The following is a 51,903-nucleotide window of genomic DNA, read 5'->3' on the forward strand; positions in this document are numbered from 1 at the left end:
ATGCCAATGTGTTTACAAAAAAAAGGGCTCTGTTTCTATATGAGGTCGTGTGGAGCACATCAGTGAGTGATATTTAACGTGTGAACGCCATGTGTGGCTCACTAATCGAATGAGAAGATTTGACGAACCTCCTCAGAGAAGCTTAGCCTCAATCTTCACCTCCTCAGAGCTCCTTCATTAATCCGCCTTTTTTACGTGGCGGGCACTGATTGGACAGAGCTTCGCCTTGGCAACGCTTTTCGCGGGGTTGCTAAGCAACGACCCTTTAATTCGAGGCGGTTGTGTCCGAATCCGCACCGTTTAGTACTTGATAGCAAGCGAAAAGAAGCGAGACTGAGCGATATTCTAGCTCACTAGGTAGTGAGGTAGTGTGCGGATTGAGACGCGACCTAAGGCTTTTTTTAAAGAAGGACGGTAGAAGTTTGATTCCCTTCGTTGCCTGTTTAAGGGGAGACTTTTAAGTATTTAGGAATTTAAACTTTGACATGGAACTGTTTATAGTGGACGGAGAATTAACTTTAACAACTTTTCCGTGTCGTGGTATAGTGCTATGACAGTATTTTAATATAAAAACGAGTTATTTCGATTGTAAACACTGCAAATGTTGAAATTCATAAACAAAATGGAGAATGACAACGTCCTATTTGAAGCTGCTGAACTGATCAAAGGTATTTCATGCAGGGTTTGTTTGTTTATTAGGATTTTAACATCATGTTTTACACTTTGAACGTTTTAAACACAGTCATGGACAATTTTGCACCTCTAATTCACCTCACTTGCATGTCTTTGGACTGTGGGAGGAAACCGGAGCGCCCGGAGGAAACCCACACAGACACGGGGAGAACATGCAAACTCCACACAGAAAGGACCCGGACCGCCCCACCTGGGGATCGAACCCGGGACCTTCTTGCCGTGAAGCGACAGTGCTACCCACCGAGCCACAGTGCCGCCCACCCCTATTTCGTCCAGGTAATAAAAGAGTTAATAATGTCTTCATCTTTTCTGCAGATCGATTGTACTTCGCCACTCTCCGAGGCAAACCGAAGAGCACCGCGAACGCACATTACTTCTGCACGGACGACGAGCTCGTCTATGAAAAGTGAGTCCACATACTTCTGCTCCGTAAGTCTCCTGGATGATCAGTTGTAATGAGAGAACCACAAAAATCCAGATCTGTCTTGATTTAGAAACTAGTAGAAGACAGGTAACACCGCCCACTGTTGCGCAAGCTTTACTTCAGCATGGCTTAGAGACTGTTGCTTTGTCCATGCGATCAGTGAGGTATGGATTGTTTGTCAAATAAAAAAAGACCCAGTGAATGCAGGATCACAGATTTAAAAACGTACTTTTAAAAGACTGCTTTCGGCTGCTCAGGTGGCGCAGCAGTAAAAACACACACTGGAACCAGAGCTGGGATCTCGAATACATCGTATCGAGTCTCGGCTCTGCCTGCCGGCTGGGCTGAGCGGCCACATGAACAACGATTGGCCTGTTGTTCAGATATGGGTGGGATTAAGCCGGATGGGGTCTCTCTCTCATAACTAATGCAATTACGACCTCTGCTGGCTGATCGATGGTGCCTGCACAGAGACGGGAAAAGAGTGCTGTCGGGGTGTGTCTCTCCGTACACAGTGATGATCTGCATTGCACTCGTCAGTGTAGGTCACAAGATGCATACGGCTGCTGCCCACGTGTCGGAGGGGGCGTGGGTTAGCTTCATTCTCCTCAATCAGAGCGGGGATCGGCATTGGTGGAGAGGAAGCATGACGCAATCGGGTAATTGGATGCGCTACAAAGGGAGAAAAAGGGGAGAAAAGGCATAAACAAACAAACAAAAACATATATATTTATAATATATATCAGGGAAATTTTGCACATTGGAGGATGACAGTAACATATACAGTATATAAAGAATGCTTTCTGATGTGCTATGGTGGATTTCTGTCTCAGTTTCTATGCAGATTTCGGGCCCCTTCATCTGGCCATGCTCTACAGATACTGCTGTAAACTCAACAAGAAGCTGAAGGTAAGTTTACAAGATACAACTGGCTGTCAGAGCTGTGCAGTAAAAATACTGTGATACTAAATAAAACATTTTAAGTTTAAATCAGAAGACAGACTTGAAGCCACTCTTAGGAGCTGAGACATGATGATCCGCTTTGGCGACCCCTGAATACTAAAGCAGCCGAAAGAAAAGAATGTTTATAACAAGGCAGCAAAATTACAGGCTCTTCACAGACATCATTATCAGCATTGTATGAGCAATCAGTGCTCAGGAAGGCCACACTGATCACTGCAGACCCATCTCATCCACTACACCCACATTTTCAGTTACTTCCATCAGGAAGGAGATATGAGGTTCCACTAGCTCGGAAAATGTTTACAAAAAATCATTTGTCCCTTCGGCAATCACAATTTTAAATCATAAAACATAATATTCTAATCGTTTTAACCTATGTTGTATGTATGTGAATTAATTGTGTGATTGTGATTGTGAGTGTACTGAAGCCCTGTCAAAGACGAATTTCTGTCTCAGTTTGAGACGGACAATAAAGATTATCTATCTATCTATCCATCCATCCATCCATCCATCTAATCTTAACACTTTGTTTTGGGGTCTTTGCAGTCCTTCACTCTTTCCAGAAAGCGCATTATCCACTACACCAGCTACGACCAGCACAAGAGAGCCAACGCCGCCTTCCTGATCAGCGCCTACGCCGTGGGTCTCGCTCTGCCTCTTTTTTTGTCTTAAAATTCTAGATGAGGGGAATTTTGCACGTCGAAGGATGACAGTAACACTTTCCATCTGACTCTAGGTAATCTACTTGAAGAGAACGCCAGAGGAGGTCCACGATGCACTGACATCTGGCACCAACGTTTCATACATGCCCTTTAGGTAAGAAGGAACTTAAGTCTGTTTTTAAAATGGACACATAGGACAAAAAGGTGCTGATGCTTTTAGGCAGGTGTACTGCTGGTACACGCACCACCCCACCATGCTCTGTGGTACTGTTAAAATCATGATTTTGGATCAATATGGCTGGACATTGGGACACATACGGCAGGAGCTTCAGTCACAAAGACTGCTCAGCTACTTATTTTTCCTTGTGTTGTATAGCATGTGTAGAGTACACCAAGAGAAAGGTATAGACCTGCTGAATGCATGCCCCCATGTTGTGAGGGGTTCTTGTGGATCATGACTGATTAGCCACCCATGTAAACATCGTCTTGACCTGGCATTACCCTCTTCTGTCTTTCTAATAGTCCAACAAACACATACACTCTATGGCCAAAAGTATGTGGACACCTGATGAACTCTTTCTGGATGACATGTTCTTTATGTATAGGCCACAAGGAATCAGTAATTGGTTTGATTGAGATATGAATGATGTAAATAGATTGACATTCAATTTTATTCCTTAAGTGTTTAATGGAGTAAAGGTCAGGGCTTTGTCCAGGCCACTGGAGTTCCTCCACACCAAACTGGACATTGCTTTGCGCAGAGGAGCAGTCATGCTGGAACAGAGGCCACAAAGTTGCAATGTGGTGTAATAATTTTGGCCACATGGTGTGCAAGTACACTGGGTTCATATTGTGAACCTTTTTCTTTATGTTGATTGTCATTATTTCAGAGACGCTGCCTTCGGGAGCTGCACGTACAACCTCACCATTCTCGACTGTTTGAAAGGCGTCCATAAGGTGAGTCTGAACCAGGAGGGATGTTTTTTTTGCATATTATTTTTGGAGTGGTTGAGTGTTACATGTCTCACCTGATTTAATACCCTAAACAAACACTCACTGTGAAATTTATTAGGTACAGCTATATGCTACAGTACGTGTACATTTTTGGTATTTAGCAGACGCTTTAATCCAAAGCAACTCACAATTGTGACTATACAATCCAAGCAATCGAGGGTTAAGGGTCTTGCTCAGGGGCCCAACAGTGGCAACCTGGCAGTGGTGATGTGGCTTAAACTGGCAGCCTTCTGATTACTAGTCCAGTACCTTAACCACTAAGCTGCAACTGCCCCTACATTTATTCGTTATTCTATAGTCTACACCTCCTATACAGATGAATTTTGTGTGTATACAATGATAGACTGTAGATCATCTGTTGCTCTTTACAGGTTTTCACCCACATTTCATCCACACCCACAATCAAAAATCAAATGGACCTCATAGGATAGGAGTTGTAACACAGTAATTACATGGTAGTGTGTTGTTCTGGGATGTGTAAGTGTAGCAGGTGCAGCAGTGTTGGGATTTTATTGGGAATACTCACCCTGTTAGCACTGGTTGTGTGTTAATCTCCCCTTAAGTCCTTAATCAGTGGACACTTTTTGATCACAGGACGCTGCTGGCTTTATACAGGTTCTTCTAAAAAAATTAGCATATTGTGATAAAGTTCATTATTTTCCATAATGTAATGATAAAAATTAAACTTTCATATATTTTAGATTCATTGCACACCAACTGAAATATTTCAGGTCTTTTATTGTTTTAATACTGATGATTTTGGCATACAGCTCATGAAAACCCAAAATTCCTATCTCAAAAAATTAGCATATTTCATCCGACCAATAAAAGAAAAGTGTTTTTAATACAAAAAAAGTCAACCTTCAAATAATTATGTTCAGTTATGCACTCGATACTTGGTCGGGAATCCTTTTGCAGAAATGACTGCTTCAATGCGGCGTGGCATGGAGGCAATCAGCCTGTGGCACTGCTGAGGTGTTATGGAGGCCCAGGATGCTTCGATAGCGGCCTTAAGCTCATCCAGAGTGTTGGGTCTTGTGTCTCTCAACTTTCTCTTCACAATATCCCACAGATTCTCTATGGGGTTCAGGTCAGGAGAGTTGGCAGGCCAATTGAGCACAGTAATACCATGGTCAGTAAACCATTCACCAGTGGTTTTGGCACTGTGAGCAGGTGCCAGGTCGTGCTGAAAAATGAAATCTTCATCTCCATAAAGCTTTTCAGCAGATGGAAGCATGAAGTGCTCCAAAATCTCCTGATAGCTAGCTGCATTGACCCTGCCCTTGATAAAACACAGTGGACCAACACCAGCAGCTGACATGGCACCCCAGACCATCACTGACTGTGGGTACTTGACACTGGACTTCAGGCATTTTGGCATTTCCTTCTCCCCAGTCTTCCTCCAGACTCTGGCACCTTGATTTCCGAAAACAGTACTTTGGACCACTGAGCAACAGTCCAGTGCTGCTTCTCTGTAGCCCAGGTCAGGCGCTTCTGCCACTGTTTCTGGTTCAAAAGTGGCTTGACCTGGGGAATGCGGCACCTGTAGCCCATTTCCTGCACACGCCTGTGCACGGTGGCTCTGGATGTTTCTACTCCAGACTCAGTCCACTGCTTCCGCAGGTCCCCCAAGGTCTGGAATCGGCCCTTCTCCACAATCTTCCTCAGGGTCCGGTCACCTCTTCTCGTTGTGCAGCGTTTTCTGCCACACTTTTTCCTTCCCACAGACTTCCCACTGAGGTGCCTTGATACAGCACTCTGGGAACAGCCTATTCGTTCAGAAATTTCTTTCTGTGTCTTACCCTCTTGCTTGAGGGTGTCAATGATGGCCTTCTGGACAGCAGTCAGGTCGGCAGTCTTACCCATGATTGCAGTTTTGAGTAATGAACCAGGCTGGGAGTTTTTAAAAGCCTCAGGAATCTTTTGCAGGTGTTTAGAGTTAATTCGTTGATTCAGATGATTAGGTTAATAGCTCGTTTAGAGAACCTTTTCATGATATGCTAATTTTTTGAGATAGGAATTTTGGGTTTTCATGAGCTGTATGCCAAAATCATCAGTATTAAAACAATAAAAGACCTGAAATATTTCAGTTGGTGTGCAATGAATCTAAAATATATGAAAGTTTAATTTTTATCATTACATTATGGAAAATAATGAACTTTATCACAATATGCTAATTTTTTGAGAAGGACCTGTATTTTAGGTTGGGTTGCTATTCTCCCTCTAGCATTGACATTGAAGTGTTTTAAAATCCCAACAACACTGCTGCCCCTGCTACTTTTATACCTGAATAACACACGTTACCATGTTATTACCAAATAAGTGTCACTGCAGTGCTGAGAATAGTCCATCACCCATCATCTGGTCAGTGGGGCTCTTTCAACTGGTAAATGGGGTTGGTGGGGTGAGAACTGTCTCAGTCTACACACTATTCTAGTTAAGGGCGCTCACTGGGGTTCTTTGTTTAGTTCTGGAGCTGAAGCTCCACCCATAATCATCTAGTCCAATTATCTGCACGTTCCGCACCGAAGCATGAAGCCGAGTTGACACGATCCTCCCTGCGAGCATGAAGTTCATTGATTATTGATGTTCTCCCCCTCAGGCCCTGCAGCACGGCTTCTTCGACTTCGAGACCTTCGACGTCGAGGAGTACGAGCATTATGAGGTAAGAGTCTGTTCTCCAGAAGAATCAGGAGAACAAACAGGAATCCGAGTCCCTACTAGCTTCTTAAATGTAGATTTAGTGGCGAAAAGTTTGTGGACAGCCTTCCTAACTATTATTTTCAAGTGTTTTAGACACAACCTTTGCTAACAGGTGTGTAAAATCAATTCTATAAAAGAAGCAACATGCTTTTAATCTTGTGACACCTAATTCTGGTCGGACCTTCTTTGTTTTTTTGACACAGACTTGACTTTTTAGTACAGCCCACATTTTCTCCATAGATTTAAGGTCAGAAAGTTCATTTCAGCCTGATTTTGCCATTTTAAAACTGTTATGTGATGTTTTGCATCATTGTCCCTCCCAAGTTCTTCCAAAATTCAACCTCCTGGCTGATGCTTTTGTACATTTTGTACATTTGTACATTTTCAGCTTTTATCCAAATCAACTTACAGTTCTGTGACAGTATATTGTCTAAGCAACTGAGGGTTAAGGGTCTTGCTCAAGGGCCCAACAGTGACAACCTGGCATTGGTGGGGCTTGAACCAGCGGCCTTTCAATTATCAGTCCAGTCCCTTAACCTCTAGGCTAAAACTGCCCTACAACTGTCTTCTTTTAAAGTATTTTGAGGTCGTCCTTCCATTAGCCAAGTGGTCCCTGAGTATGATACTACCACCATCATGCTTTACAGTTCAGTTTGGGATACATAGAATGTGAGCCAGACCTTCTCACCCAACATCAGTGCCCATCAGTACCTCACAAATGACAAATGCTTTCTTGACTGCCAGGGCAAAAATTCCCACAGAGACACTCCAAAATCTAGTGCAAATCTTTCCTTAAAAAGTGGAGGTTGGCAAAGCCGTAAAACCCATGTTTTTTTATTGTAATCAAGTGTCCACGTTAATTTCGCCATATACTGTTTATTCAAAAACAATGGACAAAGGACTTTGAATGAACTTGACTGCTTTTATTTAAGCGTGTAGAGAACGGAGACTTCAACTGGATTGTACCAGGAAAACTACTGGCCTTCAGCGGTCCTCATCCCAAGAGCAAAATCGAGAACGGTAAGTGACAAAGACGTCTGGCTTTGTGAAAGTCTAAAGTGGACATTCCAATTCATCCCCAAGGTGTTTCCTTGTTAAGCCAGACTACTTTCTTTCTGATCATAATTTGTGATTACGGTGACACAGGATACCCGCTCCACGCTCCTGAAGCCTACTTCCCCTACTTCCGTCAGCACGACGTCACCGACGTGGTCCGGCTCAACAGGAAGATCTACGAAGGACGCAGATTCACAGACGCCGGCTTCGCGCATCACGATCTGTTCTTTATGGACGGCAGCACGCCCAGCGACCTCATCGTCCGCCGCTTCTTACACATCTGTGAGACGGCAGACGGCGCTGTTGCCGTCCATTGCAAAGGTGAGACGAATTCGTGACACGAGAAGAGTTCATAGCGGCCGGATAGAGGCCTACAGGTTTGATTGATCGGTCACTCCTGGCGTATCATGGTGACTTGCAAGGGAGCCTAATAATAAGGTACGGGTGTCCACAAACCTTAGGCCAGGTTTTAATCAAATACAGGTCAATCATTGCTGTCTGGTTTGGTTTTATTGACATTTCTCCTACTGTCCCAACTTTTTTGGAATTGGGTTTGTAATTATAAACCTAATATCTCTTCTGTTTCTTTTGATGTGTGTGCAGCTGGTCTGGGCAGAACGGGCACTCTGATTGGCTGCTACCTCATGAAGCATTATGGCTTCACAGCTGCAGAAGCTATCGCCTGGATCCGCATCTGCAGGCCTGGTTCTGTCATTGGACCCCAGCAGAACTTTCTAGAACAGTGTGTACCTCAAGAGATTTATAAACGTCTTTCATTATGCTGTGGTCACGGACCATCTACAAGTAGTTTTAGCGCATACACTATTATGGTCTAAAGTATGTGGACACCTGAATAAGAGCATGTTGGTTATTCTGTTCCAAAATCCTGTATGCTAACGTGGTTCTCTGTCCATGTAGAAAACAGCACAGCATGTGGGTGGATGGAGATCTGCACCGATCCAAACAGCAGAGGCAACAGCAGCAGCATCAAAGCAGAGACTTGCTCCATCTCATCTCCGGCATGGACCACGTCTCCATCAGCAGCACCAGCCTGAACGCCCAAAACGTCGACGAGGTGAGAAGTGCCAAATATATGTGGACACCCCTCTAACGACTAGGTCTTTCACAGGGATAAGCAGTAAAGCTTGGTGGAGCTTCTCCACTCCAAACTTCTCGCAGCGCAGCGGGATGTTCTGGTTCGAATCTCAGCTCTGCTACCGGTCGGCTGGGCGCCATTTATCGGGCACAATTGCCGGTGCCTGCAGCAGACTATACAGGTCATCAAGTCTGGGTGGGAAATGACCGGACTAATAAAATGGGTGGGGTCTTCAAACGCTGTGCAAGGACCCTGGTTAGCAGCCCGAGGCGCTTGTACAGAAGTGGAGGTGCCACTGAGGCACGGGCGTAAAAGAAGGTGTTGAGGGACTGCACACGCGTCGGAGGGGGCATGGGGCTGGCGAATATACCCTCCTCAGACGCAATCTAGATCTAAATTGGGGAAAAAAGGAGGAAAATGCATAAATAAATACAAAAAACAAAGTTACAAGCGCATTCTTTATTTTATTGAATCAACCTAATACACTTCTAAGCAGTGGGCGTGGCTCAGACACCTGAACTCAGTCTTTGGGAGGGGTGTCCACATATTTTTGGCTTACTCGTAAACACATGCCACCTTGGGACACCTTGAAGGTAAACCCCATGACTAAAAGTGTGTGGACACCACTTTTAACTGTTAAATGCAGATGTTTCAGCAACAACCATTACTAACGTGTATGAAAACAGTTAAGGGAAGGTCCTTAAAGACATCCAGACTGTCCATGCTTTTGAAATAGATGTCCAATAAGGTCCATGTAAACTTCTACCTCAACTGTAGGTGTGAATGAGTGAGTGAATGTGTGGCGCCTTGCAACAGTTAGGCTGTGTTTTCAGGATTGGCTCTGGACCCACGTCATCCCGACCAGGATAGGGTAAAAGCACTATTGTTGAAATTAACAAGCAGTGTTGGTGATGCACAGATCTAAGGTCAATCCTTGGCTCTGGTTGCTTTCTGCCTTCAAAAACTTGCCAGTCAGTGGATTAGTGACTCCAAATTTCCCTTAGCTGAGTTGGTGTTTCCAGGATGGGTGTAAGGCCCACACTGACCTGGTCAGAATGAAGCGGTCACTGAAGAGGAAATTCTGAACGTCCTTGCATGTTTTTGGCCTCTCTACACAGAAGGACCAGTTGTTAGGAGACAACGTGGCTCTAACTCAGGGGGACAAACTGCGAGCACTGAAGTGTCAGCGTCCTCCGAGGTCTCCGTCCACTTACAGGTAGGGGACATGCTCATATAAATACACTATATGGCCGAAAGTATGTGGACACCCTTTCTAAATGTGGTGGTGGAGTTCCTGTGTGATGCTGGAATGATGTGTTAAAACATAAAAATGTTTGTTTCAGTGGATTATCTCCTGCACCTGGTACCATTTCTCCTTTAAAGTCTTCCAAAATTAATCTCCCATTTTCCGGTGCCCCTCTGCCAAGGCGGCTGGCACGAAGCCCCTCGTCGTCTGCAGGAAACCTAAAAAGGTGAGGTGACTGTGATTTAAATTCGATGTGTATGTGTTCATCTTGGGAATGTTCTTAAACTGTCTTTCTTTCCTTAAAAGGCAACAGAGACAAGTTGTCTAAATGTAGCTAGCTTTCTTTGTCATATCTAATTTCCCAATGCACTCATGACCTCTAACTAAGGGCCAGTACACGCCTCCCGCCAGCATGTACCTAGTATGTGCAGAGGAGCAAACTTTGCTCTCTATATTCCTTTGCCACCTGTGCAAAGCCCCCTCTTGTGGATTCAACATTTTTTTATTTATATATTTATGCATTTTCTCCCCCTTTAGTTCGTCCAATTACCCGATTGCGTCATGCTTCCTCTCCACCAATGCCGATCCCTGCTCTGATTGAGGAGAACGAAGCTAACCCACGCTCCCTACGACACGTGGGCAGCGGCCGTATCCATCTTATCACCTACACTTTGACGAGTGCAGTGCATCTCAGCCCTGTGTACGGAGAGACACACCCTGAGAGCACTCTTTTCTCATCTCTGTGCAGGCATCATCTACATCAGTTATGTAAGAGAGAGAGAGACCCCATCCGGCTTAGTCCCGCCCATATCTGAACGACAGGCCAATCGTCGTTCATGTGGCCGCTCAGCCTAGCCGGCAGGAAGAGCTGAGATTCGATACGATGTATTCGAGATCCCAGCTCTGGTTCCAGCGTGTGTTTTTACCGCTGCGCCACCTGAGCGGCGTGGATTCAACTTTTTAAACCTCTGACGTAAGTCTGTGTAGGGTCGTTTGTAGGGTCAGTTGTTGGGTCAGTGCTGGACAAAACAATAAATCCCAAAGGTGTTTAGTGGGTTGAGGTCCTGGCACTGAAGTTCATCCACACCAGACTCATCAAGCCATGTCTTCATGGGGCTTTGGGCACAGTCAAGCCATAACAGTGGTACAGTCAAGTTGGTAACATGCTTTTTATATATATATAATTATTTTAATGGTTGTGGCTCAAACACCAGAACTTAATAAATAGGCAGGGTGTCCACATACTTTCGGTCATACAGTATGTTGTTTGTGCTCCTGTTTTTAACCTCATCTCCATTACTTCTGTGTTTCCATAAATCTCCCCGCAGCTTTAAACCCCGCTTGGCCCGCTCCCTCGGAAACCTCTACAGTCCAGACAGCTTCAGAGACGAGGACAGTGGCGTCTCTTCAGCCTCGTATTCCACCCGTTCTCCCCTTTTCGTTCCCCCGTCCGTCCTGTCCACCCCCCATCCTCCGCCTGCCGCTAGCTTTGGATACCCTGCGCTGAGCTTTCAACAGGAGCCAGAAAACATCAACGATCCTCCCGCTCCTCCACTCAGGCCTGCAAAGAGAGGGACTTTCCGGCCGAATCCCAGAGTCCCGGTCCGACCCGGACTTGGTAGGCTCACGGGTCGACATCTTAGCCGCTCTATACCTGTGAGTCCAGTTTTTGCTGCCCCTAAAAATTTGGTCTTTGTCAAACTTACTGTCCTTGGCAAATATTTAGTTTCCTCCTTTCTGGGTTCCTCGTTTCCTCGTGGTTTTCTTTATTTAAAAGGCAGTTCTTCTCTTGCTCCAGTGGTTCTTCAGCTACACGTCCAAGGCCAGCTACCTTCTTGGTCCTTGACCACAGCTTGTTCTTTTCTGCTAATCCAAGTCCAGAATTCTTCTTTCCTTTATTCTGCTAACACAACTGATCCATCTGCTCCTTGTGCACGTCCACTGGTTTTCTTTATTGTGGACCACAAGTTATTCCTATACTGATTGACCAAGTCAAGCTTTATCTATTACTTCCTTCTATATTTTCTTCCACAGCTGTTTTGCTGGTCATCCTAGTCTGGTCAACCACTGCTGCTGCTTGTTTCACTTTTTTCTTTTTCACTGACCATCACTAGTTCTTATCTGATTAGCCACGTCCAGCTTTCACATCTTACAGTACATGTTCTTCACATTGCTGCCATTTCTTCTTCCAATATTTAGACCACATCTGATTCTTCTGCATGTCAGAAAAGTTCTTCTAGCATCCACATCCAGGCTCCTGCTTTTTCTTCAAGTAGAACTGCTCATTAAAATCCAGTTCCCTCCACTTCATCTTCCAGGGCTGTTTGGGTGGCCCAGCGGTCTAATATTCTGGTCCATCTTGGGTGTGTTTGAAAACCTAGTGAGCTGCCTTGCTGTCTTACTGCCTACATAGGCAGCTGCCTCAGTAGAGAGGATTCTAATAAGTCATTTACTTATAAGCCAGGTTATTCGAACGCGCTACTTAGACAGTGATAACATCGGGGTTCGCTTACTAAGCTAACACAGTTAGCATCATGCCATTCAAACCAATGGGATGAGCTGGCACAGCAAGCTAGCATGTAAACTAACATCTCCCTCTGTGTATCGAAAACGGTTACACTAGCTGAATTTGCAAATAAAAACACTTGTACACATTTATACAAATGAAAAATTAATGATAATTTATTTACGTTTGAAAATAACTCCTATTTTTTATTTTTCTGTGAGAAAAGTTGTGCCGTATTGAATGCTGGTATAACTCTAAAAAAGCTTTGCATGTTTCCTCGTTCTTGAGTCAAAATTGCGTTGAAATTTTAAGATACCTTACTAGTGAGCATATTAAGCCATCTAGGATTTCGAACAGCCTCCTTTACATTTTCAGCATTTAGCAGACGCTTTTATCCAAAGCGACTTACACAATGAGCTAAACACAGTGAGCAATTGAGGGTTAAGGGCCTTGCTCAGGGACCCAACAGTGGCAACTTGGTGGTGGCGGGGCTTGAACCGGTAACCTTCTGTTTACTAGTCCATTACCTTAACCACCGAGCTATCACTGCCTCCTTCTCGGGAGCGCACGTAGAATGACGTAATGTAGAGAGCGCACTAGGTTTTCGAGCACACCCCTTGTCTCAGAGGTGCTTCCGGCTAAATCAGGGTCTCCTGTTGTGTGGTCAAGGTGGTAGCAGGAGCGGGGAAGGAATACAAAGAACATAGCATGGTCCAGCTTTTTTCCTCTGTGTGCATGCTCGTCTGAGGCTTTCCTTAGTCAGAGCCAGAGCTGTGGTGCAAAAGGCAGAAGAGCTAAAAAAGAAAAGCATGTTTGGGATGAACTAGAACGATGATGGCAGGCCAGGCATTCCCCTGCAACATCAGTGCCTGATCCCACAAATGCTCTTTTGACTAAATGGGGACTAATTCTCATAGATATATATGAGATACGATCTATGATACATCCAAAATCTTGTGGAAAGCCTCTGTAGAAAAGTGGAAGCTACAAAGCTAAAAGACCAACAAGCTTCTGGTCGGATGTCCACATACTTTTGGCCATATATGAATTTTTTCTGTTTGTCCTGTTCTCTCTGTTGCAGTCCCTCCAGTCTGAATATGTGAAGTACTGAGACGGTGTTGCTGCGAAGACCCAGGCTACAGGAAATCTCTTCCTTCCCTATTGCAATCTGCCATGCTGGTCGAGGAGAGTGACAGGCTAGCACCTGCCTCCTCTGATATGCATAAATTGTCGGATTCTTACAGAGAGCCCAAACATTTGTATTCCTCGACCAGTAGAAGTTGCAGTTGCAGTTGCAGCGGACTCCCTATACAACCTTTCATACCTTAGACATGGCCAATTGTGTATTAGACCCATGCACATGTACCAGTTTTTAAAAATAAAAAAGAATTTCTAGTAAATAACGTTTCAGCTTCATTTTTGTTTGGTTTTGTTGCTAAGATGATGGAAAGCAGATGGGATTTTTGCAAGCAACGTTATGACATTGAATTAAGATGCTCTTAATTGGAGGCGTGAGGTATGATGCAGTTCGGCACCAAATTTCAGGGTTCAGATCCAGTTTTGTTTGTTTGTTTGATCAGATTCATCAGTTCACAAGGTTATATCAAACACAGTCATGGACATTTACATTTTCGGCATTTAGCAGACGCTTTTATCCAAAGCGACTTACATTACTGTGACAGTATACTGTCTAAGCAATTGAGGGTTAAGGGCCTTGCTCAAGGGCCCAACAGTGGTAACCTGGCAGTGACGAGGCTTGAACCAGTGACCTTTGGATTACTAGTCCAGTACCTTAACCACTAGGCTACAACTGCCCTATGGACAATTTTGTATCTCCAAGTTACCTAACTTGCATGTCTTTGGACTGTGGGAGGAAACCGGAGCACCCAGAGTAAACCCACGCAGACACGGGGAGAACATGCAAACTCCACACAGAAAGGACCCGGACCGCCCCACTTGGGATTCGAACCCAGGATGAGGCGACTGTGCTACTCGGATCCAGTAGATAAGATAAACCCGTGGTTTGGTTTCTTTGTTTATGTGAGGGCGGCACCATGGCTCGGTGGGTAGCACCGTCGCCTCACAGCAAGAAGGTCCTGGGTTCGATCCCCAAGTGGGGCGGTCCGGGTCCTTTCTATGTGGAGTTTGTATGTTCTCCCTGTGTCTTGTGTCGGTTTCCTCTAGCAGTACAAAGACTTGCAAGTGAGGTGAAATAGGAGATACTAAATTGTCCATGACTGTGTTTGACATTAAACTTCTTGTGAACTGATGAATCTTGTGTAACGAGTAACTACCGTTTCTGTCATGAATATAAAACTGTGTGTAAAACATGACGTTAGAATCCTAATAGATAAATAAATTGTTTATGTGATCAGCAACAAATGTGTGTTTCAACAGCTTCTAACACCTGACAGATCTCCTTAAGTAAGGTGGATCCTGGAATATGTCTGTATATTTGGACAAAGTTCGATTTTCCTACTTTTGATTCCACTACAGAATGAGCCGATACAGGTTCACTGCGTCGAAACGCTCTCGAAGATTTGGATTCGACACATGACACTCGGTTCCTGGAATAGGAGAGTCGACTCTTGATGGAATCGACTCTTTGCTCAAGGAGCTTGTTTGAACGAAGCTCTGTGGTAAATCGCGGTCACTGTATTGTACTAAAATACTCTTAAAACCACAGTTAGCATTTCGTCCATGCAGTCTTGTACCGAAGTAGAGCTCTCTAATGGACTGAAAATCCCAATTCTTGGTTTAGGTGAGTACAGTTGTACACCTGAATTGTTTCTAGGTTTGTGGAGCATTTGTCTTTGTTATTATTGTAGCCTAGCTGCGTTTATTGCAAATTAAATATAAGTATATTAAAGTTTAGTCCACACATATTTAAATGTTGCCCAAAATCCTCATTAATATGCCGTTTCAACCCCCAAAATTCATGTTTTGATGGAATCTGTCCACCAAACAGCAAAACAGATTCGAAACTGTATCGATTATTTTCGAAGGAGGAAAATCACGTGATCAGCCCGGTCTACATTTTAAGTACAATAATACGCTTCCAAACTTGTGGCAACAATTTGGGGAAGGCCAGCCCTCTTTTAGCACAAGCCAGGTCCATAAAGACATGGTTTGAAGAGTCTGCTCTGAAGGAACTCTAGTGGCTTGCACAGAGCCCTAGCAATCAGCTCCATCGAACACCTTTAGGATGAATTGGAACGTGGAATGCGAGCCAGGCCTTCTGGTCCAACACAAATGCACTTCTAAATAAATAGGCACAAATCTCCACAGACACAGTCCAAAACATTCTGGAAAGCATATTCAGAAAAGTGGAGGGCTGAATGCTGTTATACACTTAACAGCCATAACATTAAAACCAGCTCCACTTACCATATAGAAGCACTTTGTAGTTCTACAATCACTGACTGTAGTCCATCTGTTTCTCTGCATGCTTTGTTAGCCTGCTTTCACCCTGTTCTTCAATGGTCAGGACCCCCACAGGACCACCAGAGAGCAGGTATTATTTGGGTAGTGGATCATTCTCAGCACTGCAGTGACACTGACATGGTGGTGGTGTATTAGTGTGTGTTGTGCTGGTATGAGTGGATCAGACACAGCAGCGCTGCTGGAGTTTTTAAACACCTCACTGTCACTGCTGGACTGAGAATAGTCCACCAACCAAAAATATCCAGCCAACAGCGCCCCGTGGGCAGCGTCCTGTGACCACTGATCTAGAAGGTCTAGAAGATGACCGACTCAAACAGCAGCAATAGATGAGCGATCGTCTCTGACTTTACATCTACAAGGTGGACCAACTAGGTAGGAGTGTCTAATAGAGTGGACAGTGAGTGGACACGGTATTTAAAAACTCAAGCAGTGCTGCTGTGTCTGATCCACTAATACCAGCACAACACACACTAACACACCACCACCATGTCAGTGTCACTGCAGTGCTGAGAATCATTCACCACCCAAATAATACCTGCTCTGTGGGGGTCCTGTGGGGGTCCTGACCATTGAAGAACAGCATGAAAGGGGGCTAACAAAGCATGTAGAGAAACAGATGGACTACAGTCAGTAATTGTAGAACTACAAAGTGCTTCTATATGGTAAGTGGAGCTGATAAAATGGACAGTGAGTGTAGAAACAAGGAGGTGGTTTTAATGTTATGGTTGATCGGTGTATATATAGCTGGGGGGTAGGAGGTGGGGGGTTTGAATCATACTCTGACCCCCAAATGTTAATTTTAAACCTTAACCCATGTACCCTGGTGAAATGACAGCAGTTTGCCCTGAGGAATTGGTTAAAATTGAACCAAAAAGTGTTTTTATTTCTCACCGTAGCTGCCAACAACATGTTTAGTGCAAAGTACTATTTTGACCAGGGTGTGGGTGGTGGGTGCGAGGTAAACGTTCTTTGCTCTACAATGTAAAAAAATGCCCATGTGTCTGAGATCACAGTAAAAATGTTAAAATGGACCCACCTGCTACCAGCTTGGCATCACATATAACTTTCTTTCCAGGAACGTCGCACGTTGGTGGCTACTCCCATGACGCGGTCGTCTACGCTCTCCGCGACTGCGGAGTCAGGCACATAGACACGGCTAAACGGTATGGCTGCGAGGAAGCCTTGGCTAAGGCGATCACAGAAAGCCTGGTGCCGCGAGAGGACTTGTGGATCACCACCAAACTCTGGCCGGGGGATTATGGCTACCAGAGTGCCAAGCAAGCCTGTCGGGCCTCCTGTGCCCGGCTGGGCGTCGACTATTTAGGTATCAGCGGATCGTTCTGACGGCCGAGCTGCCTGTTAGCTGAGGTTTGCGGTCTGATAGATGCCTGATGTGTGTTTTTTCTAGATCTGTATCTAATGCACTGGCCCGACTGCCAAGTTCCAGGCCGCTCTAACAGGGAGGTCCGGATGGAGACGTGGAGGGCTCTGGAGGAGCTGTACGACGAAGGTGGAGGCCACATATATTGTTCTGTAATGTGTCTGTACTTCCTAACAAACTATTTAAAATGAAGCTGTGATTTCTGCAGATGTTCTTTTCCTCTGTCTGAATGATGGTAACGTGAAATTCGGGTTCTTTTTTGGTTTATTTTGGGTTTTCTGAAAATATTCTCTCAACCAGTGGGTCAAAATATACCTACAGGAACTTGCTGGTAACAAGGCAAGTGTGACTGAGCCAGAGTCATGATTGGAAAGTCTTGGGAGCTCTGTATTGTGTTACTTGATACCATTTTTAGCACCTTCATGTGCCAAGATTGTACAAAGTACATGGAACAGTGCTCCAAGGAGTCCAAATAGTGTTCCCCATCTAGTCAGAAACTTACCGTTTTCAAATACTGCAGGATTGTGCCGGGCCATTGGAGTGAGCAACTTCCTCATCCCACACCTAGAGGAGCTGAAAGAAGATGGCAGCCTGACGCCTCACGTCAACCAGGTAGGAAAGAACGTAATGAAGTCAGAATGCTGATGGATCAGTCACTCCAATTCATTCTAGTAATTCATCAGCCAGAAACGCACTTGGGGGAGCCACATAATTTGACCAGGTATACAATAAAAAGCACAACCGTAAAGGACAATTCAACAGAAGCGATTTTTCGACAGTTACTTTAGCTGGGTTAGAATCTCAGCTGTGCTATCGGCCGGTCAGGCGTCTACACAGACATGATAAGCTATGCTTGGGAGTGCAGAAAGGGGCCTAACTATTGGGAGGTGGACATAATAGAGACAGGAGAGTTGCATCAGGAACAGCATCAGGCGTAAAAACTGTACCGAATCGATTATGCAGATCAGATCAGCTGCAGTGACCCCTAAATACAGGAGGCAGAAAGAAAGAGTGTTTATTACTTTGTGTTTATGTAGGACATGTAATAATTCCCCAAGTAAATGAAGGTAAAGCTAAAATACTAGGATACTAACTAGACCACAACAGTGCACAGGTTTTCAGGTGTGACCGGCCTTTATTTATCCTTTCTGACTGGTTGTAAACCGTGTGGTGCCGGTCTGTGCAGGTGGAGTTCCACCCGTTCCAGCAGCCGTGGGAGCTGGTGGAGTTTTGCCGCAGACAGGGAACAGTGTTCGAAGGTTACTGCCCGCTCGCTAAAGGCCAGGCGCTCACCCATCCGCTCATCCTGCAGCTGGCACAGAAGTACGACCGCACCGCCTCACAGATCTGCATCCGCTGGAGCGTTCAGGTACGACGTTCAGAACTGACATTGTAAAATATAAGTAATTGATTAAGACTCACTTGTTTACATCTGCTTTTAGCCTGTGATTTGTTATTGTTTGATTTATTTATTCAGATCTAATTTAATGCTAGTTTAGTGTTGTGTTTCTGATACTGTAACTTTTGTAAAGCGTCTTGAGTATTCTGGAAAGCGCTAGATAAAATAAATGTATTATTATTATTGTTGTTGTTAAGGATTCTCTGTTAACCAAACAAATTCCCTGACAAGTGGAGGCTATCATTGACCCAAAGGGTAAGGCAGGCGACTGCATATCGATGCCCATGGTTTTAGAATCAGATGACCAGGAAGCTCATACATTTGGCCATGTGGTGTTTTTTTTCTAATTCCTTTTCAGAATGGAGTCGTTACAATTCCGAAGTCGACGAAGCCCGAGCGGATTTCTGAGAACTGCCAGGTGAGTTCTGTCCGCAAAATGTGTGTTGTAAGATCTACTAGTTACCATTAGTGCTGCATGTTGCCATTTAATCATCTAACCTTTACTTAAAATCAAAAGTTTACATACACATGAAGAGACATGAATGACTGGAACACGGTTGTTTGACTGTTTTCATGTTTATTGTGGACGTTCTGAGCATCTGCTGGGCCAAAAGTATACATACAGCAACCTAAAGGACTCATTTGCTGGTGTGGAAGCCAAAAAATCCAAAGTGTAACGTTGTTCTGAGAGGAAATTTGTCCGAATGGTCAAACGTAATCCGAGAAGCACCAAAAAGCAGGTCTAACCATGATTGGGATTGGATGCTGCTGTCTGATGCAAAATTGGCAGCTTGAAACTTGACCTAAAAACCTCTGGTTGAGGGTTTTGTGGTAAGATTTACCAAAAAAAGGTTATTTGGCAAGAATGATCACCAGTATTTTTGTTGGAGAAAAAGGTGAGGTGTTTAAACCCCAACAACACTGTATCTACTGTCAACCACTGATGGTCAGTAACGCGTTACTCTAATCTGACCACATTTTTCAGTAACGAGTAATCTAACGCGTTACTATTTCCAATCCAGTAATCAGATTAAAGTTACTTATCCAAGTTACTGTGCGTTACTATTTTTGTCATTTTCCTTAGTGAAAAGATATTTTTTTGCTTTCTTCTTGCGTCTCGGGGAGTGACGTCTGTCCTATGCGACAACTAAGTCACGGGCTGCGTCCGGAATCGCATACTTAGTAGTATACACTTGGAAGTATGCACTACTCGGCTGGTAAAGAAGTACATCTTACCAACGTCAAGTGATGACGTGAGGACGTGATGACGTAATATCACCATGGTTACAGACTCATTACAAACCCCACTCGCCAAAATTTAGGATATTTATCGTCTTTTTGTTATTTATTTGTCTTAAATTTTTTATTTTATTTATCTTACTTACACTTGTGAACAGAGGACTCTGCTTTCCGCGTCTTTCTTGTTTCTTATTCCGCTTCAATCGCCTACGCAGATCCAGTTGCATTATGGGATACATTAGCGGACCGCATTATATAACTAATAAAGTAACTTGTAATCTAACTTAGTTACTTTTAAAATCAAGTAATCAATAAAGTAACTAAGTTACTTTTTAAAGGAGTAATCAGTAATCAGATTACTTTTTCAAGGTAACTATGCCATCACTGCTGTCAACCATGGTGCTATTAGTGTTATGCCGGATTGCTACCAGTAGAACTCAACTCAAAATCCTTTGATCTTGTACGCAATTGGGTGTTCCAGCATAAAACTGGATTAAATAAATAATAGAACTGGACTTGGAATTAAAATATCATCCTAAAACATTAACATTTCATTTAATGCACATGATCAGGTGTCCACATACTTTTGGCCATTCAGTAAACAGTCACATGTTCTTAACAAGTGTATGTAAACTGCTCGTGCACACGTTCTTCTTTGTGTTGCATTAGCTGTTGCTCCGCTGTTGTTCTAAGTCGTCTGCGTCTGCGCGTGCAGGTATTTGGGTTCCGACTGGAGGACAAGGACATGGCAGCCTTGCGCACGTTGCATGATGGGAGGCACATGAGCTGGGACCCCACCCATGTGGAGTGAGCACTCTGGTGTGTGATGATGAATTTACCAAATCAGTTTCAAAAAAATAATGGGACAGCAGGTAATTTGGTATTAAATGAAAAACAGCACAAAGAAGAGAAATATAATGTTTAACCTTGTACCTGTTAAAACTTGTAACTAGTTTCTAATTACTAATCAGATTAATGCAACACGTTCCAAAAAACACCCATTATTGGCAATAGGGGTTAAATACTTACGATTGCATCTGTATAGAGCTCACTTGACTGTGGACAACAACGTTTAATCGGTCGGCACGATGGCTAAGTGGGTAGCACTGTTGCCTCACAGCAAGAAGGTCCTGGGTTCGATCCCCAGGTGGGGCGGTCCGGGTCCTTTCTGTGTGGAGTTTGCATGTTTTCCCCGTGTCCACGTGGGTTTCCTCCGGGTGCTCCGGTTTCCTCCCACAGTCCAACGACATGCAAGTGAGGTGAATTGGAGATGCTAAATTGTCCAAGACTGTGTTCGATATAACCTTGAGAACTGATGAATCTTGTTTATAGAGTAACTACCGTTCCTGTCATGAATGTAACCAAAGTGTAAAACATGATGTTAAAATCCTAATAAACAAACAAACAACAGTGTTTAATTCAAAGCAGTTTTGTTTCTGGTGGTCTGTTTGACTTTTCTTCCTAGCCTAGAAGAAAGACCACTGTTCCATCTACTTGGTTGGTGCAGTCAAACTAGCTCTGTTGATATGGGTGCAGAGAAGTCACCAGTCGGGAATCATTATAACCAATTATACTGTAGATCCCCACTGTGGTAAAACAAGCAGATTCTTCATGTTAGAGCAACTTGGCATTGTAAAGAGTGCAGGTTACACTAGGTCAAACCTGCCATATTATTAAGCAAAAACTGTTCTCAGGTATTCATGAGGTAGAATCAGTTATTTGAACTGTTTTCAACACAGGTTCTCTCTGGTTTTATTTGTATTTTACTGTCCCATCTTTTTTTGGAATTGACATTTTTTGATTACATTAGTTTGTAATTAGTGCTAAAGGATTCTTAGTTAGATTCTGTTTTGTTTTGCAGGTTTTCGGGTTCAGCCTGGCAGAGGAGGACATGAAGAGTATCAGACGATTACATGCAGATAAAAAGCTCGTTCATCTGAGTTACCCACTTTGGAAAGGATGACCAGGACTGGCGGTGCCAGCTTAGTGGTTCAGTGATTCTGCAACTCTGAGTGACTGGAGGGGTTATGAGATCAAATCTTAGACTGAAATCTGCCACGAGTGACTTCACAATTACAAATAAATAAATGTTTTAAGCTATGGGTTGTAATCATGACTTTTTTTTGCTGATTAAATGTGGAAATATGTGTCATATGGTCTAAGTTTGTGATATTTCAGCTTTTTATTTTATTTAAAATGATTTAAAAGAAACAAAGTTATCGCCCGAATATAAAATCCAGGAAATTTGCCCGAATGGTCGAATGTAATGCAAGAACCACTAAAAAGCAGGTCTCCCCATGATTAGAAGCAAGCTGTTTGTCACCACACCATGAGCCATTTAAGGCTTTAGGACTCCACTGAACAGCACTGAGATAATCTTAGTAGTAACTACCAAGAGTCTTAGTAGTAACAATTGTGCAACTATTTATTCATAAAGAAAAAAATACTCTTCATGGTGCTACAACCAGACAGTGGCTCCAGACAAAGTGCCGTACACACACACACACTACATGTAATGTTTAACATAAATGTTAAATCTTGTCTCCTGCACTTTGACTTGCAGTACATCACTACACCAAAGTCCTTTTTCGTTGTGTAGATGTGTACATTTTTGCACATAGCCTAAATGTGTAGATGAATTTTATTCAATGTCTGTACACCGGTTGGTACACCTTAGCTCCTTTTCCATTGCACGATACCCTACAGTGTAGTACGATTCAAATCTGGAACTATTCTTACTGTCCCTAATGCGCTGTTGTCTGTTTTTAATCTCAGAAGAGGCATTCTCCACCAGATGCTGTGAGCAAATATACCACACTAACTGTAATCAATAGCAGTAGCAACAACAGGACGATTTTTGGTTTGATGTGTTTAATTTTTAATGTTTAATTCGAAACATGGTTTTCGTTTTTCCTGATATGATATTAAAATATGGTGCTTGTATTGTCTCACTAATGTATCAAATCTGTTTCACTATATGTAATGTTTTTTCGCCCCACATATACAGCCCGGGGAGGTAGCACTGTCGCCTTACAGCAAGAAGGTCCTGGGTTCGATCCCCAGGTGGGGCGGTCCGGGTCCTTTCCTCCCACAGTCCAAAAACATGCAGTCAGGTTGATTGGAGACACTTAATTACCCTGTAGGTGAATGTGTGTGTGTCTGCCCTGCGATGGACTGGCACCCCGTCCTGGGTGTTACTGTGTGCCTTGCGCCCACTGAAAAGCTGGGATAGGCTCCCATGACACTAATTGGAGAAGCGGTTAAGAAAGTGAGTAAATAAATAACATATACAGCCCACTCCGGTATGCTTGGTTCCTGGTCAAGATAGGTAGCCACATTTGGCCAGGTACTTGGGTGTAGTGTGGGTCACTTGGGAATGAACACATCCACTAATTATAGGGTCACAATTTTAAAAAAGGTGCTGTACCATAAGGCATTGCATTGTGCCGTGGAAAAGGTGTACGTTTGCTACTGAGGCGTCCGAATATCCTACTCCATATTAACCTTGTATATTTTATCGATTATATGCCTGCAAAATGAAGAATAGTCCCTGGTTTTCATATCAGAAATCTGCTGACCCCTATTTATATGGGCACAGAGAATTCACCAGCCTTAGTCAACCATGGGCTGCAGTACCTGACTGGAACCACAAGCAGCTCCGTTTCCCTTTAATGGACTAGTTCTGCTTTTTGTTTTTTCAAGTGTGTGTGTGTGTAAGTGTGTGTGTGTGTGTGTAAGGAACTCCTGTGGAACTCCTGCATGGCGACCGGTGGAATAAACCGACAGCCTGCTGAGAGAAGATGAAGGCGTCTGTACTCATTGAGGATGAGTATGTGTGCATTTTCCTACACCACGACCATGCACTTTGTCTCCAATATGTCTGTATTTGGGTGTGGACCGGTGCTATCTCCGACTGCTAACTTGATCTAGCTGCTTTTGGGCTGAACACCAAATAGCTACTTGTGCCCTACTTACGCGCACTATCCAGGGATTAACATACGGTCCTGTGTGGAGTAAGTAGTGCACTAGTTTATTTGATGAGCTGCCTTTGGGACACAGCCCGGGTTGTAGTTTGCACGGCTGAGCAATCGGCAAACACTTCGGTTGCTTGTATTTGTTGACGCGAAGTAAAAAAAATCCTTATAAATGCTTAATTTAGTGTCGTGTACGGTCAGTAAATGGGATAGGTGAGTAAAATATGGTTCTATTGCGAAGTTATACGACAGCGCGTCATGCTGTGGATAGCTAACGTTGCTACAAGGCTGTGTCCAATTCCTCGTACTAGCGTTCTAAATAGTGTGCTTAAACACAAACGACACCGTAAGTATTGGTACTGTTTTGGCACACTACGTAGTACGCTAGTACGCGGATTGAGGTGCAGCCGTAGCTCAGCTGTTTTTGCCTATTGTAAACAAGATGTTGCCCCTTTATCACATTACATGACGCTTTACATTGTAGTTTAGTTGTATTGCAGGTGTAGTTCTGTTTTTAGATATATTCAGCTATTTAAAATGATCCAACAAGTTAGTCAAGACAAATGCCAAAGCAGAAAACAGTTGTACACAAATTAAATCTCGCGATACTTGCAGCCATCAGGCTGATACTAGGGAAGTCTCGCGATATTTAGTGTGACTGTGAGCTTCATAACAAAGCAATAAGAAAACAGTGGGGCCATGAGATGTAAACAAATCCTGCTGAAGGATCACAACCAGCAGCTATCAACCTGTAAGGGTCATGTATGCCCTGACAGTCGGCAATTCTTCTTTTTCTGTGACCAAACTGAAATAAGTACTAATTTTGGCAGTGTGGGAAGTTCTATAATGCCTGTTAGTTTTGTTCCTTACAGGTGACTACGATTGACTCAATAAATAGAACTCGCTTGATTTTGGACCAAAATCTTAGCATGAGCACTCCCCCTTTATCCACTGTGTGGAACCCTCAGGTATGGTACGTTTTCAGATTCGAGATTCAACCTTTAGAAGAAGAAGGACGCCTTTATTTATCAACCGTTAATCATGACATTTACATTTTCAGCATTTAGCAGACGCCTTTATCCAAAGCAACTTACAGTACAGTTACAGTATACAGTCTGAGCAATTGAGGGCCCGACAGCAGCAACCTGGCAGTGGTGGGGCTTGAACCAGAGACCCTCTAATCACTGGTCCAGTACCTTAACCACTAAGCTACAGCTGGCCCTTGAAATTCTTTTTCCGCATATCCCAGCTTGTTTTGGAAGCTGGGGTCAGAGCTCAGGGTCAGCCATCGTACGGCGCCCCTGGAGCAAACAGGGTTAAGGGCCTTTCTCAAGGACCCAACGGTGGCTGCATAGCAAAGCCTGGATTTGAACCGACAATCTTCTGAGTAACAGCCCAAAGCTCTACCCACTAGGCTACCACTGGCCCAAGGGTCATGTATGCCCTGGCAGTCTGGGTTATTGTCAGTGATTTCTGCAATGCTTCTTTATCTGTGACTGAACGACTGAAATAAGTACAAATGTTGGCAGTCTGGGAAGTTCTATGATGCCTGTTTTGTGTTGTGGCATGGCTTCATTGTTCCTTACAGGTGACTACGATTGACTCAATATATAGAAGAAGCTTGATTTTGAACCAAAATCTTAGCATGAGCACTCCCCTTTTTTCCACTGTGTGGAACCCTCAGGTATGGTACGTTTTCAGATACGCAATCCAACCTTACTGACCCCTACTGTACCTGTACCTGTACCCGTACCCGTGCTGAATTTGCCTTTTGAACAGCCTTACCGAGGCGGGCCATGTGGGTAGAGCATAACATTCCAAGATGTTCACTCTTACCTAACCAGAAAGGTTCCAAACTTTCATTTAAACATTGCATAACATTGCCACCTCTGTGTCGATTTGTTTTCGTGATTGATGACTTGACGTGACAGTTTATTTACAGGTCTGACATTAAGAATCTTATTGCATAACATAATTTCGCTCAGTTGGACAAGATATTTTTAAATAATCTCATATAATGTGACAAGTGATGTTCTTATAAAAGCAGTGGAAAGACCCACTGTAAGCCTGGCTTTAATCTTTCGGCATGGAGAGGATTATTCTCCTAAATACGTTGCATTGTGTTTATTGTACTATGTATTAGAGTCAGACGGCCTCTTACTAATGGTGACTATGTATATAGGTCAGCATCTGGGGGCGATACAGTTGTTCTGAAATTGTGTACAAGAATCTAATCTAGCCAGTTGGGTTGTTTGTTCTTATTTAAATGGGTTATTTGGGTAACCGGTTATTTTAGCTGCACATTAACTGACTTTAATGGATTCATCAGTGCTGTGCGCTTTTATTTAACATGGCTTTATCATGTGCTGTCACATGATGGATACACCTGACTCTAGGTCAGTCCAAGCCATCAGGTTGGAATGTCTGACTCTTTTTATTATAAGACACTGTGTAACACTAGAACTGTCTAGAGAAAACTGGACCAGTGACATTACTGGGTCTGTATCAACTGTATTCTTTCAGCAACTGTATTGATTCCTGGAAGTTGATTCAGAGACCAGTGATGTCAATGGCCCATTTTTTTATAGATCACACACATTAGCCCTGATCATCGACATCCCCTCTGCTTATTCGTTTCAGGTTTCAGGTTACGCACCATGTGAAGAGCGCCCAGGACGCATGGGCATCCTTTACGAACTGCCCCGTGATAGTTTGATTCCAGTGGAATCCTCCGACTCTCTCTTTTTTTCTTTGATGAAACGCCCACGCTCACGCGCTCTGCTGAGGAACGGCCGCTCGTACACGTAGACGTCCGGCGACGATGCCTGTCCAAGCGCCACAATGGACCGAGTTCCTGCTGTGTCCCATCTGCACGCAGACGTTCGAGGAGACGGTGCGGCGGCCCATCAGCCTCGGCTGCGGCCACACCGTCTGCAAGATGTGCCTGAGCAAGCTGCACCGCAAGGCCTGCCCCTTCGACCAGACGGCCATCAGCACGGACATCGAGCAGCTGCCCGTCAACTCGGCCCTGCTGCAGCTGGTCGGCGCTCAGGTGAGGGCTTCGTGTGAATTGTTTCGTCAGAATTTGGTTTTATTTACTTTGGATATACTCTGTGGCCAAAAGTATGTAGACACCCGCTTCTAAAAACAAGAAATAATTAACAAAAGGCTTCTGAATTTGTGTGACCAGTTTATATAAGCAAAATTTTACCAGTTTGGTGGTGAGGATCTCCAGTGGTTTGATTTTAACCCCAGTGAACAGTTTTGGGGTGAATTGGAGCGCTAATTGCAAGCCAGGCTTTGAGGTTGGGATTTTCACCCCTTTTTCCCCAAATTTAGTCATATCGAATCCCCTCTCACATCCTCTCCAGCATGGAGGATCACGCTATGACCCTTGTGTTCCTCCACTACTCGTTCCAACACCTTGACCAGACAGCAATGAAGCCAGCTGTGCCTGTTGAGCGCCCAGCCAGGCTGGTAGACCTACCCGAACCTTACGGATGCTCCTCTGACTGAATGAGGTTTGGAATGATGTAGTGTCGTGTTTTCAGACCAGCCAGAAGTGCAGCTGTTTGTGTCAGTTGTTGTGTTAATCTTGTGTATGTTTACTCCTCCTCAGGTGCCCAAACAGCCGCCTGTGGCACTCATTACTGGTCCGGAGGACACCAAGCATTACGACGAGGCTCGGCAGTGTGTGGAAGAGCTGGCCCTCTACCTCAAACCCCTCAGCAGCACAAGAGGTGCAACAATATTGGTTATATCTCTTAACATTATTGCTTTAGTGCCTTTATCGAACCACCCTTTTTGAATACTATACCGTCTCAGGTGTGGGGCTGGGTAATGCCGCACAGAGCGTGCTCAGCAGGCCCATGCAGAGGAAGCTGGTCACCCTGGTGCACTGCCAGCTGGTCGAGGAGGAGGGTCGAGTCCGTGCCATGCGTGCCGCTCGCTCACTGGGAGAGCGCACCGTCACCGAGCTCATCCTGCAGCATCAGAACCCCCAGCAGCTCTCGTCCAACCTGTGGGCCGCCGTCCGGGCCCGGGGCTGCCAGTTTCTGGGCCCAGGTGAGACACGAGAGTGACTGTCCACAGTCAAGCAAGCTTTGCATTGATGTGGGCTTACATCCTGCCTTGAAAGGGTGAAGCTCCTGCTTCTTTGCTGATCACATGGACAGGAAAGGGAGGAGTGTGATTTTTTTTGTCTTGCACTGCAGCTTCTGGTTATATAGAGCTTGCTTGACTGTGGACAGTGTCGCTTGAGTTGTTTTTCAGTGCTCTGCCATTATAGAACTTTTAACACCATATAATGATAGTCTTGAGTTGCCGTGTATAGATGTTTGATGGCCAAAATATTGGCACCCCTACGTCTATCTATCTGTCTGCCTGTCTGTCTGTCTGCCTATCTATTTATCTATCTATTTATATGTATATATATATGTGTGTGTGTGTGTGTATAGATAGATGGATGGATGGATGGATGGATAGATAGATACTTAGACATACGCATTGACAGATAGATATACAGACTAGGCTTGAATGTAGGGTATGTTAAAGGTTGTGTACTGTTTCTAACAGCCTGGTTCCATTCCACAGCCATGCAGGAGGAGGCCCTGAAACTGGTACTTCTGGCTCTGGAGGACGGTTCTGCCTTGTCCAGAAAGGTTCTGGTGCTTTTTGTGGTGCAGCGTCTCGAGCCCAGGTTCCCACAGGCCTCCAAAACCAGTATCGGACACGTGGTTCAGCTACTTTACCGTGCCTCCTGCTTTAAAGTAAGAACCTTTTTCGTGATTTTTAACCGGTTCCGCGTGTTTCCACCGAGAAAAAGAGGTTCCAGACAGCGAACTAGGGTTCTAATCTGGCACCAGAGAATACTCGGTTTTTCAGAGCGAATCGTGACATCATCGATGGGCGTGTCACAGTGTAGAGGTTTGGGTGCTTTCACATGAGAAGCTGCTAAACCGTGTTTGCGCTGCACTTTCATAGTTTAAAGTTCACCTGATTACATATTTTCGAAGAGATGAACTGTGTGATATGACGGGGTAAAAGTGACCCGGACAGAACGAACAACGCTTAACGTGAAAAGTAAAGCGTAACGTGGCTTGTTGTACTAAAACAAAACAGAGCGCTTATAACCAGTACAGAGCAATTATAACCAGTACAGAGACACTTATCACCAGTACAGAGCACTTATAACCTGTACAGAGCTCTTATATCCAGTACAGAGCACTTGTACAGAACACTTATAACCAGTACGAAGCACTTGTACAGAACACTTATAACCAGTACAAAGCTCTTATAACCAGCACAGAGCACTTATAACCAGTACAAAGCTCTTATAACCAGTACAGAGCACTTATAACCAGTACGAAGCTCTTATAACCAGCACAGAGCACTTATAACCAGTACAAAGCTCTTATAACCAGTACAGAGCACATATAACCAGTACAGAGCACATATAACCAGTACAGAGCACTTATAACCAGTACAGAGCACTTATAAACAGTAACAACGGAGTGTTTCTGTGTGGTACTTTTAGTACATTCAGACACGTTACGCTTTATTTAGGTGAAGCTTGTTTCAGTTTGGATTCAGAACCTCGATCTGCATAAACACCACACGTGAAGTAAATCCAGTTAAACACAGATACATGTGGAGCTTTTAGACTGGATTTGATGGTTATTTCACACAGATTAATGTTCGTGTGGTGGAACTTTAATGATGTTTTATCGCTCAAGTCGAGCGCTGAGCAAATCGGTTATTTGTGCCGAGGGTCGAGGTGAGAGCGAAGCGCAAAACGCTTCTCGCGTCAATGAACTAAAGAAAACAACTGCATCAAACACGTCTACGTCTTCTTATCACCGATAGCTGAGCGATGCTTTTTGCATAAAAACGAACATCTGTAACAACAGCACAAATCCCCACAGTTAATCTACACACTCCACCATCACATCACTACTCTACTTTTGTTGTGTAACGCTCACCGTTGATGATGCAGGCTTGGTTTCCAAAAACTGGTAAAAACGCACGTCGGTTCTCTACAAAACACCAAGGTTTGAACAGAACCAGTTCAAGAACCAGAGTTCTTTAGGTGGAAAAGTGCTAAGTGATTACTATAGTATATCATTATAGAAGCTTAGTAATAATTCATGGTGTTTACAATAAAGCATTCACTAAAGCATTCAATAATTTGTCAATTTCCCCTTCTAATATTTGGGATGGGGGGTGTTGGGGAACCAAGGTACATAAAACCGGTAACATTTTGTGCATACAGTGTATATACGATTTGACATGATTATAAACTTGCGCAGGTCACCAAGCGAGACGAGGACTCGTCCCTAATGCAGCTGAAGGAGGAGTTCCGAACCTACGAGGCCCTGCGTAGGGAGCACGACTCCCAGATCGTTCAGATCGCCATGGAGGGGGGCCTGCGCATCGCTCCTGACCAGTGGTCGTCCCTGCTTTACGGGGACCAGTCCCACAAATCCCACATGCAGTCCATCATCGACAAGGTCTGTAATTTGGGCAGCTGTTGCTAACAGAGCCTTGCTTGCTTATCTTGTTTGATTGGGTTTTTTTCTGTCTCACAGTTGCAGACGCCTGCGTCGTTTGCCCAGAGCGTCCAGGAGCTGACCATAGCGTTGCAGAGGACGGGCGACCCTGCCAACCTGAACCGACTCAGGCCTCATTTAGAGCTGCTGGCGAACATTGACCCCAGTCCAGGTGTGGATCTTAAAACCAGCACAAAAAATTTCAGTCAGGTGTCCACATACATTTAGACTCCTAGTTTAGATGGTGAATCAAAAAACGAGGTCATTCTGGCCTCTTAGAAGCAAAAAGGTGTTGCTTGACCCTTAAACGTTTGTACGTTCCTGTTCTCCATGCTCAGACGCCCCTCCTCCGACGTGGGAGCAGCTGGAGAATGGTCTGGTTGCGGTAAAGACGGTGGTCCACGGCTTGGTGGACTTCATCCAGAACCACAGCAAGAAAGGCGTCGAGCAGCAGCAGCCGGCGCAGCACAGCAAGTACAAGACCTACATGTGCCGCGACATGAAGCAGAAAGGGGGATGCCCGCGTGGCGCCAGCTGCACCTTCGCCCACTCGCAGGACGAGCTCGAGAAGTCAGTGTCCGTCAAACTGCTTCTGCTACCACCCAAGAAAGTGATGAGATATGACAGTGTTGTTTTCTCCGTCTGCAGGTACCGTAAGATGAACAAGCGTCTGGCTCCGAGGCTTCCGTGTGGTCTGCTCCCTGAGGAAGGAATCCCTCTAGAAGGTGTGGCCCGAAAGCCGCCCCCCATGACCAACGGCATCGTAGGGCCATGCCCAGTTCCGTCGCCGCAGCTTCTGGCACGCGGCCACGAGGCTTCATCCTACGAGCTCATACGCAAGCCCAAGATGGAGCCCGGCAGCCTGAGCGCCCCCGGATCGCCCCCAGACTTGTATGTGTTGCACTTACGTATCGTATTACACATGCAAGCTTGAACACTGATACTCTGCTGAGGCCAGAATTAGCAGATGTAGATCCTGCGGACCAATCACTGCTCCAGTTAGCATTGTACTGGCACTCAAAAACTAATGCCAAGTTCACACTACACGACTGATCGGCGATAGGGGGTTTCACACTACACCATCTATCACCGACTGGAATTGCAGGCGAGCTTCTCTGGTCTCCCAAACTACGTTTGCTCACGAAAACAAACACGAGAAGTGACGAGGGTTTAATGATACCACGTCCAAAAATGCACGTCAACAAGTAGCCAGCGATCAAAGGAGAAAAAAATAAATGAATCTGAGTGGATTTGGCAACGCGACCAGCATGGATTGTTCTATAGTGAGTTGGAGGTTAATAAATATTTTTTGCAATGCAGCGTGGGTGTTATGTTTTGTAGAGAACGATAAGGTCAGAAATACTGTAAAGCTTGTGTATGTGCTGATGTATTCTGATATAAACTATATCACGCCCCTGTCCCACCTCTTTACACTCCTCCCCATGCGTTTCCCCTCACACCGTATCCTGCGTTCTCATTGGCTGTTCGACATAGCACTCACTGCCAGTCGGGCGACTCAGATCCAGATCTTTAACTCCAAAAAATTTCATTTCAGTTCCCAAGCGCTCGGATCGAGTTGTTGAGTAGTTCACACATGGAGATTGAGAGCCGAGTCGCTCCCGAGCCGGGAAATCTAGCGCCGACCGGTCGGTGAGCGAAAATCAGGGCAAAGATCGTGTAGTGTGAACTAGGCATAAGTAGCGCAGGCTGTACCTAAGCGTCAAAAAGGGACGAACCCTCGGCAACGTGCCGGCGACCTAAACACCCCATTTGCTTTTCTAATTTGTGCCATCGGAGGGTCCTTTCGGCATGTAACCGGTATTTATTTCCATTTTATTCAGTGTGTTACACAAACGAGAGTCCAGAGAGGGACACAGCGAGGCTAAAGCTGGTCATGCTGAAGAAAAATCCATATTTATTCCCAGGGTTTTGGAACAAGATGTACAAATAACTTACAGTCATGTGTTCACAAACTCGTGTCTCTCTTTAATCGTCTCTTGCAGGATGGATAAGACCGGCCTGCCTCTGCCGCCCCACGCCGTTAGTCATCCGAGGGCTGAACACCTCCCCGTGTCCAAGCAGATACCCGGAGTGGCTCGAGGTGCGCCGGCCATGTACCCCCAACAGCAGCCGGAGCTCTTCTACCCAGAAACCAGGGCGCCGTCGGGAGCGCCGTATGATTCTCAGTACCCCGCCGGTGAGTGGGCCTGCAGTTTTCAGAGTCAAATTTGGTCATACACTATGTGGCCAAAAGTATGTGGACACCCCCTCTTATGATAGAGATCAGGAGATCAGGTGTTTCAGCCACACCCATTGCTAACAGGCTTACCAGGTTAATTCTACATATATAAATGTACAGTATAGCAACACTTTATATATAAAAGGCCATTTCCTGTTCCAAGCTTGGTGTACAGGATTTCAGTCACATTTAACACATTTGGGATGTATTGGAACTTTGATTGTGAGCTAGGACTTCAGTGCTTGACTTTACAAACTCTCCTTTCACGGAATAAGCACAAATTCTCACAGACTCGCTCCAAAATCTTGTGGAAAGTCCTCCCAGAATAGGTTTTGAGGACCAGCTTCATAATAATGCCCATGGCTTTCCACTGAGGTGTCTAACAAGCTTGAGGTCAGGTGTCCACATATTTTTGGCCATTTAGTGGCCATTAACTGTACATCTTATGTCCCACTTATAACAGACATGTCTTCCTCCATCCAGGTACCCCATACCCCTACCAACCACCTCAATATGTGCCACCACGCTACATCCGTAACCCACTGCCCCCTGGAGATGCTCCCTACCAGGACCCGTACCCCACTTACGGTCCCGAGCGCCATTACCCACCGTCTCACCATTCCTTCCTGGGCCACCCGTACCCGCCGCCGTCTCACTACGACTCCCGCCGACACGGCCCGTACCCAGCGCCGCCCCCTCCGCCACACACGCAGCCCTTCGGCCCCTCTCGAGATGACCTGGTGCGCATGAGCCCCGGACCCCTGGACGTACCACCCGCCACCCCAGCCGTGCCCGGATCTCTGTACCACTCTGAGGCCACGTCCAGGGAGAGATACCCTCCTGAGGGGTACTACCTGCCCACGCCACACCCTGGCCAAATCAGGTCACATATCAGGGTAAGGTTCACTTTGTTTGTTTTTGGGATTTGTGTGTGTGTGTGTGTCAGATTTCTATTTTATATCTTTATGTTCTTTTACCGAATGTTTCACCTGTAGGACCCATATGGGCGCCCCCAGCCCAGCCTGGACTACCTGCACCGCAGGCGCAAGGAGCTTCTGAACCAGCTGGAGGAAAGAAAAGTCATCTCTCCACCACCATTTGCGGCCTCCCCTACTCTGCCCACGCACGCTTTCCCTAATGACTATCCTCAAGAGGCAAGCATATCATATTTGGGGTGCTTTTACAAACCCAGTTGGCCCCAGGGCATCATTATAAGGGCGCACATGAGACGAATCTGCAGTTGTGTGAAATACCCGTCAAATTCACTCTGACATTAAAACCACCTCCTTGTTTCTACACTCACTGTCCATTTTATCAGCTCCACTTACCATATAGAAGCACTTTGTAGGTCTACAATTACTGACTGTAGTCCATCTGTTTCTCTGCATGCTTTGTTAGCCTCCTTTCACCCTGTTCTTCAATGGTCAGGACCACCACAGAGCAGGTATTATGTAGGTGATGGATCATTCTCAGCACTGCAGTGACACTGACATGGTGGTGGTGTGTTAGTGTGTGTTGTGCTGGTATGAGTGGATCAGACACAGCAGCGCTGCTGGAGTTTTTTAATCACCTCACTTTCACTGCTGGACTGAGAATAGTCCACAAACCAGATTATCCAGCCAACAGCGCCCCATGGGCAGCGTCCTGTGACCACTGATGAAGGTCTAGAAGATGACCGACTCAAACAGCAGCAATAGATGAGCGATCGTCTCTGACTTTACATCTACAAGGTGGACCAACTAGGTAGGAGTGCCTGACCATTGAAGAACAGGGTGAAATCAGGCCAAAAAGGTATGTAGAGAATCAGATGGACTACAGTCAGTAATTGTAGAACTACAAAGTGCTCCTGTATGGTAAATGGAGCTGATAAAATGGACAGTGAGTGTAGAAACAGGTAGGTGGTTTTAATGGTATGGCTGATCGGTGTATGTGTGTCCATCTAGTTTTGGCCTTATGTTTCATCTTATTGATATCAACTTACTCATAATCATGTTTATGTCTTGCAGTACATCGAGGACGGTCACAAAGCCTTCAGCACTAGAGAGCCTGACTACGCCGGCCAGTACTCACCGTGGTCATGTGACACCATCGGCTCGTACATCGGCTCCAAAGAGCCCAAACCGAAGGACGCCGTGCCTGCCGGCGTGGAGATGATGGTACGAATCATGTCTCCTACTGGCACAGAAAATCTCCTGGCTTAGAAGTCTGTCTAACTGCCACCTTCCTGTCATACGCAGAACACAGAGGGGAAGGTCCTGCGTGAGCCGGCGCGCTCAGGGGAAGCCAAAGACGACGATCCCATCATCCCTTTCGGCCCTCTGCCCACGGTGTCGCCCTTCGGCGCCATCTCCCGTACGTCCAAAACGGGTTGCCAGATCACGGGACCGGTGCAGGCCATGGCGTCCTCGCAGGCTTCCGGCTCCAAACACATCCCCACGGCAGGTAAAGGTAAAGGTCCTACAACATGAACACCAGTGCGGATAGATACAGTACTTTTACACTACAGTTACACGCTCACTTCTAATATATCATGAAAGGGTCCCTTTGTAGTGTTAATGGTTTTAATTGAAACACAGCCTTTGCTCTGTTTACTACTCTGTAGGCACTACAGGATTGAAGATGCATAGTAAACTGATTCGCCTAGTAAAATTGGTCACATTACTACAGTCAAAAATACCCCACAGCCCACCCTCGACCGCTTTACAGTGATGGGTTAGCGAATTTGCACCCTTTATTATTTTTGCTAGTAAACGAATCCCTAAAAGTTAAAACGTCTGCATGTTTTAACAGTAATGAATCAGTTACAAAGAATCATTTGTGAATGAATCAGAAGTCCAGTGAATCACCTAAACAACTCCTGGCAACAAATTTACATTTACACCGATTAGGCATAACATTATGGGTCAGAGCATCTCCAAAACTGCAGCTCTTTGTGGGGTGTGTCCCGGTCTGCGGTGGTCAGTATCTATCAAAAGTGGTCCAAGGAAGGAACAGTGGTAAACCAGCGACAGGGTCATGGGCGGCCAGGGCCGAAGGCTGGCCCGTGTGGTCCGATCCAACAGTTAATGCTGGTTCTGATAGAAAGGTGTCAGAATACACAGAGCATCACAGTTGCAGGGCTGTTTTGGCAGCAGAAGGAGGACCAACACAATTTTAGGAAGGTGGTCAAAATGTTATGCCTCATCGGTGTACATTGTGACAGTTTGTCTAAGCAATTGAGGGTTGAGGGCCTTGCTCAAGGGCCCAACAGTAGCAACCTGGCAGTAGTGGGGTTTAAACCAGTGACATTTTGATTACTAGTGATGTGGGATTGTTAAACCACATTCACATTCATGCCTTTGTTATTTACACATGTCCAAAAAACTGTAGAAGCTGTATAGCAGTGTAAAGCTTGCTTGACTGTGCACACTGACCTGGGCAAAATGCAGGAATACACTCTGCAAAGGTCACCAGACATTAAAATCAGAACGGTGTGTTTCTTTCCCAGCAGACTACGGGAACCATGGCGGTTGGGGCGGTGTGTCCTACCCTCAGCACCAGAGCGTCGCCTCTTCCGGTCACCTCAGTGAACGGTATGAACGTGTGATCTCAAACCGTGGAGCCTCTGTGCACCCCTTTGTGTCCTGTCTGCACTTTTTGGGTTACGTGTTTGTCTTTGATGGTTCTCAGGCTGCCCGTGTCCACTCCTGATCGAGAGCAGCTCAAGATGGAGCTCCAGCAGGTCAACCAGCAGATCAGTCAGCAGACGCAGATCCGCAGCATGGAGGTGTGTATCCAGAACTAACTGTAACATCTATCTGTTGCTCTGTGCACAACCCCCCTGTACCTCATCCATAGTTTGCGTGCTGGACCATTCTAACATGGTATTGATGTAGTAATGCATTGTTCTGGGATGAGTATATCAGGTGTAGCAGTGTTGTTGGGACTTTTAAACACCACAATGCTCCACCACCCAAAAAACGTCTACTCATTGTGGGTCATATGGGTGTCCCATTCCATTAGGAAATTATGTAAAAAAAGACTACAGTTAGTAATAGTATACCTGCAAAGGAGCAGCGGCCAATAAATGTATGCAATAAATGACCCGCTTTCCTCTTACGAAGTGTGTGTGTGTGTGTGCAGGCTGCCAGTAACTCCATGCTGCTGCAGCGAGAGGCCAGTGCGCTCAACTCCCAGCCTGCAGGGGCTAAATGGGCCACAGGGGGCGCCGTGTCGAGTGAGCAGCTCAGCCTCGAGCTCCACCACGTGGAGAGGGAGATCGGCAAACGGACACGAGAGATCGCCATGGTGGGTCGGCTTTTCAGATCGAATGCAGCCCGAATGTCAGTGGTGCTATCAGCCGGTTGGGCATGCATGGACATGATAGGGTAATGTCTGTAGGAGGGAGGTGGGTCCACTTGTCAGTGGCGCTCTAAGTCAGGTCCCACTGAGGTTTACAAGATTTAACGTAAAGCCTCCACAAGGGGGCGTTTGTGTACTAGTTTATTTTGTGTTTGTTCAATTCTAAAATAAACAGACTGCATAGAAATCGACACTTTTATCTCTAATTGTAGGAGAACCAGGCAGCACATGAGGTTCAATACAAGCTGAAAACCGCAGAAAATGGCCAAACCAACCATAAAGCCCCGCTGGACGAGCTCTCTCTGGCACTAGGGTGAGTATGACCATCCAGTTCTTCCAACTTCCTCAGTTATGAATATGAAATGTTGGGCTGATGGTTGTTTTTGGGTCCGACTGGGTCTAAGTATCCACAAAAAATGACAAGGGGAGTCACAGGCAGCCCACAGACAGCAGTCCGAGGAGTAGACTCCTCAATGGCAGAGGACATGAAGTCCAACAGAAAAGCTGGTGTGGTTCAAATTTGGTGAACGTGGCACAATACAGAGCATCGAACCCTTATGGGTACGGGGCTGCGTCGTCACGGGTCAGTCAAAGTGCCCATGATAACTCCTGTCCACCTTGTGAGCACCTACAATGGGCACATGGGCATCAGAACTGGTCTGATAAATCACGGTCTTTTCATGATTATGTTGGCATCATTTCCAGTAAAATACATGGCACCAGGATGCACCGTAGGCCGATCCACCTCACAACATACAGACCTTAAAGGATTAGCTGGTAATGTCCTGGTACCAGGTACCATGTGACTCCTTGAGAACAGTTGGCTGGTTCTAACATTTGTCAGCCAATCACATCCCAGCCTCAGGAGCAGCCCTGGTCTCAAGCAGACCAGAGTTTGGTACTTCTTGCTTTTAGACATGCCCAAACAGCCTGAACTCATGGTCCAGAATCAGGGACTTGAGTCTGAAAGAATATACAGTGGAACTCAATTTAACGGATTTAAAAATGATTTACTTTTTACATGACATATTTACGTATCTATTCACGTTGTTAATTTTACTGGTTATTATAGGTGCATGTTTAGCCCTTTTGTGGACCTTAGTGCTTGTGTTTTTGTATGTATGTTTTTGCACCCCCTGAAAAAAAAAATCACTGTTTCGGATAATCGTATTTTACGGATCGGTGCTCCCCTATTTTAGTCCGTTAAATCGAGGTTCCACTGTTAGCGCTTTTCCACCAAAAGAACTCTGGTTCTTGAACCGGTTCTGTTCAGGTTTCCTCGAACCCTGGTGTTTAGTAGAGAACCGACCCGCGTTTCCACCAGTTTTTGGGAACCAAGCCTGCATCATCAACGGTGGGCATTACACAACAAAAGTAAAGAGTAACATGATGGCGGAGCGTGTAGATTACCTCCGAGTATTTGTGCTGTTGTTACAGATGTTGGTTTTTATGTAAAAAGCATCGATCAGCTATCGGTGATGAGAAGACGTAGACGTGTTTGTCACAGTTGTTGTTTTCTGTAGTTAATTGACGTGAGAAGCGTTCTGCTCTTCGCTTTCACCGCGACCCTCGGGCGTAAATAGCCGATTTGCTCAGCGCTCGACATGAGCGATAAAACATCACTGAGGTTCCATGATACAAACATCCATCTGTGTGAAATAACCATTAAATCCAGTCTGAAAGCTCCACATGTATCTGTGTTTAGCCGTATTAACTTCACGCGTGGTGTTTATGCTGCTCGGGGTTCACCTAAAAAGTTTCACCCAAAAAAAAATGTAACGTGGCTGAATGTACTAAAAGTACGACACATAAACACTTAATTTCTCTCCGTTATTACTGGTAATAAGCGCTATGTACTGGTTATAGGTGCTCTGTACTGGTTATCGGTGCTCTGTACTGGTTATAAGCGCTCTGTACGGCCCAACTTCATCACTCAGTGTTTTAGTACAACAAGCCACATTACGCTTTATTTTTTATGTTAAGCGTCGTTCGTTCTGTCCGGGTCACTTTTACCGCCTCATATCACACAGTTCATCTATTTGAAAATATCAGTGAATATCAGCGGCAAACTGGATCAAAATGTAATTAGGTGAACTTTAAAAGATGAAAGTGAAGCGCAAACGCAGTTTTTCAAACCTCTACACTGTGACACGCCCCCAGATGATGTCACGGTTCACGCTGAAAAACCGAGTATTCTGTGGTGCCAGATTAGAACGCAAGTTCCGGCCTGGAACCTCTTTTTTTCGGTGGAAACACGTGGAACCGGTTCAAAATCAAGTTCGGGAACCGGAACGGAACCAGAACCGCATCGGTGGAAAAGGGGTATGAATGCTTCTATACATTTAGTACAGAACCTAATAATGACTTCTTACTTTTTCAGTGACGCCTCGAATGGGAGCAACAGTGTCGGGGACTCCATGTTGTCCCTGACCAACAAGACGTCGTCTCTCAGCCTTTGCCCCGGGGAGCAGGCCGGTAGCGGCCCGGAGCCCCGAAAGAACGGCGTGGCTCATGCTTAGCAGCGACGAGGCTCCGTCTCGCGTTCGAACCCAGGCACCTGCATGCTGTTGTGTGCATGCACCAAACACTTTGTTTGTTTTCTCGAGAGAAAAAATGAGCAGTATCTGCCGTGATATGAATTTCCTTTCTTTTTGTTCTGTGAATGAGCTTTTTGGTTTTTATTTGAGACGACTTCTCATCGCCTGGAAACCAGGGCAGCGGATTAGGCTAGGACGGCGAAGGAAACCCGTCGGGCTTTTGGGAAGCGTAGATCCTCCCGTTAAATCTGTGCAGCCTCGAATACGATCCCATTGACCAGGCGCAAAAGTAGTGCGAGCCTTTTATCAATCCAGTTTGTATGGACCGTTACCGCATGCTCTTATTCGCGACCGGCCGGCTGATCTATCACGCTGCGGTGCCAGGGGACACCGGGGTTCCAGACGAATTGATCTCTTGTGCGATTTCGTTTCTGTAGAACTGGCTGTAGAACTGTTTAGAGCTCTCACGTCGGACGTCCGTGGCATTCTGTTTTAGAGAATGCGTGCAAATGTCTTTAGCATCGAGCACTTTCTTCCATGTTTTCTAAAACTCTGCGTGTTTGTAATTCATATTTCTTTTACCCCGGTGTTCCCTGGCGTTTTCGCTCCATGGTTTAGGATGAAACATTCGACCATGCGGGTCGCAGCCCAGCCGGAAGTTCTCGCCGATCCTCCCTGATGACTTCTGTGAAGTTGCTGAGCTGGGTTTTCCTGGTCGTGTTTGCATGTTCGGGTTTCCGCTGCACAGACTCCCGTACGTGATTCATGCAGTCGCTCGATATGGCCGCGGTAATTCGCTTCTCGCTGGCTCGCTGCAGATATTTCTTCAACTTATCAGCTCGCTTTGATCGGATGTGTGCTTTTGCACATGATGTATACGCTGAGGAGCCAAAACATTAAAACCACCCCTAGAAATGCACACAGAGAGGCCTATTTTGTAACGACTGTGCCTGTCAGAATTACATTTACATTTGTGGCATTTAGCGGACGATTTTATATAAGGAGTACTGTGACAGTATACAGTCTAAGCAATCAAGGATTAAGGGCCTTGCTTAAGGGCCCAACCTTGCAGTGGTGGGGCTTGAACCTGTGACCTTTCGATTACTAGTTCAGTTCCTTAACCACTGGAGCCAGGTATCTCTGCTCTGGCAGGTGATTTAGCAGACGCTTTTATCCAAAGCGACTTACAGTACTGTAACAGTATATTGTCTAAGCAATTGAGGGTTAAAGGCCTTCCTTAAGGGCCCAACAGTGGCAACCTGGCAGTGTTGGGGCTTGAACCAGTGACCTTTCGATTACAAGTCCAGTACCCTAACGACTATAGCCAAGTATCTCTGCTCTGGCAGGTGATTTAGCAGACGCGTTTATCCAAAGCGACTTACAGTACTGTGACAGTATATTGTCTAAGAGGTTTAGGGGTCTTGCTTAAGGGCGCAACTTGCCAGTCGTGGGACTTGAACCTGTGACCTTTCGATTACTAGTCCAGTACCTTAACGACTGGAGCCAAGTATCTCCAGAGCAGGTGACTTGTATCCAAAACGACTTACAGTACTGTGACAGTATATTGTCTAAGCAATTGAGGGTTAAGGGCCTTGCCTAGGGGCCCAACAGTGGCAACCTGGCAGTGGTGGGGCTTAAACCGTTGACCTTTTGATTACTAGTCCAGTTCCTTAACCACTGTGATACAGCTGCCCTGAATGATGAGCTGAATGTGTCACAACACGCAGTGCATCAAACCCTTCTGTGTAGTTTCGGCCAGTCAGCAGAAGATCCCGGGTTTGGAGTTTGCATGTTCTCCCCGTTTCTGCGTGGGTTTCCTCCGGGAGCTCCGGTTTCCTCCCACAGTCCAAAGACATGCAAGTGAGGTGAATTGGAGATACAAAATTGTCCATGACTAAAAACTTGAACTGATGAATCTTGGGTAACCAGTAACTACCGTTCCTGTCATGAATGTAACCAAAGTGTGTTAAACATGACGTTAAAATCCTAATAAATAAATAAACACCTACAATGGACACACAGGCATCAAAACTCACAATCGAAGAGTTAAAGGACCTGCTGAAATTGTCCTGGCACCAGATACCACAGGACTCCATGTGTCTGCTGGTTATAGTCGTTTTGACACATCTGGCAGGTGGTCCTAATGTTTCGGCTCATCTGCGCATAACCGAGTATTTACGGCAGACGCATGGCCCCAAAAAATGATCCCGACGTGGGTGGACGAGCTCCGAGGTCTTCCTACAGCGATGACGTTCTTCATGTGTGACATTTTGTTCTAGTCTCCTGAGACCGACTATGATATTAAGCTCCAATTTTGGGTGCAACTTCTTAACGTGGTACGTTTTATTTCTAGTTTTTTTTCTGTGCTATAGCTGTCGTGATGATGACTTATAGTCATGGTCGCTCGTTTCGTTTTTTTAATATGAGGAATTGGCTCGAGAAGAGAATGCAGTTTCGAACTCGAGCAGAGTAGAAGTGCAGGGTTTGAGATTTTGATGGGTCCCCATAATAACTCCTGTACTTCACAGTAGTTCCCTTAATGCACAATGAATCTCTTTGCTGCTGTCGGACTTTGTTTATAGTGGTTCGGACCATCCGGACCTAGTTTCTTTTCAGGAGCGAAAGAAAGGGGCGCTCAGGTGGCACAGCGGTAAAACACGGCAGCACACCAGAGCTGACGTTTCAAACTCGTCGGTTCAAAACTCAGCTCTGCCATCAGTCTGGGCTGGGCACCTACATGAACAACGATTGGCTGTTGTTTATACAGGGTGGGATCGGATAGGGACTCTCTCATAACTGATGCAGTTACGACCTCTGCTGGCTGATTGATAATGCGCTGATCAGGGTGTGTCTCTCCGTACACAAAGCTGATCTGCATATGAACTCGCCTCGTGCAGGTAAAAAGATGCAGTCGGCTACTGCACACGTGCCGGAGGGGGCGTGTGTCAGTCTCGGCATCAGTAGAGAGGAAGCGTAATGCAACTGAGTAATTTGATGTGCTAAAAAGTCGGGAGAAAAATGCATAAACAAAAATATATATAAAAAAAGGAGAGAAAGAAAGAATTAAAGAAGGGAAAAATCAAACCAGATCCAAACTCTTGGCTGAAGGGATTCTGAATCTTTACCTTCAGTCACTAGAACTCTATCCAGCTGACCATGCGATGCTCAAAAGTTGCCGTGCAGAACCGTATAGCTTACGTTTATAATGTTAAAATGCTAACAGCTCAGCAATCCCAAGCATGCTATATTAACCGGGTGCTTATAAGAAGGGTGAGGGTTTTTTTGTTTTTTTTGCATGACGTGCCCATGACTGGCACACGACTTTCTTTAAAAGTCTGGATTATATGGACGTGTGTTCTGAGTATTTAAGATTGTTAAGCAAGCTGGCACTCGTGCAAGTGCTGGAACGTGTGTGTGTGTGTGTTTTCCTGATGATTTGTTATAATCAGTGATTTCACTGAGTCGGAAACGTTAGTTTGGATTGATTGATTATTTTTTTTGTATGTTTTACAAATGAAATCATGTGGGCCGTTTGCGTCTGATTGAACTGGCGTTCAGTGCATGTCGTAATATTTTTGTTGTTCCGGAGCAGAGAAGTCACAGTGACGATCTTTGAGCCTGTTCCTAATGGATGATATTCATTTCTCTACACCGATCGTGTCTGTTTTGAGCGGACCTGTAGCATTCGTTTCAATAAAAAAAGCTGAAATGAACTCGTTTTGAACCTCTAACACTGTTCTGATTCTGTCTGTTGTTTATTTTTATTCTTCTTATTAAATTCTTAACGTTTTTTTTGGAAAACGTGATTTTTTTTTTATGATGCTTTCGAGTCGTTTGGTAAAGTGAACTCGTAAATTAAGGTACATGCTCGATTTAAACGAGGAAAGCTTTTATATATGAATATAAACTCTAGATTATACTCCATTAAGGAATGTTTAGAACCATCTTACTCCAATGTGGATGTAGCCATTATGACGCCATTTTATGACTTTGTAAAGCGAATTCACTGTGTGAAAATTGGTTTGCATTTTTTTGTATAATACAATCTGCTTATTTTGGTTCGGTTGAGAAATAAAACTGGAAGAAAAAACAACCCTGTGATGTTATTTCATTGACTCTTAATGAGACGGATGAATTAAACAATGTTGATGCTATAATGTGTGTGTGTGTGGACTCGTTTATTGTTTGTTGTTAATCACGGCCGGCGATAAGGTAGGGGGGGGTCTAGGGTGGGTATTGCCCCCCCAGGTTTCCTCACTCCCCCCCCCCAGGTTTCCTCACTCCCCCAAGCGCAATGCAAGCAAAGGCTATTTTTTTAAAATCATCTCTAAACCAATCACAAAAACGTGTTTTGCTGTTCAATGTGCTTATTTCTGACATTTCAGGGCAATTTAAAACACTTCTTTGAGTTTAAACTCACTTCCACATGGTAAAGTTTGCCTAACGTTGGTGATTCGTTGCTTAATATTACTTACTTTTAATATTTTTTTAAATTATTTTATTTTTCAACCAAACTTGCCAGTGTCAAAAAATATGACAACACGGCATGTAACGATTCACCACAAGACAGTTAATAACCGATTCAAAAATTCCACGATTCAAATCGATTTGGAATGTAAAATGAATCGATATTCACTTTAAACAGCAGAGGGCGCTGGCGCTATTCACCTCGCCTGGTTGACGTCACTGGCGCTATACGCCTGGTTGTCAAATTCGGGGGTTTTCAGCCAAATTGGGCTTAATTCAAAATTGTTTTGCATAGTTTGTACCTACCGCAGCAATACAAGGACATTCATTATTTAGATGAATAAAAGATGAGCACAAAAACAGTATTCTTTTTTTTAAGAGAAATAATAAAAGAAAACTTGTCATAGTTTGTCTTCAATTTCAGTTTAAAAAATCGTGAATTGCATCGCATCGTGGGTAGAGTGTATCGTTACATCCCTATAAATGACATGCCCACCCATTATGTTTTACTGCCCCCCCCCCCCCAAGCAAAGTAGTCCAGAACCGGGGCTGTTGGTAATCAATAGACCACCAATGCACTCGACTATCGACAAGGAGACTCCAGTTTGAGTCCCAGCGGTGACGCCGATCGAGCTGGTGGCTCCTCAAGTTGAGCGCTCGGCTTGAGGGGTGCGGTAAAATGTCATCAAAGTGCGAATATGAGACGAATCTGCATTTGTGTGGAATAACCCCACAATAAGTCCAGTCTGAAAGCTCCACATGTATCTGTGTTTATCTGGATTTTCCTCACAGTGCCCCCCTTCAAACAAAAGGGCGCTTCCCTACTACCCAATGGAAACAAACCATGAGAAATATCAGTGACTGATGGGAAAGGTCATGAGGAGTCCAGACTGGCTTTTACCTTCTCGTATTTAAAGCAGGACCTGCTTTCACCCCCTTGTGTCTATAGACCCCATATTTTAGGCTTAAAGCCATCAGATTCAAATTGAACCATGCGTGGATTGCAGAGAGTTACGTAATAAATGCTACAGTTGGCGTCCGGGGCATTAAAGCAGGCTGTTATTTTTCATTTTTGCTTAATCCGTCCGATTTCGGGGATTAACGGACGGGTCGTGAATGTAGATGAGATGCCGCCTGATGAGACGAGAGGATTCTACATAAAGAACGTGAAGCTACGAGCGTTTTGTAAAGACGACGGCTCAGAAGTAGAACTGGACCCTGTTTAGGACGGCATGGGTGTGTTCATTTTGGGAAATTATACCCAAACTCTTGGTGGAACGACTGCATAGATGATTCAGCAGATGCACTAAGGTAAGAGTTCCAAGTCAGAGTTGTGCTACTACAGGATTTTGGGGTGTATGGGAGGTGCCTGGACAACGATGTGGACACCTAACCATGAGCTTGTTGGTTACCCTTTTCCAACACCATGGGTATTGCCTTGGTGGTCTTCTGTGAGGGCTTTTTACAAAAATGGTGTTCAAATTCATCCCAGGTCAGGAATTTCTGGAGTTCTTTGTAGACCTGGATTTGTGCACATGGCCACAATCATGCCGGAATCACAGATTCCTCCAAACTGTTGCTACAATGTTCTGAAAATATACATTTATTTTATATACACCGACCAGACATAACATTATAACCACTGACAGGTGAAGTGAATAACACTGATTATCTCTTCATCACGGCACCTGTTAGTAGGTGGGATATATTAGGCAGCAAGTGAACATTTTATCCTCAAAGTTGATGTTAGAAGCAGGAAAAATGGGCGAGCGTGAGGATTCGAGCAAGTTTGATGAGTGCCAAGTTATGATGGCTAGACGACTGCGTCAAAGCATTTCTAAAACTGCAGGTCTTGTGGGGTGTTCCCGGTCTGCAGCGGTCAGTATCTATCAAAAGAGGTCCAAGGAAGGAACAGTGGTAAACCGGCGACAGGGTCATGGGCGGCCAAGGCTTATTGAGGCCCGTGTGGTCCGATCCAACAGACCAACACAATATTAGGAAGGTGGTTGTAATGTTATGCCTGATCGGTGTTATTACTTTTCTACAGCCAACTTGGGTCCAGTTTGGAGATAAAAGCTCTGATAGTGATGCGGGGAGTCAGATATGGAGATATGATATGATATTAGATATGGCTAATAGAGCATTAGATATGGTTTAGAACTCTTTATAAAGTGTATATTTAACTTTCTGAATATGCTTTTCCAGGCATAGTGTTCCTGTAGAAACTTTAAGTTGACAGCTTGACTTTGATGACTGTGGCTATTAAAATCTTTAAGCAAATGATATCCCTTGATCGGCATTCAATGTACCCACTGTGCCAGTTTACAACCATTTTCTTTACCATGTAGGTCCTTTCCAGCCACTGCTAATGGAAGGAGCAGAAGGAACTGAAGACTTCACAAACCAAACAGCACAAACCAGTAAAGTGAAAATGATTCAGTCTGGATCCAGACGTCCTGCTGCTTCTTTCTCGTCCGGCTCCTCTCATCACCTCTCGGGTTCAGCCGTATCGGCCCTGCACTCAAAGGTCAAGGAAAGATCTCATAGGAGGTCTAAAGGAAAAGAGAAGCATGACTTGTGTCCACTTGTAGAATCATTCAGACCTTTGCAGAAAAAGTCAGATCAGGAACAGTCGTCGCCTTTAAACCAAACGTCGTTGACAGGAGGTAGAAAAACCAGGGCAGATACTGAGGAGGCGACACAAGCCCAGTTTCAGGTGCCCACTTCCACCTACCTCAAGAAATCTTGGGAGAGAGAGTCCAGTGTAGTCACGAATGAAGTCGCGAGTCTTGCCTTTGGACTTGAGGAAGGATCCAGTCTGGAAAACATCACAACAAGTAAAGCTTCAACAAAGCCGATATCGTTAAGGAACTGGAAACCTCCGAAAGGGTTTTGGAGAGAGATTTTGGCCCAACCTGATACCCTTTTATCAAATGGAGAGGTTGCAGGACATGCCAGTAAGGAGGAGATTCAGAAGGACATTCGGACACCCATGACTGAAGAAATCCTTCACAGGGAAATGCAAAAGTTGGACGTTACGTTACATAGGCTCATCGAGCAAGAAGAAAACCCAACAGAAGAACCTGGGAAGCTAGAAGGTCAGGATGCAGTACATTTTTGGGGAGGGTACAAGACTGAGAACGCTGACACAGATGGGAACAATGTTGTGAAATCTAAAATCCTCAAGAACACCTCGGTAACTCCAGCACAAGGACATTTTCAGCCTCCACTACTGATTCATGCAGGTAAATACCTTCTTTTAGACCTAAACAAAAGGGGGTCTGATGGGCTTTTGGTGTGTCACATATGTGTATCCAGCCCTTTTTGACTCAAAATGACTCGTTTTGCATTGTTATTAAACACTGGACACATTGTATGTCTATTTCTTATCTGTATGCATACGTGTCAATCATTGGAAGACCACCTCCTTGTTTCTACACTCACTGTCCATTTTATCAGCTCCATTTACCATATAAAAGCACTTTGTAGCTCTACAATTACTGACTGTAGTCCATCTGTTTCTCTACATACTTTTTAAACCTGCTTTCACCCTGTTCTTCAATGGTCAGGACCCCCCACAGGACCACCACAGAGCAGGTATTATTTAGGTGGTGGATCATTCTCAGCACTGCAGTGACACTGACATGGTGGTGGTGTGTTAGTGTGTGTTGTGCTGGTATGAGTGGATCAGACACAGCAGCACTGCTGGAGTTTTTAAATACCGTGTCCACTCACTGTCCACTCTATTAGACACTCCTACCTAGTTGGTCCACCTTGTAGATGTAAAGTCAGAGACGATCTCTCATCTATTGCTGCTGTTTGAGTCGGTCATCTTCTAGACCTTCATCAGTGGTCACAGGACGCTGCCCACGGGGCGCTGTTGGCTGGATATATTTTTGGTTGGTGGACTATTCTCAGTCCAGCAGTGACAGTGAGGTGTTTAAAAACTCCATCAGCATTGCTGTGTCTTATCCACTCATACCAGCACAACACACACTAACACACCACCACCATGTCAGTGTCACTGCAGTGCTGAGAATGATCCACCACCTAAATAATACCTGCTCTGTGGGGATCCATTAAGAAACAGCATGAAAGGGGGCTAACAAAGCATGCAGAAAAACAGATGGACTACAGTCAGTAATTGTAGAACTACAAAGTGCTTCTATATGGTAATTGGAGCTGATAAAATGGACAGTGAGTGTAGAAACAAGGAGGTGGTTTTAATGTTATGGCTGATCAGTGTATGTCAGTTCCTTTAATGTACTTTAAATGGACCCTTATTAGCTTAAGGCTCAAGCTGAGGAAGCTTTATGAACAGGGTCAGTGCAATAATCTACTTTGACCCAACTAGCCGTAGTGGTTTCACCTGTAGGTTCAGAGGCCAACACACACACAGCAGGGGAGCGTTTGTGAGCTCAGGGAGCAAAACTGAGATTATAGATGTGGGGGGCTGGGAATGAGTGGATTTTAGATTATAATGTAATATAATCTAATGAAACCGGTCCTGTGTGTAACTGTGGGAATATGACGTCAAGGTCCACAAGGTTTAGATTACGACACGGGCATCATTCAGATTCCCTGTTATCTAAATATAATAAACAGCTATGCCTGTTTCTAATTTTTGCATATTACACTGATCAGCCATAACATTAAAACCACCTCCTTGTTTCTACACTCACTGTCCATTTTATCAGCTCCACTTACCATATAGAAGCACTTTGTAGTTCTACAATTACTGACTGTAGTCCATCTGTTTCTCTGCATGCTTTGTTAGCCCCCTTTCATGCTGTTCTTCAATGGTCAGGACCCCCACAGGACCACCACAGAGCAGGTATTATTTGGGTGGTGGATGATTCTCAGCACTGCAGTGACACTGACATGGTGGTGGTGTGTTAGTGTGTGTTGTGCTGGTATGAGTGGATCAGACACAGCAGCGCTGCTGGAGTTTTTAAACACCTCACTGTCACTGCTGGACTGAGAATAGTCCACCAACCAAAAATACCCAGCCAACAGCGCCCCGTGGGCAGCATCCTGTGACCACTGATGAAGGTCTAGAAAATGACCGACTCAAACAGCAGCAATAGATGAGCGATCGTCTCTGACTTTACATCTACAAGGTGGACCAACTAGGTAGGAGTGTCTAATAGAGTGGACAGTGAGTGGAAGCGAAACTCCAGCAGCGCTGCTGTGTCTGATTCACTCATACCAGCACCATGTCAGTGTCACTGCAGTGCTGAGAATGATCCACCACCTAAATAATACCTGCTCTGTGGTGGTCCTGTGGGGGTCCTGACCATTGAGGAACAGCATGAAAGGGGGCTAACAAAGCATGCAGAGAAACAGATGGACTACAGTCAGTAATTGTAGAACTACAAAGTGTTTCTATATACTTTAAAAAGGTGCTTTGTGCCTGAAAGTCTTCCACCTTTCCATCACAAAGGAGGTGGAGATCAACCTCACAGTCCCAGAAGTTACCAGAAATGTTGACTTTATGCTGTTTTTGAATATTTTACCTGTATGCAATTATCATTATCAGACTGGAATATGTGCGCATTATGAGGAAAGAGAGTTTGCACCATAGGGTGCACCCAGTCTTGTAACATAGCCTCGCAAAAGGCATTGTGGGTTGAAGGCATACTTTGGCTTCCTAACAAATACATTCATTCAGAGGTAGAAAATAAATGGTAAAAGTTAACGTTACAGATTATTTCTTTTCTTCTGATGCTCAGGAGTCCAGGGCGTTGTGCTCCTTACACCAGGGTTACTTCTTCATGCGGTAGATCTGTTTGTCATGTTTGACAGGCACTACAATGACTCTGATACTGTCCCTTGTATATATTAATAAAATGATTGTTTGCATTTTGTGACAAATGTATCTGGGATTGTTTCCTGTTTGATTTCTAACCTACTAATAGTTTATTCTATTTATTCTATTTATTTGTTTAGATTGGATATATGTGTTTGTCTTGTAGGTTTACCTCCATCATATAAAGAAACAGACTGGGACGCATCCATCACCTATGGGTCCGAGTTTAATGTCAGGTAAGGCGTTACTGTATCCTCACAACCTCAATTGATGTGCTATGAAAAGGTCAGTAGATTTGAAGCTACCGGTCAGCTGGGCGCCATCTAGCGGGCATAATTGGCAGTGCCTGCAGCAGACACAGTTCTGCTAGGGTGGGGTGACCGGACTATGTGGGTGGGGTCTTCAACCACTGTGTGAGGACCCTGATTAGCAGACAGAGAGGCGACTGTGCAGAATGCATGGGTGAAAAAGAATGAATGGGTTCCGCTATGGGCTGTACGTGGGTCAGAGGAGGCGTGAGCAGCAATATACCCACCTCGACTGCAGTCGGGGATCCCCCAGCAGCGGAGAACAATTTGACTACTCTAAATTGGGATGCATAAATAAAATAGAAAATAATAATAATAATATATAATAACCCTAAACTCCACAGACCAGCTGACCAGCAGGTTCAAAAGTATAGGATGGGACATCCAGCTCCTGGCCAGGTGTCTCAATACTTTTGTCCCTATCATGTTTTTCCAAGGGCGCAGCAATGAACTGGCAACTGAATGTAAAAAACTGCACATTACACCGATGAAGACTTGCTTCGGTAATTTACAGGTTACCTTTTTTACCTGTTGTGTCCAGGACCGATTTGACCCTGAGTCCACGTCACGAGCAGGCCAAGCGTTTGCTGGAGAGGGCCAGGTTAAAGGCTCGCTCTCAAAAGCACAATGATCAAGGTGCTCAAGCCAGTCTGAGAGAACAGTAAGTCATTTCAGCTCTTCTGTTTACCTTTTTTATTAGTCTACGCACAATACGGCTTTGATACTAATGAGGTTCCAGTTGATGAGACTGAGCAGTTGGTGTACTGATTGGCATTTCCAATTATTTGACAAGCATAGTCCCATTTCAATAAGCAACCAGGGTGGTTTAGGGCTCCAAGTGGCTAAAGCATGTCATGGTTCTTATGCTCAAGGTCAGGAACTCTTGGCCCAATACTGAAATTATAGAACAAGACCCAGTCTGGAGAAGGTGTGGTATTACATAAGGCCTCGAGTCTCATTAAAAGCCATTTTGTGTTCCATATTCACATCCACACTGTGAATAATGATCTGAAATGAAACTTGGTTTCTTTGGGATTGTAACCCATCTAACTTTTTAATGGATGAAATACACCAACCAGGCATAACAGGTGAAGTGAATAACACTGATTATCTCTTCATCACGGCACCTGTTAGTGGGGGGGATATATTAGGCAGCGAGTGAACATTTTATCCTCAAAGTTGATGTTAGAAGCAGGAAAAATGGACGAGCGTGAGGATTTGAGTGAGTTTGACGAGGGCCAAATTGTGATGGCTAGACGACTTGGTCAGAGCATCTCCAAAACGGCAGCTCTTGTGGGGTGTTTCCGGTCTGCAGTGGTCAGTATCTATCAAAAGTGCTTCAAGGAGGGAACAGTGGTAAACCCCGGTGACAGGGTCATGGGCGGCCAAGGCTAATTGATGCATGTGTGGTCCGATACAACAGAAGAGTTAATACTGGTTCTGATAGAAAGGTGTCAGAATACACAGAGCATCGCAGTTGCAGGGCTGTTTTGGCAGCAAAAGGGGGACCAACACAATATTAGAAAGGTGGTCATAATGTTATGCATCATCAGTGTAGGTGGTTACATGTGTACAGTCATAACACGTATGGGTAATTTACCCTTAACTCATTAGCACAGTCTTTTTAATGGTGACAAATGATTTCCTTGTTTTTACTTCTGCACTGTAGGAAGGTGTTACCAACCCGTGAGGTGCCACCAACGACCCTTGCAGCTGCTCAGGAGCAATCAGTACCTCTGCCTGTCCAGTTGCAGGACGATCGAGACTTAAACAATGTGCAGGACCATTTACGGCAAGAGGCAGAGCGGCATTATGCTGATAAAGCACACAATCGAAGGTCCCAGTTTGACGGGC

The 51,903-nt window shown here is 44.9% G+C and overlaps 3 protein-coding genes across 9 annotated transcripts; all 3 read left to right on the forward strand.

Moving 5' to 3' along the window:
* Positions 1–423: 423 nt before the first annotated feature.
* Positions 424–13,766, forward strand: cdc14aa (cell division cycle 14Aa). 3 transcript variants are annotated; one of them, XM_062992928.1, is made up of 15 exons: positions 429–668; positions 1,009–1,099; positions 1,951–2,026; positions 2,627–2,719; positions 2,817–2,896; positions 3,633–3,699; positions 6,359–6,421; positions 7,392–7,479; positions 7,606–7,836; positions 8,119–8,257; positions 8,434–8,590; positions 9,730–9,827; positions 9,955–10,083; positions 11,186–11,513; positions 13,445–13,766. In XM_062992928.1, the coding sequence occupies exons 1-15, from the start codon at positions 602–604 to the stop codon at positions 13,472–13,474; spliced, it is 1,737 nt and encodes a 578-aa protein (XP_062848998.1). In that variant the 5' UTR covers positions 429–601; the 3' UTR covers positions 13,475–13,766. The 3 variants fall into 3 exon arrangements, with proteins under 3 accessions (XP_062848999.1, XP_062848998.1, XP_062849000.1); XM_062992929.1 differs by lacking the exon at positions 9,955–10,083 and having other exon boundaries at positions 424–668; XM_062992930.1 differs by lacking the exon at positions 11,186–11,513 and having other exon boundaries at positions 433–668.
* A 1,192-nt stretch (positions 13,767–14,958) lies between these two features.
* On the forward strand, positions 14,959–21,978 carry zgc:110366 (uncharacterized protein LOC550476 homolog). 3 transcript variants are annotated; one of them, XR_010011393.1, is made up of 8 exons: positions 14,959–15,124; positions 16,883–17,131; positions 17,216–17,317; positions 17,709–17,800; positions 18,375–18,557; positions 18,785–18,842; positions 18,946–19,005; positions 20,542–20,572. XR_010011393.1 is itself a non-coding variant. In XM_062992932.1 (8 exons), exons 1-7 carry the CDS (start codon positions 15,064–15,066, stop codon positions 20,635–20,637), a joined length of 843 nt encoding a protein of 280 aa, XP_062849002.1. In that variant the 5' UTR covers positions 14,960–15,063; the 3' UTR covers positions 20,638–20,645; positions 21,688–21,926. The 3 variants fall into 3 exon arrangements, 2 of the variants coding, with proteins under 2 accessions (XP_062849003.1, XP_062849002.1); XM_062992932.1 differs by lacking the exon at positions 18,785–18,842 and adding an exon at positions 21,688–21,926 and having other exon boundaries at positions 14,960–15,124; positions 20,542–20,645; XM_062992933.1 differs by lacking the exons at positions 18,785–18,842; positions 20,542–20,572 and adding an exon at positions 21,688–21,978.
* Positions 21,979–26,621: 4,643 nt separating this feature from the next.
* Positions 26,622–39,530, forward strand: rc3h1b (ring finger and CCCH-type domains 1b). 3 transcript variants are annotated; one of them, XM_062992936.1, is made up of 18 exons: positions 26,622–26,852; positions 27,420–27,540; positions 27,626–27,865; positions 28,394–28,569; positions 30,109–30,309; positions 30,388–30,520; positions 30,687–30,918; positions 30,997–31,245; positions 32,352–32,545; positions 33,071–33,483; positions 33,583–33,743; positions 34,590–34,743; positions 34,825–35,029; positions 36,075–36,159; positions 36,257–36,355; positions 36,691–36,874; positions 37,141–37,241; positions 39,309–39,530. In XM_062992936.1, the coding sequence occupies exons 1-18, from the start codon at positions 26,622–26,624 to the stop codon at positions 39,445–39,447; spliced, it is 3,318 nt and encodes a 1,105-aa protein (XP_062849006.1). In that variant the 3' UTR covers positions 39,448–39,530. The 3 variants fall into 3 exon arrangements, with proteins under 3 accessions (XP_062849006.1, XP_062849005.1, XP_062849004.1); XM_062992935.1 differs by having other exon boundaries at positions 30,997–31,239; positions 33,583–33,741; positions 34,594–34,743; ... (1 more) ...; positions 36,257–36,353; positions 36,710–36,874; XM_062992934.1 differs by having other exon boundaries at positions 30,997–31,239; positions 33,583–33,741; positions 34,594–34,743; ... (1 more) ...; positions 36,257–36,353; positions 36,710–36,874.
* Positions 39,531–51,903: the final 12,373 nt, after the last annotated feature.

The sequence above is a fragment of the Trichomycterus rosablanca genome, chromosome 4 (genome assembly GCF_030014385.1).
Source record: "Trichomycterus rosablanca isolate fTriRos1 chromosome 4, fTriRos1.hap1, whole genome shotgun sequence".
Classification (NCBI taxonomy): Eukaryota; Metazoa; Chordata; class Actinopteri; order Siluriformes; family Trichomycteridae; genus Trichomycterus; species Trichomycterus rosablanca.

What these genes read in the sequence shown, in the direction of transcription:
- cdc14aa (XM_062992928.1), top strand. Translation starts at nt 602, where the DNA reads ATGTTGAAATTCATAAACAAAATGGAGAATGACAACGTCCTATTTGAA. An exon ending in AACTCAACAAGAAGCTGAAG is followed by an intron (nt 2,027 to 2,626) that starts GTAAGTTTACAA and finishes GGGTCTTTGCAG; the next exon opens with TCCTTCACTCTTTCCAGAAA. An exon ending in AGGTCTCCGTCCACTTACAG is followed by an intron (nt 9,828 to 9,954) that starts GTAGGGGACATG and finishes TGTTTGTTTCAG; the next exon opens with TGGATTATCTCCTGCACCTG.
- zgc:110366 (XM_062992933.1), top strand. Translation starts at nt 15,064, where the DNA reads ATGCAGTCTTGTACCGAAGTAGAGCTCTCTAATGGACTGAAAATCCCA. An exon ending in AATCCCAATTCTTGGTTTAG is followed by an intron (nt 15,125 to 16,882) that starts GTGAGTACAGTT and finishes CTTTCTTTCCAG; the next exon opens with GAACGTCGCACGTTGGTGGC. An exon ending in TGACGCCTCACGTCAACCAG is followed by an intron (nt 17,801 to 18,374) that starts GTAGGAAAGAAC and finishes CGGTCTGTGCAG; the next exon opens with GTGGAGTTCCACCCGTTCCA.
- rc3h1b (XM_062992934.1), top strand. Translation starts at nt 26,622, where the DNA reads ATGCCTGTCCAAGCGCCACAATGGACCGAGTTCCTGCTGTGTCCCATC. An exon ending in ACCGTGCCTCCTGCTTTAAA is followed by an intron (nt 28,570 to 30,108) that starts GTAAGAACCTTT and finishes AAACTTGCGCAG; the next exon opens with GTCACCAAGCGAGACGAGGA. An exon ending in CTGCCGGCGTGGAGATGATG is followed by an intron (nt 34,744 to 34,824) that starts GTACGAATCATG and finishes TGTCATACGCAG; the next exon opens with AACACAGAGGGGAAGGTCCT.